This window comes from Lissotriton vulgaris, chromosome 8, assembly GCF_964263255.1.
Source record: "Lissotriton vulgaris chromosome 8, aLisVul1.2, whole genome shotgun sequence".
Classification (NCBI taxonomy): Eukaryota; Metazoa; Chordata; class Amphibia; order Caudata; family Salamandridae; genus Lissotriton; species Lissotriton vulgaris.
Window position 1 is genome coordinate 67,242,653 of NC_141696.1, and position 72,089 is coordinate 67,314,741.

The 72,089-nt window shown below is 45.2% G+C and overlaps 2 protein-coding genes across 2 annotated transcripts; both read right to left on the reverse strand.

The window, feature by feature from the left end:
• Window positions 1–24,675: 24,675 nt before the first annotated feature.
• On the reverse strand, window positions 24,676–26,370 carry LOC147693406 (uncharacterized). The gene has a single exon (XM_086933214.1). It carries the CDS (start codon window positions 26,368–26,370, stop codon window positions 24,676–24,678), a length of 1,695 nt encoding a protein of 564 aa, XP_086789340.1.
• A 33-nt stretch (window positions 26,371–26,403) lies between these two features.
• Window positions 26,404–32,543, reverse strand: LOC147693407 (uncharacterized). The gene is made up of 2 exons (XM_086935968.1): window positions 31,381–32,543; window positions 26,404–26,464 (listed from the first exon to the last, which is right to left on the reverse strand). The coding sequence occupies exons 1-2, from the start codon at window positions 32,541–32,543 to the stop codon at window positions 26,404–26,406; spliced, it is 1,224 nt and encodes a 407-aa protein (XP_086792094.1).
• Between the last annotated feature and the right edge of the window lie 39,546 nt (window positions 32,544–72,089).

A 72,089-nucleotide genomic window follows, 5' to 3' on the forward strand; every position in this document is an offset into this window, starting at 1 on the left:
AACAAGAGACACACTTGCCCCCAAATACCCTCAATAGCCAAGGTGACTTCATCCCCCAACTAGTACCATGCCAGGTGGCACATTTGAAGAGTGATGCAGAAAGGACGTCCTTGATGATTGCACAGGTAGCGCCTGTATGATTCTATGAGTACCATCACCAAGGACAGACTACAAATGCCAGGAGTTTTTTGACAAAGTGTATAACACATATATAGACATATTTAACAGTGTAGCTATTTAGTAAGATACTAATACAATGTTGACCTTTGTATAAATTTATTGAAATAACTACATAAAAAATGCATTTTATATCTTCACAGCTACACCGGAGGTGGCAGTGACATTAGTAGTCATGTATACAAATGAAAAAGTGTAAAACAGATACATAGACCTATCTTATACAAAGTTTGAGTCTAGCTGTTTAGTAACATATTGGTTTAACTTAATTTTAAAAACATATTTGTAAATAAACAACAGTCTCAAAATATAACTTTCAACTTATAAACACACAAATACAACATAACTTCCAAACAAACATCAAACTATCCTTGTTACCCAAACTTATGGGGAATCAAAACTAGTGCAATTCAAAATGTCAGACAAGACCCTCTATAGAGAGACGAACAAAAAGCATTCTTGTGGGCCAATATCCATGTTATACCATCTAAAGCAGAGTGAAGCTGGAGGATTATCTACTTCAGTGGCAGTATCAACAATTCCTGGTCGAAAACTCCCTTCTGGGGTGCAGACTAATGCAACAGATATGGCTCCAGAGTTGTCAAGAAAGGCCATGTACTGCATGGACTGTAGTGTTGTTATAAGTGCTGCTGAGCAGTGTGTTACAGGTATTCACACTGCCGTCAAAAATCATACATGGTATTTATTTCCCCCTTTTAATTTGTTTGCGCATTTCATAAGAGGAGTTTAAGTGAGCGAAAAGAAGGCAATGCAAAGCTGAAGGATCCTCACGGCACAACGACACAGAAGCGAAGACTCCATTCGAAAGTCCAAACTCGACTTCAAGATTTGGCTCAACATTTTTCCCGATGGGCTCATACTGCATAGTTTGCGGACTTATAGTTAGTGTGGGAGAGCAGTTCATAACAGACCTTTGCAGTTCTAGAAAGAATAATAAATGTTGATTTATTGGCGGGGGACATTCATAGGTTTTCTACATTATCAGGCATTTTATTATCTTGCAAAATGGGCATCTAATATCTATCTACCGTTTCATGTTATTATCTTCCAATTTATTGTAACACTACTCACATATAACTTGCCGTATACACAAGTCAAACCATCCCTCTACAAATAAACACATAGACAGTGGACACCAAATGATTGGTAAGAGCAAAGCTGCAGCACAAATAAAGGGGGCGAAATAGTTAGCACCCTTTACTCCTTTTTGACTAGAGCTGCAAGTGTGTTATCCAAGGAAATTGAGCTCATGGAGCGTTGTCTTTCCTTGGAGGAAATGCCCCCATGATACAGCCCATTTTATCCCCACTACCCTTATTAACTGAGGGTGCTGAACCCATTTTTACCCCCAATTGTCCTCTGACTGTTCTGCAGCAACCGGACTCCTCTGTGTCCAACGAGTCTGTAATTGGCCCAGTGGTTAAGGGGAAGAGACCTGCAGGGAAACATAAGTCTAAAACCCCAACAACTACAGCTATGTTGCCTACGGAAAGGGACTTTGTGGTGGGGTTATACAAGGACATGATTACGAAATTGGAACAGATGGTTCTTTCCCCTATTTAAGCTGCTAAATTGCAGATTGGGGAAGATTGAGAAGAAAATAGATCTCCTCATTAATGGGAGCCGTACCTGCATATGTGGAAACTCGTTGTGTATGATCCAATCTCCTGTACTAGGATGTGTCTCTGGTTCTTTGGGGGATACAGCTATGGGGGGCAAGGATCCATGGCAGTTGAACTAAGCTAAACCCTCAGATCGATGGATATTGCCCACTATTCCTCAGCACACTTCTCCCTTTCCCTTAATTCCATCACTGGCCTACGCAAACAACACTACTCAGGGGAAAAATGAAACATCTACTTGCGATATCCAGGCCAGCTCACAAACAACAGGAGGAAGAGAAATACTGGGGACAGAGATAGCTACAGCTAAGAGCTTCCTACTGCGGGAATAAAACAGTCACATACATTAGATCTCCCCGCAGCAGCCCTTCCGTATGTCCTGGTCAATATATCCCCATTCAGCAAGGGCCAAAGATAATCGACAGAACAGCTAATGGTTGAAGCCTTACACTGGTTTACTACTCATCTTAAAGGCTATGGTCTGAGGGGTAATAGTCTGGACAAGCATATCATCATGGCTAGGAGGGTTGGGTGGGTGGTTTTTAGGCCCCTGTGACAAGTAAACAATCAGTGATTGTGTTGATGTTAATTTTAATAACTGCCATGTTGTAAACAACTTGCTGAGAGTCTGCACAAATGCTGTTCTGTTCACCACACTGATCACTGTTTCCCCTTTAGCAAAATTCTATTGAACCGCACCACGTCTGCCCCTGCATAGTCTGAGAGCCCTGAATAACCCTCCATGTTCGCCCTCACAGTCAACTCGGGATCCCCCCTGACCCAATAGATTGAGGACAAGGTTTGAGGCATCAAATCAATTTGCCCCACTGATTGATTGTGAGGCCTGTGATTGACTAACTGAGGGTGGCGCAATAGATATTCCAACTAGCACCAGCAAGCCACCAAATATTTCAGGAGTGCTGACTCTAGTGGACCAGACTAAAGTACTTAGGGTGGAGTTATTGATAATTCAGCCAGTACTAAGGAGTCAAAAAGTATCGCAGGAGCACTGTCCCCAGTAAACTGCATGGGCCAACAAAAGGCAAAAGGGAGGGGTACAAGTAGCTATGTGGAATGTTTCAGGTCTTGCAACTAAGATGGCTAATGCTTAGTGGCTATAGATATGGCAGGATATAGGCATAATATGTCTCCAGGATACATGGGCAATAGACCCAATACGTATCAATGGTTACCAAACCTACCAAACTTATGCTGTCCCTTCCTTGGCAGGAAGAGCTAGAGGGGGTTTAGTAACCTTAATTACAAACACATTAGCTATTAAGGTCAGTAAATATGAAAATGCCTCCCTGTATTTTCACCTCCTAACTTTTGTGGGAGGACGCAAACTGCTTTGGATACTAATAAACTACTACAACAATAATTGTGGTGAGTGAATGGCAGCGATTGTACATTTAATGGAAAAAGGACTGGTATATTTTATAAGGCCATTTTAATATTCTATGGCCAGGGGACTTCAATTCCCAACCAAGCCCCTACTCACTGGGAACGTACTGTGGCTTGGAAGACATAGTCTGAGACCCATTGGTCCACCTCAAGCATCATGAATATGGGAATGCCTTAAAAGGGTTCCTATCATCCAAGAACTTGGAATTCTACAGTAAAATAGTCCCAGCTGCAGAAGGATTAGAAAAAAACTTTTGTGGAGAATCCAATTCCATATTACATATTATAGAAGCATCTCCTAACTGCCGCAGAAATATTCTCCATACCGACACTATACCTTCAAATTTTAGCAACCTTACAATTTTATTTTTTGAGCTGCTTGAAGTCAGAATTCACCGCCAACAATTAGAGAAAGTATCAAACCAGGCAAAATGGATATCTGCTTAAATGGGCCTACACAGACAATGACAGAATCATTCAACAAGTTGTAATCAATATGCAGAATGTTATCATATATTTTCTAGATCCAGACACTGTGCCTGATATTTTAATCTAAAATGTTATAGAAATATTGCAGAAGAATAAATGGTTCAAATCGTTCTTGACTGAGAGATCATTCCGAGTGTTGGCCCCCCATTTCTTTCCCAGGCCTATCCCATTGGTCAGGGTGTGCTCCAGGTTCCAGGGTTCTGCGTTGAGCCCTGTATTGTTTAATCTATATGTGCAACCTCTTGCCTTGGTGGCCAGGAACATGGGCTTCACCATGGTTTCGTATGCATTTGATACGCAATTGGTGGTGGCTATCTCTGATGATTCCACGCAGGATGCTGCTAGGTCTAGGAGCGGCCTGGCTGCCGTCGCCGAGTGGATGACCACTATTTGCCTCCAGTTGAATTCAAACAAAACTGATTTATTGCTGGTGGGGAAGGATAGGATTCTTTGGAGTGAGCAATGGTGGCCATCTGCTCTTGGTAGTGCTCCCACGCCTACGTTGGAGGTTAAGAACCTGGGGGTATGGATAGACTCCTCCATCAGTTTCCAAGAACACACCAAAAAAGTTGCTGGCACCTGTTTTGGGCTCCTTCGGGGACTTAGGCCGTTATTGATGTTCTTTGATCCTCCTACGCGCCAGCTGATTGTTCATTCCGCTATTTTATTCCTACTACACTCTGCTAGCCTGCTCCTTCTTGGGGCTAATCAGGCTGTGGTCATGCGTTGGCAGCATATCCAAAACGCTGCCGCTTGAGCCCTACTGGGGCTCCTGTATAAGTGCCCCTCTACGGATGCCATCCAGAGATTACATTGGCTACCCGTGGCGAAACTGATCCAATTTAAGGCTCTTTGTCTGTCTTTTAAGATCTTGCATGCTTGTATCGCCTGGCCTTCTAGCTAATTTGCTAGGCCCATATGTCCTGACTAGCCAGCTGTGCTCCTTGGGACAGCACCTGGTTAGAATCCCACAAGTGAAGTGTCTTCGGATCGGGGTCGATCTTTCCATTGCTTAGCAGCTAAGCTATGGAATTCCTTGCCTCCCCAGATTCGCAGCCTGGACTGGACCACTCGCTGGATTTCAGGAAAGCTATCAAAACTTTTCTCTTCCCCTCTGCTTAGCCTTCTATCACCCTGCTGTTTGTTTTGTGTGCCTACCAGTTTGGTTCCTTGCCTCTTGGTTCTTTCTGACGCTGGCAGCGATAGGACGCCTCTTTGCTGAGGCAGCTCTGCGCTATATAAACTCAGATAACATAACATAACATAACAAGACTGCATGTATAGTTTCTGGATAATTGAAGAACTCAATGGATACTGAATCACTGATTTGATGACTGCCTGCATTATGGCTGGGTGATTCCATGAGTGCCTGAATACTGCCTGACTGACAAAGAAAGTACCTTCATTGCTGTTAGATATATAACAGTTGTCACTATATCTCCCAATCATTGGTTATCTACTTCTGTCAGTAACAAACTACATGTTTTACTGTATACATTCTTTTCTTCTGAGCTATGCGGAGAAACTGTGAGGAAAAATCTACAACTAGCTTAATTTTTCTGAAATTAAAATACTACACAACAGTTTATTACATAGTCCTGAGTTGGAAATTAAAACTTGCCATTACTTACATTGTGTCATCTCTCCTCAACTTTAAAAAACAAGTTCTTTCACTCTAACAAAAAGACTAAATTTGAAAAGGGTCAAAGGGAATATATTTAACGACCTGTCATCTAATTTCCCTACATAAGACATTCTACAAAATATAGAAATGACCGGTCTGGTGTGTGCTGCTGTACTAGTGACTGAAAAAACAGGGCTCACGCAAATAGTAAGAGAGTTGCAGCTGGCTGAGATATTCCCATCAGACCACCTATCTGGCGGAGTCTCATCATATGGGATGTTTGTTAGTCCATCCAACCAACCGCCCAAGCCATCAATTGATGGTGCAGATATGGATGTGGCGTAGAAACTCTAGCCAGACTGTTACTCAAAGGGTAGTGCTCAGGGTGTGAAGCGCAGTGCTGTGGTGAAAACTTAAGATTGACGACTCAGACAAAAAAGTATTTTAATAAGGATCATCTGAGTGCCAAGATTAAAAACACGCCTGGTAGTCTGAATTTATAACTACACTATGGCGCTGTGCAAGACAGTCAACATGTTTCAGCCAAATTGGAAATTATTATTCGGCTTTCGTCAGGACCTAGATGGTTAGCTACTGCAACATAATAAGGGGAAAGTGCATAAATGTGAATGAAATTAAGTGCTAAAATTATATAGAAATACTTATATCTACCAGGAACTCGGAGCCCCAATGTTCACAAGGAAGATGTGTATTCTATCTTAATCCGTGCATTGCGTGGGAGATGACCTCACCTCACCCGGCAACCGCTCGGGAATATGAGGCCCCTCTCTGTCCGTCGGTACCTCTCTCTGACTTCCTCTCGACGGCGAGACCGGAGAGGATGTGATTAATGAAGTTCACTCATCCACAAAAGACTAAGCTGATGATTGTAACCAAAATTCTGAGGAAGAATTTCTTGGTTCTGATGCTTTGGTAAATGAGGGAACTCCAAACACAGTTCGCAAGGCTACAGAGGTACATAATTCTCCCTTGGCTGATAATCTTGATGTAGTTGTCCAACCGCAATGGGATGGTGCTGGAGCAGCCCCGGAAATCCAATCTGAACTCCCTGAATTTTTGGAAGGAGATGAGGAAATCACACTTAAATCCATTTACAACTTGCAAACCTCCATGTATAGGCTTATTATGGCTCCTAGAGAGGAAACTAAGGCAGAAGGGCTTCGTACGCAAGGGGCAGTACGAAAATTACAGAATGTTGTCCGCCGATTAGCTAAATCCAGGAACTAAACCATCTCAAGAGTAAATGAGACTGAAGCACGTATTTCTGCTGTGGAAGATGAACTTTCTACTCAGAATAAGTCAATTAAGGACTTTGAGAACACTAGGCAAGATATTGATTGGTAGCTGACCCACCTGGAGAATTGAGCACGGCGCAGTAATTTGCGCATTTTGGGGATCGCAGAACGATCGGAGGGAAAAGATAACCGCTTTTGCTCGGTAACAGTGCAGCAACGCTGGAGGCTTAAACAGTTAATGGCTCCAATCCAGTCCAAAGGGGGACAAGTATTCTTGTTAAACCCTGCAAAACTTAAGGTGGCACACAAGGGGAAAAGCACCTTTTTTGTGTCCGAGGTTAAAGCACAGCAATTTCTAGATGAAATGTAGCAGAGGACAGGACAATGATTACATACCCTAGTCAGGTTCTTTCTTTTTGGGTCTCTGGGGGTCTCTATATTTTTCTTTTTTTTAAAGAATGTTGGGGGTAAGATATAATAAGGGCCTGGGTGGATCGGGTAGAACCGCTTAGCTCTTTTTCACTTTCCATCAATGAGGGCTATTGCCCTTAAGCTTCTGGTGGTGGGGTCTGGGAGGAGGGTGGGGTGGGGTGGGTGGGGGATTAAGTGGGGGGGGGGGGGCTGGAGGGAAATGGGTGTTGGGCTGGGTGCAGGGAAATGCAGCTGTAGGATGTTTAGTTTTGGTGCTTATGTATTTTGTATGGCCGAGGTTAAATGTAGGCATGTTTCGATATTGTAAATGTAAAGTCAACTGCGGTATCATATTAATACAAGATAATGGTTAAATTCTCGATTTGTTCTATCAATGTGTGTGGCTTAAATGATAAAAGAAAAAGGGGTATAACAGCGAATGTTTTTAAAGCTATGCGAGCTGATTTAATATGTATACAGGAGACTCATGTCTCTTGGTCAAATAGGGATGGCTTAAGGACCTAGGAATGGAGGTTGTGGGGTGTTCTCGCCAAACTTCTATGATAAGGGGGGTGGCCATCTTAAAGAAATTTGGGTTGGGGGAAGTTAAGAGAGTTAAAGAAGACTCGTTGGGACGATGGGTTATTGCTGAGCTTAAACTTGGGGGATCGATTATTACTATCTGCTCAGTTTATGCCTCTACTGTTGATGATCCCACAGTCTTTCATCAATTAAGTGTGGAGCTGGCTTTATGGCCACCCAGGTTAATATTTTGTGGGGATTTTAATCTCCACCTGGATGAAAATTTTAATATCTGTGGAAACACTGCATATGTGGGGAGAAAAAAGAATGTATTTAAAGCAGTCAAGGGGATTGCTCTAGAACACCGTTTGATAGATGTGGGCTATGAGAAAAGGGGAGGAACTCATCGATGTACTTTTTTCTCTGCCCCCCATCAAAAACACTTTAGGTTGGACTATTTTTTTGTTGCAAGGAATTTTTTTAATGAACTGACACAAATGGAATATAGAGTGCTACCGAAAATCGTATCGGATCATAACGCTATAATTCTCAGTTTTGAATCCACTATATCTCCTATCTACCGACCCTGGTCTTTTGACCGTAAGCTCTTGTTTGATACATCCTATGTTGATCATATGAATGTTTGGATTCCCGAGTTTTTCACTAACAACAAAGGTTCTACCCCGTCAGAGGTAGTTTGGGACGCATTCAAATGTGGGGTTCGGGGAGAAACTTTGAGCTATTCAATAAAAAAACAGAGAGAGACTCGAAATAAAGAAGAATGTGAGATGAATAAATTAAGACTATTAGAGATTTCACTTATGCAGGCCTGCAATAAAGGCTCTGCTACAGATAACATTATTAAGAAGCTATTGGTTCACAAGCTCAAGATTCATCAGGGATTTGCTTCAAAGTTTGCCCAGCAACTTGCAGCTTTTCAAGCGGAGGTTTAGGAGGTCGGAGAAAATTCAGGAAAGTATCTGGCTAAGAGGGCAAGAGAGAAAGCTGTATTTGCTAGTATCAATAAAATCAACGACATTGCAGGGGCGACTGTTAACAATCCTGCAGATGTACTCAAAGTGTTTTGTGATTTTTATTTAAAACTTTATACTGAGGATATTGTAGGGGACTGCACAGACCAAATAACTCACTTTACTGATCAGGCCTTGAATGGCATTTTATCTATGCAGGAGAGGGAGGAGTTGGATAAGCCCATTACTTGGGAAGAGATTGAGGTGTCATTATTGTCCTTAGCCTCTGGAAAAGCTGAAGGCCCCGACTTTATTCCCCTTGAGTTCTTCAATAAGCATGGGCGAATTTTGCGAATTCGCGATCCGCGAATTTGCGGATTTGCGAATTCGTGATCCGCAAAATTTGCGAATTTGTGCAAATTTGCGGATTTTTGTTTTTTGCATGTTTGCGGGGTTTTTTGCGTGTTCGCGGGGTTTTATGCGTGTTCGCGGGGCTTTTTGCGTCTTCGCAAGCCGCTTGCATAGCGAAGTTACCCATGCAGTCGTTTATGGGAGAGGGAGAGAGAGATAGATAGATAGATAGATAGATAGATAGATAGATAGATATATAGATAGATAGATAGATAGATAGATAGATAGATAGATAGATAGATAGATAGATAGATAGATAGATAGATAGAAAGAGAGAGAAAGAGAGGGAAAGAGAGAGGGAGAGAGAGAACTAGAGAAAGAAAGAGAGGCCGGATCTCTGAAGGGCCAGATTCCTGAGTTGCCCCCACAGAACATACAGCTTTTTATTTTTAGCAAAATGCATATGAAAATTGTGCTGTAAAGGTCTCTTTTAGTTTAACCCCTCCTGACAACTCAAAATGGGTGTATTTGCCATCCTCTCCCTTCTTCCTGTTTTTTATATCTGTAAGTGCTTCCTGATGAGGTTTAATTCCTTGGACAGGTGCCTCGTTGCCTACTTGTAACTATTCTCTGACCCTGCTTCAAGGGTCAGAGCAGGGTCAGAGAATAGTTGCAAGTAGGCAACGAGGCGCCAGGAAGCAATTAGCAGCAGGTGTCCAAGTTGAAGTTAATTTGTTTGTAACCCTTTTGTAAAAGGTTACAAAGAAGTTAGGTTCAACTTTTGCACCTGCTGCTGTAACCCTTGCTTGGCTGAAAATTCGTCCCCGCTGATTCGCGGATTTTACTGCGATTTCGCGAGATTCGCGGACCGCGAAATCGCGGAAAATCCGCAAATTCGCCCGCGAAACGGATTTTACGCCCACCCTTCAAACATTTTCGAAGTATACTAAGAGTGGAAATGCTGGATTTATTTCAAAGAGCCCAACAAGGTATTGCCCCTCATTCCTGGCACGATTCTATAATAACTGTTTTTCTTAAAAGGGCAAACCTCCCCTACTACCGTCATCCTTTCGCCCCATTTCCCTTATAAATGCTGATAGCAAAATTTTCTCCAGGATTCTTGCCTCTCGCTTATCTAATATCATATCTAGATATAGTTTCTAAATACCAACATGGTTTCATCCCTTCCCGAGACACTGCGGACCATATCCGACGGGTGATCACGTTCCTGATTGGTCTCAGTCAACCCGTTCTAGTATTGGACTCATATTTCTAGATGCTGAAAAAGCTTTCGACCGGGTTGCCTGGGGCTATCTATGGGACGTGTTAGCTAGGAAGGGAATAGGTCCAGGGTTCTTAACAGCACTAAAAACTATGTATATCGCCCCAAGAGCATGTATTTGAATTAATGGCCAGCTTTCTCCTTTTTTTTGATCGCTAGGGGCACCCGTCAGGGATGCCCGTGCTCACCTTTACTTTTTGCACTTTATATCGATCCCCTAATCAACCGCTTTGTCATGGAACAAAAGATTAGCCCTATTAGCTTAGCGAATATTAACTATCGCATATTGGCTTACGCTGATGATATTGTCATAACAACCACCGACATACAGACAGCTCTTCCGACAATCAACGAACTTGCTAAACAATTTGGGTCATTTTCTGGGTACAAACTTAACATAGAGAAGATGCAGATTTTATGTTCTGGCGAAAATCCACCCTCAAATATTCCTACAATTTCAGAGGTTACATGTTTAGGAATCAAGATATCATTATCCATAGAGAAAATACCTGAAGTCAATATAAATCCTGTGATATCCCATATTAATAGTTTATTACAACGTTTAGACCACTTACACTTATCTCTGCATGGTAGACTTAACATTTTAAAAATGTTGATCTTACCGAAAGTGATCTATATGTATCGTACTATACCGCTGGAATTTCCTCCCTCTTGTTTTAGGAGTTCGGAAAGGACCACCTGTAGGTTCCTAAGGGGCTACAAACGTCATCGGAAAGCTCTAAAAAAGATGATATTGAGTAAGGAGTGTGGGGGATGGAACGTTCCTTATTTTTTCTTCTTTTATTTAGCAGCAACGCTCCAATTTATCGGACCCCTTATAATTGGCAATAGAGCACCTATTCCTGCCTATCAAATCCCATCCATTTTTGAACTTACCATGGGCGAGAAAGTGAAGGGTAGCTTTCTTAAGGTTGTTGAGCCAAGCTATCATAAAAAGACAAAGTTTAAGACGCTGAAGTCAGCCTTTAGAGCTTGGTAAAAAGTACGGAAGCATTTGTCTATATCTAAATTAAACGTTTATACCCCTTTAGTGTCGCCTGGGCTCTTTCCAAATATTTTTGTGATTTAACGACTTATAGATGGGAGCAGAAAGGATTACGATATTTGGGTGATTTATTTAGCAATGGCCAAATTGCATCTTTTCATGAATTACAGAATAAATTTCTGTTGGCAAGAAAATACTTTTTAAAATTTCTTCAGATTCGAAGCTTTCTACAGAGTCACACGTTTATTATTTCAGCTAGAATGACAAAAATGTCTTTATTGGAATTCCTTCATAAAAAAACCCCTATAGGGTCTCTTTATTTAAGTTTGATTCAAGAATGTGGGGATGAGATGGAACAATGCCAGTCGAAATGGGTTAGTAAATTAGGACTCCCTGATATAGATGTCTTGTCATCTGTTAAATGTCCTTCTGAATGTTTAATTACAGGGTTGATGAAATCTCAACATTTTATGTGTATACACGATCTCTATTATACACCCAGTAAGGTTGTTAAGTGGAGCACTACTACTGGAACGAATTGTAGCCGTTGTGGCTTGTATGCAGCCAACGATTTGCATATGTTCTTTCAATGTCCCAAACTCAGGAGTTTTTTTCATCAAATTGAAAGCTTTCTGGCTGCTGTTCTAAATTGTGATATTGTAGTAAACACCAAGATGGTGTTACTAGGAATGGATTTCTCTACCTCTAGATCAAAGCCAGTGACTTATTTTTTGTTTATTTTTATGGCAGTGGCCAGAGCCTGTATTACTAGAGAGTAGATTAATTCAGACCCCCCTTCTTTTTTTACTTGGCGTGAAAAATTATTGTTCATGCACAATATTGAATCTGCCATTTATAAGCTAAAAGGTATCAAAAGAAGAGCTCTGGGGGAGAAAATTTGGGCTCCAATTGCTGATTGGATCTAATTAATTCCCGTGACTATTAATTTCTTACTTTGTATGTATTCAAGATGAATCTTTTGTTTGTTATCTGTACTGTTGTATTCCCCTGCAATAAAACAATAAAACTTAAAAAAAAAAAGAGCTAGATGTTGATAACATTTTTGCAAATATATTCACAGGTGGGATTCTGGTCCAAAACATTTCTCCTTGGCCTCATAAGCCTTGCTCACAGATGGGTGACATTTGCATGCATGCATGCATATATAAACAAGAGGAAGAATCATCATCTAGAACAGACACACTGATAGTTTTTTTTCTTATTGGCAAACTTCTGCTGGTAATATAAAATCGAAAACCTTGTAATTTGTTACAAAATGTGCTTAAAGATGGCTAACTTTTTTATAGGACAATTACAATTGCACACTTGTGGCACACTTTTCTTGTTTCAAAAGTATAAAAAAATCTACAACAGATTTGAGGATGATGTCGTCAATCAAGTAATTTGAGATGTGATGATTGATATAATCTGTGATGTAATTTAACACATCATGAGTGATGTAATGTGTGAGTTCATAAGCAATGCACAACGGACCACAAGATAAGGTTCATTTACATCATAAATGTAGGTTCACACTAAGTGCAAGAAGACAGGAATGCAGCAAGATTTCATCAAAACACTTCCTAACTCCCACTCTTTTGCCTCACTTTTGGTGTTGAAAATGCCAATACTTTGGTGAGCGACAGTGTTGAAGAGTAGATGGACTACTGAAGGGGCAGCTTCTCCGTAATGGCAGAGGAGCATTGCCCCACAGCCCAGCTCCAGCATATGATAAATAAAATTATAATAACACAATGTTATTACCATATTATTTATGCTGTGTTAGCCGCGCAATGAGATTTGTGCGAGGCCAGGCATGCAAGGGAGGAGTAGTAGTGTGAACTTATATGTGCGCATGTTGGTTTGGCTAGCTGTCCTATGCCGGATAAACATACATGCGCACTTATGTTTCGACAACCCAACTCTGTTGCAGAGGCAGATTGGAGAAATGCCACAGGATCCAATACAATGTCTGACCAGAAAATGAGGTCGCTCAGGATAATCCTGGCACTGCTCTCATAGCATGTAAGAGGTGTCTGGATTAGGTAGGGAGCATGTGCCTTGCAGGCCCTTCCCCTTCCAGCCCGACGAGAGGAGCCGCAAGGTGGCCGGCAATGTCAGAGGGACCAGAGCGGCAGGTAATGCTTTTTATGTATCTTTTTTTCACCCATGAGCGCCCCACCACTGTAGATAGGAGGCCACCACCACTGGACTGGGATTCACATTGATCCACTGCTGTTTGGTTACTACATATATGTCAGTGATTTGGCACTTATAGTGAATCCTAAATTTACCAATCAAGAGCTTAGAACTCTCTGTAGTTCCATCTTTTAATGCAAGAGCCTCTCCATTCTATTTCACATATTTACTAAACCAGCAATTCTCCTAATCTGCCCACTAGAATATGTGACAAAGGAATGTTACTATTTGAGGTACATTACTAAAGAGTTGGATTGGTGAAATAACATTTGCCCAACCTAAAATAAGTAAAAGTGGCTCTGTAAGGAGACAATTCAGTATATGTCAAAACAAAATTCCACACGTTTGGAATGTTGCATTAAACATACAGAGGCTGAGTCTTTGCTTGCAATGTAATTCTCTTCATGGTGTTGACATACAACTGATTGAGTTAGAGATTAGATAGCTACATATGCTGAACAGAGGCAAGTGTTAAAAGAGAGAGAGGGGCATTTGTAAGGGTAACAAAGGATGAAAAGGGCTTGTGCCAATGAGAACAGAACTGACTAGCAACATGGGTCAAAACGAAGGGCCTTAATTACAAGAAAGAGACTATACGTGGTGCCGCAAGCTATTTTGCTGTGCTGCACTGAGTCACTTTCAAAGCGCAGAGATGCATCATATCTACAATGATATGATGGATCCCTATGATCCCCACTGCGCTGGCGCACTATTGGCTGCCATGCACTGGCTCAGGCAATTTGCATCATGGTGTAAGGGTGCTTGTGTTGCGGGCTGATTGTTTTTGTGTAATGCAGCACACATAGAAAGAGGAAAAACAAGGAGAAATTAAAACATTTCCCCTTGTTACACCTTGTTATGCCTTCCCTGGGGAGGCGTAGCATTCTAACGGAAGCCAAGGTTTACAGTTTCTTATAAAACTAGGAATTTGTCAGGTCTGATGGGTGTTGCATGCGAACACCCGCAGCAACACCTAAGGCATGCCCCTTTCACATAAAGTGCTTTGTGAAAAGGGACGTATTTACAAGGACATGGAAAGTAATGCTGGTTGGCTTTACATGTCCTTGTAAATATGGGTCAGCACCCCGCGCTGCAGGTGCATCACAAAAAGTGGTGTATTCGCGGTGCAAGGGGCTTGCAAATAAGCCCCAAGATCTCTAATGCCACAAGTGAATAACATAGATTAATGCTAAAGTGGGATCATTGATTTGCCCATAAATAACTCACAGTACATTTGCGATATGATTACAAGTACTGGTGCTAAAGCTCAATAATTATATTAAAAAATAGAGGATTGCTTTTTGGTACAACAGGAATCACTTTGTGGTACCTGTATTTGTTGTAATTTTTTTAAAGCCATATTTTAGGAGTTGCCAGGAGGTGAAGTTTGGAGATTGTCAATGCATCTGTGATTGGCAGGTCTTTTAAAGATAAACGAAGAGAAATACAAGAAAATGATCACAAAAGTTGGCCAGGTGAAATTGAAATATTAACATTCTATAACTCACATTAACAGTAACATATGTACATGAATGCACGTAGCTAAAAGAAGAACCTTTCTACGTTTAGGTTCTTAGGACACAGGTGATTAACCTCTCTCTGGCCTGTTCATATGAATAATATGTTACACATAATATTATAACACATAACTTACCAAGATTGCATAAGAAAATAAAGAGCTGAGCGTATATGATTGGACATAATGGGTCTTCCATCCCTGATGTAGCATAAAAAAGACAAAGAGACTTTGTAATTAGTGTAAAAACTAGTGATGGTCACTAGAAGCTCTTGCTTATGGGCCCAAGACAAAACCACGGATCTCCATCAGAAGGTATCAGCAGTCTGAGAGGGTTGCATGTCAACACAACGCGGGATTTTACCCCGCATGCCATTTCAACGTGGGCTTTACAACGCAAGTCGTTACCACGACTTGTGCTGTAGGGTGCTGGACTTAGGAATAGTAAGATTTACTATTCCAACACCAGCCTACGTACAGTAGGGAAGGTGTTGGAATAGTAAATCTGCTATTCCTTAGCCTAGAGCGCCCTCCAGCGCAAGTCGTGGTAACGACTTGCGTTGTAAAGCCCGCGTTGTAATGGTAGTGCGGTGTAAAAACCGCGTGGTAATGGATGTTCCCTGTCTAAGAGATAGAGCAGAAAAAGGAATAGTCTTGCTCCTGTGGATGTAGCCGTCTCCAGGAGTCAATAAATCCCCACTGTAGTTGCCATTTCCTAAATGCCATAGCTGTGCGAACAGTTTGTGAATCCTGCAGCAGAAGGTGTGACCAGCCCAACTGAGTGTCGGACACACAATTAAAATCCGCCCCTATTAGAGTTGCAGTAGTCAAGAACGGCGCTAATAGCTGTGACAAATTTGCGAAGAACACACATTGGTCTACGTTTCGGGCATACCCATTCACTATGGTCACATCTCAGCCCTCAAGCCCCCTTGCATCGCTACATATCTAGCCTCAGGATCGACCAGCTTGTCTACCAATTAGAAGGGGACGCTGGCTGGAATCCAAGTGAGGTCCCCCTAGCACATGTCGGAAATGTAGAATAGTGTGCCTGGCCTCTCCAACGCCACCGTGGTGCAAGCCCCTCCTCATCTGTTAAATGTGTCTGCTGTAGAAGTGCTATGTGGACACCTCTTCTGCTCAAGTAAGAAAACATGTATAACGTTTTTTGTCATAGATTGCATCCCCTGGATGTTCCATGTTAAGCATGTATATGCTAGTTGACCTGCCATCGTTGTCATTTGGGGAAAGTACTTTATTCAAATCCCTTTGCAGTCTCCTGCTCCACCACTACAGCATGCACAGTTTAACCCGAGTGTTCTGTAATATATGACTCATCAAACTCCAATATGCAACACACAACCTAATGACCCACCTCCCCCACCTTAGGTCAAGCAGAGTGATACCACCAATCCAAATAGCAAAATAAGTTAGTGATAGTCATGGATGTTCTCCCATGGTGCTCAGTAGTGAGGGGTGTGGTTCAAGAGACCTCCCAGGTAATAAATACCCTCCCAACCTATTTCCATAGTAGTGATAGGTCAGCCCATTATAAAGCTCCCCATGCCTTCTACAGGCTACCCTCAGGAGGAACAATAATGGCATTCAAATATACAAGTACTCCTGCACCGTACCAGTACATCAGGTGTCTAAAATGATGCCATCTGCTATCCCTGGGTTCCCATGGGCTTCTCCAGGCTTGACCACTCCAAGGCAGTGGAGAAGTGTGGCTCACTGGTTAGAGGAGGCAGACCTGAAAGCAGAGGTCAGCCCGGGACCAGGGTTCAATTCCCGGCTCGGCGGGGTCTTGAGTCCTAAAATGCCCACAGACTCGACAATTCTCGCTCCGGTGCCTACTCGATTCACGGGTTCACACTCTGCGACTCTGAGCAATAGCTTGCTTAATCTCCACAACGGCCCCTCGCGGTGGGATGCCTGGCTTTCACCTTGTGGATACCCTGCCGGGGTTATCTCACAGGGGAATACCAGGACGGGTTCCCTAAGCAAGCGCTTAGATACCAGGTCGGTGATTTGAGCTATATAAATACATGTACATTTACATTAGACTCGTGGTCAAAAACAGACTTGTGGTTTGGAGGGCTATGCTCCGTGACCCCAAGCTCACCTGCCTTGACGCATCTTGGCCACAACTTCCATCACACCTCGTCAACTGAGTTGTGTTTTAGCTTGTGAATGTGGCAGCAAAGCAGAGCTGTAAGCACTAGTGGTAGAGACCAGCGACCTTTGCTCTTGTCAGTTCTTGGTCCTCGCAGGCCTTCTAGCCAATCCCAGACTTCTTGCGTGGAGTGAAAATATTGAGCTCCCTCTGAGATCACTACTCGCAGCTTCACATTGAATAACATTGCATATTTGAAGTCCTGCTGTCATAATTTCTTCTTGGCTTCATGGTATGATGTTCTTTGTCTTTAGATTGCTCTGGAAAAATCCACATCAGAGATTTATTGACCTAGGGCTCCTCCCTCCATCGTCCTTCAAAGACCTGGGAGGTCAGCGTTGATAGGTCTGGGAGGGGGCTATCAACATCCCCATGCACGCAAAGAAACTTGCTGCCTCCAGTACTAGCCCTCTTCACAGTCACCAGCCAAAGACTGCATGCCTGTACGCCCCTCTGTCGCAGCTGCCTCCGTCGGCCCAAGCAGTGCCGCCCAGGATTCACCGCCTCTCCACATAGGAGGGCCCCCAGGGTCGGGTCCTCTCACTGCATTCCTCAATAAAAGGCAGCACCACCGGGATGCCTCCTTCCAGGCACACAAGGAATTCAGCAGCTCCCTGCGCCAGCCATCTTCGCCCTCTCCACGCAATGGCCGTGGCTCAGTATACTTCTCCATCGCTGTGCTCACAATCGACCCACATTAAGCGGACTCCACCTAGCAGGGTCTCACGAGGGCGATTCTCCTCATGTAAGTCCTCGGTCGGAGAGAATTTAGCAGAGTCTCATTGCCAGACTGCATCCGTCTTCAGGGTTGCGATTCTGAAATCTGCACTCCATTGCGGGCCCTCAGGTCTCCGAGGCAGTAACTCCCTGTCCACCCATCTCCGTTATGGGGCAGGTGGGTCTTCACAGCTGCCTCTCCGCCATCTTGGCTCCTGTGTGCGCTCTCACACATGTTTCCCTCCTGCAGCATTGTCACCATAGCCTTGGGGCACTTCGCCTCAGCTCCTTCGTGATAGGGCACTGAAGAGGGTAGGATTAGGGTCTTCAAGTTGGTCTCAGGGTATCACGAGTGCGCTGGATGTAGGTTGGCTGAGAGGAGCTCTGAGCAATGCTGCTCACTCTATCAGCATCAGGCCACCCCCCCCCCCACCCCCATCCCAGGCCATCATGCTCTCTTATGAGGAAATAGGGATTGAGAGGAGCAAGTGAAAACACACTTTAGATCTTGATTTATACTCTAAGGTGATGAAACCTCACACTTGGCACTCAAACAGGAATGGGTAGCAGCTGTAGAAAGGATCACGCAGGCAATGGAGCTTACATGTATAGTAAAGTAGGCACACAGGGAGTAAATGTACACTGAAGTGTTTCTTGAATGTAATTATAATGCAAGCCTTTAAAGGCTGGTAACACTCACAAGAATTTGACAACCTTTGTTAATATGAAGAAAGTTGATATCAAAAGGAATAACTATGCAATCATGTATAACAATATAATTGCATCTCTCATGACGAATGTGTCCTTTATGTACTCCACGTCAATCCTGACTCAGAAATGCATAGTCAGGCAGGCCCTGAGACTCCGGCCCGAAGTCACTGATTAACAGGTTACAAGTGGGGTGGTACGTAGCCGTCAGACGAATTTTTTGATCTATCCCACAGATAGGAGCAGCGACATCACAATGGTCCATATGCCACATGAAGTTTAGAACGCATAGCCTATCAGGAAGCAGCACACACAGTACACGCAGTGATCACGTGCACCCGATGCCAGACATCTGGACACGTTACCTACTGGTCGCATGGTGCCATGCAATGTCGATGCCAACCTGGATTCCTCATTGAAACATTAATTAAAGGCTCCAAATACAATTGTTCACATTCTTTACCAAAAAAAGGATCTTTTATCCATGGCTGTTCGATTGTAAGTTTAGACAGTCCTTAGATCCTATGCCTGCCACTGTTTTTGCAGCCCCACTGTTAAATTAAATGACATGATCCTATTCCTGTTTTGCCAAACGCCTCTAGTGACTAGCTTTTCAGGGTATTTCATGTTCAAGCAACAAGTCGATGATAGGTATTACATCTAATTCTATGTAACCACCAACTTGAAATACAAGAGGTGGACGTTTGACCCTTCTGCTTATCCACTGCCGGATTAAAGCATTTCATGTATTGCATACATTTCTATAAACCCTAAATAAAGTTGCAGTTTCCTTGATCTGGGCAATTTCTGATTTTTTTGTATAAAGTCACACTTCATCCGCAGGCTGTTAGAAAGATTCTTTTAATCTGTGTTTATGGGCCTAGCTCTCATATTTATCTTTGGCCCTAATTAGCATCAGTCTTGATTATTTGAGTATTCTTCAATAAGTGATTCAGGAGAGCTTTTGCAGTCAGACTAAAGTGATAGATTTTGGAGTATGACTTTGAATCAGTGGTCGAAGTGGGGGGATTAAAGCGCACAATGTGCCCAAACATTTTCAATTTAAGGAAAACAGTTCCCCTACTTTCTGTGAAAAGATAACTGTCCTACGACGGTTAATTCTGAGAGTTGAAATGCTTCAGCTGAAGTGTAAGGCAGGGAGTGCTATTTGCTGTAGACTGGAGGCAGGCAGACAGCTAAACAAGCCTTCTTGCCAGGGTACCTGTTTACCTGAAAGACATGTAAATGTGAACAATGGTTCAATCTGCAAATGTAAAGGGAGCTCGGCTGCAAGTATTGGTTTTAATTAATGGAATCACCTGACACTTTATGATGACACAGATTTAATATTTTTTGAGTGGTTTTGGAAAGGAGTTACCAACTGGACTGTGAAGTGTGTGATTTTTAATGGTCCACAAGAGAGGCCCCTGTACCACAAGGGCTGCAGGGATCTGTTTTACACCACTTGTAATCTTCACTGCTCCAGCCACAATTCAATTCTGCGGCTTTCTGGTTACAGACACAGACCTCTAATAGAGGTTTCATTAAGTACGGTAATGCATTTCCAATTGATTAACTTAACTTGCATTTACTTTACATTTAGGCTGTGTGATACTTTATATGTACATACCTGAAGGTTAAAGACTTTAAAAAGTCACTGAATATTATGTAGTTTTAGCCACCCTTGTGAGGCAGCCCCACACTTACTAACACCTCCCCCATTGTGCACAGCATCCCACTTTTGCTAATGCACTTCGACCTCTGATTGGAATCCACTTTTGATGACTGCCAGTAAGGCATTAGAAAGGAGACACTGGAATGGCACTATGTAGAGCATTGTTGTAAGCACATCCTATGGGCTATAAAGCTTCCATCATGTTACTGGTATCAGTAGCTTACAGTCATCTTAGAGCTTGTCCCATTCACTGGTTCAAATGTATGTATGAATTGTATATTTGTAAAGCGCACTGTGAACAAAATGATATCCCAGTCGAAGCTAGACCACTTAGAGAAGGCATGAAACAGGATAAGTCTAAGAACTTTAGCCTGATTGTTAGTGAGGGAAGAATCAGGTTTTCAAAGATTTTCAAAACTTCAGCAGGTCAGTTTGAGATCGTAGTGAGGCTGGCAGTTAGTTCCATAACTGACCCGCTTTTACCGCAAAGGCACGTCCTCTTTGTCAGAGTTTGTTGAATCTGTGTTCTTGGACATAGTTACATGTAGCTGATCAGAGGGGTATGCCAGGGGCATATTTTCATTGTCTGGCTTGTAAAGGTTTTGGTCCTTTGTTATGTAGTGCCTTATAAATGATGAAGAGTGATTTAAATATAATCCTCTGTTTAATAGGCAGCCAGTGGGAATCTTTAAGGACATCTGAGGCAGAAGATTGTCTGGGTCTGTTCAGTGTAAGTTTTGCTGTAACTATCTGGATGCGTTCCGTTTTCTTTAGTAAATGAATGTGAATCCGTATTTGTAAAGCGTGCTAAGGTGGGATTTTTTTTTTTTGGAAACCTTTATTGTGCAACAAAGCTTACAGGTACGGGCCCACAACCATGCAGGCCGGCCGCGAAACAAACAGTAGCACATAAGGCGAAATCAAAACAGCTCAACAGTCCCTGAAACGAGGAGCAGCAATTATCCAGAGCATCACATATCGGAGAAAAATGGGACCACTGAGTACAGGATAAGTGAGGTTAATTTTAAAAGTTATAGGTAAGAAGGATCAGACGCAGTCACTTCATCGAAAACACATGGCGGGCAATGATCCCAGCGAGTCAGCAACAAACCGGGCAATAATTAGGGGATCATCAGAAGAACTCGAGGATAAGAGCAAATAGTACAATACAGACTGGTCAATACCCGCCCCATAAACGTGGAACACCCTGACTGAAGGTAGTGGAGAGGCCGCCAGCCGAAACAATAAGCAGCGCTACACCTAACCACCAAGCTGACCCAAAGGAAAAAGGAAAAGGCAAGAAGAATCAAGAGAGAAAGGAGAAAAATAAGGCCCATAGAACCAAGACGAAACAAAAGACCCACCCCCAAACCCCCCACCCAGCACGCATGCAGAGGCTACGGCCTACCACCCCCCTAGCAGTGTGCCTGTCGCCCAAAACCGAGTCCCGAAATATAGACTCAGAGAAGAGAAAAGGGAAAGGAAAAAGAAGAAAGGGGAAGGGAGAAAAAGGGAACTAAGAACTAATGGGAGAGGAGACATGCAATCAAAATGATCTGCTCCCATCCCCCACCTGTGTACAATTTGAACCTACGAGAAGAAAAAGTCGCTACAGAGTCAAATACAGAAACATAATGAGGAAGCAATCATACTTGTACAATCGAAAGTACGCCATTGATCCATGCACGAAGGAGTAGTCCGCCAGTGTAAATTAACTCAACCCTGTCCCTGTCTGTCCAGGCCCATAGACACGGAGTGCACATAGCACCATAAGCGGACGAGCCAGAAGAGAAAAGCAAGAACTCCAGGCCACACCACACGGCACCAGTCATGATGGCCTCGGATCGGACCAGCACGAAAAAGCAACAGTAACAGCAGGCACCATGAGCAACGTCCCGTTGACCAAGTAGGGGCACTCGATCCGCCAGGACAGACATCAGATCCCGACTCAACAGGGCAAGTCAAACAAGCACCGGGAGTAACGGCAAGGCGGGCCCGTATGAACCCCGGCCGGAGTCCCTCCGTCATTTCCACTCCTCGGAAGCGCTCTCGACAGAGCAGAGCAACGGGCACCCAGACCTCCAGACAAGCGACGGCCGTAATCTCATCAACCTCCGGGAAGGTCCGTGCAGCAAAGTAGAGCGGTTGGTCCGCATACGTGGGGGGCGGCTCAGCGAGCCCGTCAAGAAAGTTATCGTCCGGCCTGGCGGTATTCAACACCATGGACTCACGCCAGGAATCAAGGCAGCGAGGACGTCGCCAATTGTAGGATCACCCCTACAGTATTCAGCAAACGTGCCGTGCGGCCGGCCAGTGTCCCCGTCGACAACGGGTCTAAGATACAGGGCGCCGGCCGCCATCTTGTCAGCACGGCGGGGCCACTATACACTCCAGACCCGATCCAGTTGCCAGCGGGGTTCAGCGAGAGCCAGCCGGGGACAGTCAACGGCACCAGTGATGCAGGGAGGCGGGCCACCAAGACATTGGAGGTAGCCGGCGCTTCTGGCCCGTGAGCGCCGGCCACCGAGTCCGGGCGGAGGGTTTCAAAATGGCCGGTCGGGAGACAAAGGGGAGACGCGTCTCCCATGCAGTCAACCCCCGTCCGTGGGATGCGGCACCCCGCCACCAGGTCCCACCAGGCCCCGGGACCACCCAGCCGGGCCCGATCAGTCGCCACCGGTCCAACCGCACAGCGGCCTCCACGGTCGACCCCTCTCCTCCACCAGGGCCGGCGCAGGAACTTCGTTCCAGTCGGGGAGCCGCAGGCAAGTCCGGGCCCGCCCTCCTCGCGGGCTCCGAAGCAAACAAGGGCCCAACTCAGGAACCACAGCACCCAGGAGCATCCAGAGCATATGGTAAGAATCAGCAGTCTGTCATGTTTCCATATTTCCACGAATAAATCTTCTCGGGGCAGGATACGGCACAGGATTAATAAAACAGGCGAGAAGGTCGACGGAGCCGAGCTACAACGCGGCCATCACGGTCGCGAGCTTGGCTCCTCCTAAGGTGGGATTTTTGATCTCTTATCTGATCGCTATAGATCTAGATCCCAACTCAGGTCGACTGAACCTTTGTTACCTGTCATAGAGTAAATAGCAATCCACTACTAGGTTAATCAGTTTAAGGCTTGCACAACTCTGAAGAACCACTTACTCCGAATAAGTTTTAACGTTTTATTATAAAGCCAAAGCTAACTGGAGATACAAACATCTCAATATAAGGTTCAAAAGATACACAGGCACTAATACAAACATAAATTGTCCAAATGCTCTTAGGCGACAAAAGAATATCACCAAAACTAATTAAAAAATCATCAAGTTGGCAAGAATGGACACAAGTTGTAACTCGTGCGGCATTTACAAAAGGAAAGAAAACCAGATTAGACTGTCCCTACACTAGACTAAGTGACATCCCTACTTAACAAGATCTTAACCTAAAAATGTGTCAGCTGTGGTGACTTCCAAAGAAGATCACTCACTTTCCCTTAGCCTTTGTTGTAAATCTGTGCACCGCAGTTAAGCTATCTGCCTACCCATCGGCTCTCTTAGGTTCCTCAGGCCATCTGCTCTACCTCCACCCAGGGGTGCTGTCCCTAATACAAAATCACAATTACAGTTGAAACGCCCCTCAGAGACGCCCCTCACGTACACCCCTCACGTGGTGTCGGTTCTGGCTTTTTCCGTGCTGATACTCCTCTGGGCTCCTTGTTAGCGTTGACCTTGCTTCTCAGGCTCTTCTCCGGCAGGACGGTACCCCCCAGGAAATTCCTGAAGCCTCCTCCAGGCCTGTGCCTGTCTCCAAGAACAGAGCTCTATTCATCACTCTCTTGATTGGAACCCCCTCGCACCTGCAAACAGACACCCATGAAGTGGGCCCCAAATTCCGGCCTCCAACTTATCTCCTAAGTCGTAAAACTTCAAGCTTAGTTCACAATTTATGCTTAACACGACCTGATTCTAATGAGCACATGCAGATCTAAAGAAACGGCCTTATCTCTTCAGGCCTGCTAGAATTACATGAAACGAGCCTGTGCACTCTATGAACCTTTATTTCTTAACCTAAAAGTATTCTAACTTATTACACACTCTGGTTATAAGGAGCACTTCTATAAAACATACATTTTCATTCTATGATCAATAATACTTTGAATTATAACAACATTAATCCATATCATGTGAAATTGTAAAGGCACATTTCTTTCTTCTGCAAACTGCCATGAGGCCTACACATTTCTACGTTTAGCAACCTTACATTCCCCTCTGCAATGGCCACATAACATGGAGTTTGATAGCATTCTAACATTTCTAGACATTACTACATTAGCCTTTCACATGGATATGCGCACTCTGTATTAATAAAACACTATTATATATATGCATTCTATAAATTCGACACTCTTACATGTTTCGTTAACTAACCTGGTGCAACCTGCTTATGATTATGGTGCACCTCTACATTTTACTTGATTTGCGCTCTCTCAGTTCCCCCCTTTGATGACATTTAGGGGTCATCACCATCCCAACACTATTCCTGAGAGTATGAATTGAATCAAACAGAACTTTTTGCAATGCTCCCTCGCTTCATCATCTCTAGAGCCCTCAGACTCCTGTACTGGTTATCCTGCATCGCAGCTAACCTCTGCTCCTGCTCTCTCATGGATCTTTGCAATCTATTGGATCTGTACCATTGATACAGCCGTACCAATCCCCACAATGTGACTACACAGATCACTATGATGATGATAGGTTTCAATATGTACCAAATGAAACTCTTCCCTAGGTTGGCAAACCAACCTCCAACTTTACCCATTCCATGACCCACTTTTTCCCACACATTCACCCTTGTCAGATCTTCGATCTCCTGATGAATTTCAGTGATGTTCTGTATATTTTTCTCAAGAGGTTTTGAATTGTCTGGAATGTAAGTGCAACATTCCTGGACCTTCAAAGCCTTACAGACTCCGCCCTCTTTGGCTAACAGGACATCTAAAGCAAGACGGTTTTGAAGAACCATTGCCCTTATCGATTGCATCTCTCCCTCCACCAGCATAAGTGATCTAGCAGTGCTGGCAGACAACCTATCTACAACTGTCGCCAATCTTCTAATCTTGATATCGTTCAGTATTATCCCTAAAAGAGGGAACACAGCACCAAATACATCTCCAACTACCTCAACATCGCTTATATCCCTTCTTCCTCTGGCTTGAGTTCTTCCCTCTATGATTTCTAGATCCTTAGCATGGTATATTTTGGGGAAGACAATTGCTAAATAACATGATCCATACCAATTATCAGGTAGTTTCACGTATGCATTTCTTCCACAGACAAAATATACATTCGGGATCACCTGCATCCCCTTCAAGAAATCCTTTGTGTAGTATTCTATTTGGAAAGCATGTTCACAACTTACTTCCCCCACAAACACATTCTCATAGTAGGTTTTACCCCTGTATATACATAGCTTCCATTTTTGTGTTCGATCTAAAGCTATTGGACCATTACTACCCTTCCTTTTGTGTGACTTTTCCTCCTCTGTCCAATCTGTTTTCCATTGGCCTGAAGCCTTTAGGATCTTCTGCCTCCTGTATCGATCATCCACCTGCCCTATAAACTTTTTCTCAATTTCTGACACTTTGCAAGTCAAATTATTTTTCCGGGCATATGAAGTATCTAGCGTATTCCAAGGAATGAAGAATTTCTTTAATCTATCTTCACTCTTATAGTAGTCCCATTTATTCATGTGCTTGTAGTTCGGTACTTCTGGTAAAACAGCGTCAAAATTTGAAAAGTAATACTCAAAGCTATCTCGTCCATAAAATATGCTGAGCAACAAACTACATGTTATTCCATAAGTCAATGGAAGATGATGGTACTTAATACCTTCGTCTACAGAGGCTGGCAACTGCATACAGACGTAGCAGTCCTTTGCCTCCATAGCATCAATGTACTCATACAGTAATTTAGCATATGCATTTGACTTGAAATTTCCTTGTGATTCATCTACGTGCAACCTACGAATTTCTGCTGCTAGCAAAGCTTTATCTTTCGCTGCATTTTCCCCCTTTTTACCAGCAGTAGTAGGTTTCGGTGTCACTTCAACTTTTGCTTCTTTTGTTGCCTTTTCTTCATTTTCATGTCCCACTATATATGATACAGTAACTACTAAAACTATAAGAACAACTACTCCCACTATAAGTGTGCCTACTATGCATTTTGCTCTGCGGTTCGGGTTGCCGGCCTCCATGATCTCAAGATAGTGTAGTTCTATTTTTCTGTCTCAACACAAAGTCTCTTTTCTTATTCGATCTTTTCGAACCACACATGGAAGCTGATAAACCCTTTTGCAAGTTCAGTCTTTTGAATTACAGCAACAGACAACCCTAGCCCTTCTCCTTCCACTAAATGGAAAAGTCCCTAAATTTCTTCTTCTTCCACTTGGCGCTAGGTTATCTTCTCAATCTTGTTTATTTACAAAGTCTTTAATTGTCTACGATCAAGCGTGTTCCAGCTGCTCTAATCACGTATTCTAAAATTTCTAAGCGAAGAATGATCTCCTCGAGTGCTGGAATCGTTGGACCAAAAGTCGGAAATTGTACTCTGTTTAAAACCAGTTCTCTTATCCTGCTCAGATATGGAGGATTGGGAACAGTGAGTGTCAGCAACCCTTCGATCTCAAGTCCAGGTACCAACAGCACCACTTCCAACGTTATGATGGGGTCAGTACTGGTCACTGTCACTTCCCTCACCCTCCCGGACTTCCGTGCACCAGACATCTGCTGCTAGGTAGGTCCACTCAGGAGTGGCGTATCTTCTGCAGGGCACTCACACCCTCCTTGATCTTCTTGGACCCTCCTGTTCTTGATTCTGCGCACCTTCGTCCAGATCTGAATCTTCCGATATAGGAGCAAGAGTTCTCTCTGGAGTTTGCTTCAAGCTCAGCCTCTTCTTCCTTTCAGGCCAACTAGCTTCTCCACGTCTTGTTCTCCTATTTCTTGTCCTCACACTCGGTTCTTGATCGCTTGTGACTTGATCAGTGTCTGAGCCGTATTCACAGCAACTTTCTCCTTCTGTGGCAACTTCAGTTTCACTGTCGCCTTGTCTTCCTTCCGAAAATTCTTCTGAAGCACTCCCAGCTTCCTCCGACACCCCCACAGCTTGACTGATCCCCTCTAGTGGTTCACCGTCCACTGTTGGATTTTCATATGTGAGAGGAGCTGTTTCTTCTAGGGGTGCTGGAACTCTTCGAGTATGGGAGGCATGTATCCAATTTGGCAGCCCTCCACACTTGACAGCAGTATTCGTTGTCAGGATCACTTGATAGGGCCCCCTCCAGCGCACGTCTAGGCAGTTCTTCCGGACATGCTTCTTCACCAGCACCCAATCACCAGGGCACAGGTCGTGACATACGTCTCTGGAAGATGGAATTTCAGCAGCATGCACCTGAAGAGACACAGAATGAATGACATCAGAAAGTCCCTTGCAATAATCCAGGATCAGATCATCTGTGATATTTAACAAAGCTGTAGTTGGAACAGATGGAAGCCTCATTGCCCTCCCCATTAGAACCTCATGTGGGGAGAGACCTGTTCTCCTGTCTGGTGTGCTACGTATACTCATGAGTACCAATGGCAGGGCATCAGGCCAGCTTAAGGAGGTTGACAAACACACTTCGGCCATTCGGGATTTTATCGTGCCGTTTATCTGTTCCACAATCCCTGAAGCCTCTGGTCGATAGCTACAGTGCAACTTCTGATCAATATTTAATGCAGAACATAGCATCTTCACAACTTCACTGTTGAAATGTGTCCCTCTATCTGATTCCAAAGAGGTCGGCACCCCGAACCGTGGTATCAGCTCTCTAAGCAACAACTTTGCTACTGTGAGTGTGTCGCACCTACGTGTAGGGTATGCCTCGACCCATCTGGAAAATATGCATACAACCACCAGAACATACCTGAGGCGGTTGCATTTTGGCATCTCAATAAAGTCTAATTGCATTCTATTGAAAGGCCCCCCAGACCTCCCAATGTGACTCAATGTTACTGGTGTCCTTTTTCCCACGTTCAATTGTTGACACGTGACGCACCTCTGACACACTGCTTCTGCGGCTACTCTAAACTTGGGGTTATACCACGTTTGCCTAAATACCCGCAGCATGGCATCTCTTCCTAGGTGTACTGGACCATGAATTTGCCTTGCCATTGGACTTACTAATTCATTTGGTAATACTGCCCTTCCGTCTGCTGAAACCCACAAATCCATTTCACCTTTTACACAACCTGCGGTTTCCCATGCCTTTTTCCCAAAATCTGCACAGTAGCGAGCAACCTCATCAGCATACCTGTTTCCTTGGGACACAAAATCGGTACCTTTGGTGTGGGCTACGCATTTAACAATGGCAATAGCTGCCGGGCCTTGTAATGCTTCTAACAATAGTCGCACAAACTCTCCATTTCAAATAGGCGAACCTGAGGAGGTCATGTAACCTCTCTGAGACCACAATTGCCCAAAGTCATGAACTACACCGAAACCATATTGGCTATCAGTGTAAATGGTGACTCGAATTTTGCTACCTGCTAAACAGGCACGTGTCAATGCAATAATTTCAGCTACCTGAGCGGAGTGTACTCCTTCCAGGCAAGCGGCTTCCACAATCCCAGTAATGGTGCAAACAGCATAAGCTGCTCTCAACTGACCAGTATTGTCTCTTACACATGAGCCATCAACAAAGAAAATTTCATCAGGGTCAGTCAACGGCTCATCCACAATATCTGGTCTTGGCTTGGTGCATAGTTCAGTCACATCAAGGCAATCGTGATCTTCACATTCTTCATCTTCTATATCATTAGGAAGTGGCATCAAAGTAGCAGGATTCAAAACAGAGCACCTCTTAAGGGTCACGTTCTCTGCAGCAAGGATAACTTGCTCATAGCGCGTGAGCCTATTATTGGTCAAGTGCTGTGTCTTGGTCCTGGTCATTAACAGTTCTACAGAATGAGGTACATACACCACTAACTGATGTCCCATCACTATCGCTTCGCACCTTTCAATGCTGACACCCGTTGCAGCAACGGATTTGAGACATCCGGGCAACGCTGCGGCTACTGGGTCTAAAGTAGCCGAAAAATATGCAACTGGTCTACGGGCATTTCCATGAATTTGTGCTAGGACTGACAAAGCACAACCTTCTCTTTCGCAACAGTAAAGTAAAAATGGTTTTTCGTAATCTGGCATTCCCAAAGCCGGAGCACGACACAGGTCCTCTCTCAGCTGTAGGAACGACATCAAACAATCTTTGTCCCATGGTACCGGATCACTCACCTCCTTGTGCGTCAGTTTTTGTAAAGGTTTTGCTTTCAGGGAAAAGTTAGCTATCCACTGTCGGCAATAATCAACCATTCCTAAGAACATCCTAACCTCTCTTTGTGTCATGGGCGAATTCATCTTCATGATCGCCTCTATCCTGTCTGGTGACACCTTCCGCTTTCCTTTTTCAATTCGGTGACCCAAGTACTGTACTTCTGTCAGACAGTACTGCAATTTGCTCGGAGACACCTTATGTCCATTTTCAGCCAAATGGTTCAGCAAGGCGATGGTGTCTATTTTACAAGCCTCTTCTGTTCCTGACGCAACAAGTAGGTCGTCTATGTACTGAACTAGAACCGAGTCCTGTGGCAGTACTAGACTTTCAAGGTTTTTCTTCAGTAGCTGGTTGAAAATCGATGGGCTTTCTGTATACCCCTGTGGGATACGACACCATGTTAACACGCGATTTTCCATCTTAAATGCGAAAAGATACTGGCTCTCCTCATCTAATGGGATTGAAAAGAAAGCCTGGCAAAGATCTATCACTGTGAACCACTCAGCTTGGAATGGTATCTGAAACAATATCACTGATGGATTCGGTACCACTGGACAACATGAAACAACTATGTTATTAATCTTTCTGAGATCCTGCACTATTCTAAATTTTCCGCTAGGTTTCTGCAAACCCATAATCGGGGAGTTGCATGGACTACCCACAATTTCCTTCAGTATTCCCTGCTTAATCATGGAGTCGATCACGGGTTTTATTCCTGCAATCGTCTTCGGGGTCAATTTGTATTGTGGCGTTCTTGGATAATCAACATTTGGTTTTATCATGATTTTCACTGGTTCTACTCCTTTAATCAGTCCTATCTCTTCTCCAGTGAAATCCCATACTTCAGGTGACACAGTGTTCCTTAAGTCCCAAGGAAGCTCTTCCACCGTCAGGGTAGGATACAGTTCTACGCATACTCTTGAATTTGCAACTTTAAAGGTGGCATCATCATCGTTAGTCTGTACCTCTACTCCCTGAGGCATGCAGTATATGGTGCAATTTAGTTTGCACAATAAGTCTCTTCCTAACAGACACACGGGGCTAGAATCACATACTACAAACTGATGCTCATTGCTGTAGTTTCCTATTCTCACTAGCACTGGTTCCGTCAAAGGGTTAGTCATTCTCCTATTTGCGACTCCTACCACTTGAATTGTTTCCCCCGACATTGGCAGACCTGGAACCACGGCTGATCTCAAAGTTGATCGAGTAGCTCCGGTATCTACTAAAAATGTCGTAGGGCACCCGGCCACTTCAGCCTCAACAAACGGTCCTCTTTGTTCCACCTCTAGAACTGCCCCGAGGGTGCAGTCCTCCTCTCTACTCACACGCCGTCCAGTCAGTGGATCAATGTAGTAACACTCTTCTCCTCCTACTAACGGAGGCATTTGTCTATGGACCTTTCCCCCTGTCGCAATCCTTGGTGGTTGAGGGAACTGAGCCCGAGGGGCCAAAGTCCCCCCTTTGACCACCTTACTCTTTGGTACCGTCACCACTTGAGCTGGAACGGTCTGAATTTCCTCCTCCTCTACCTCCAATTCTCCATTTTCAGGGTTATAGGGACACTCGCGTTTCCAATCTCCCACCTGGTGACACTGGTGACACTTTGTCGTCTTTTTCAATGTAGCAAAGTCTATTCTAGGTCTCGGATTATCCTCGTTGTCCCTATTCTGACTGTTCGATCTCCTTCCCATCGTCCCTGTTCCCTGTTGCTGCTGTCCACCCTTTCCAGCCGACTGCATCTGAACCATCATCAACTTCTCCTTAAGTTTCTTTGCTTTAGAATCTATTTCATCACTGCAATATCTTGCGTATCTCAAAATTTCATCCAATGGTTTGTTTTGCCAACAAATTAAATGTTGCTGAATCATCAAGCAAATATCAGGCCTCAACCCCAAAACGAACTTCGATACAAACTGTCCTATGTCTTTGGGATCCATTACATCTAATCCACTGTATTGTTTGAACGTTTTCAGCAATCGCTCATAAAATTCATGGACTGTCTCCTTGGGTTCCTGTCTGGTTCGGTCTATTTTTACCCAATCTATATCTTGCGGTGGCACCTTGTCTTTCAGCCATGTCATCACCCTTTCGTATTTTGCCATTACTGTTTCTGACGGTCCATTAGCACGAGCATCTCTTTCTGGTTCTGCTGTGGGCCATTCGACACTAACCTTGCATGCTATCCACAAGTCTCCTGGGACCACAATGTCAAATAAGGTGTTCAAATCAACCCACAGTACCTTGGAGATTTTTACAAACCTCTCTACCTGTTTGTACCACTCCACTGGATTCTCCCTTAGCTTTGGAAATGAATATGTAAACGCAGCCAAATCTCCCCTACTCCAGGGCACATGTACATAATTCCCATTCGCTATTTCTCGCAAAGGGAAGGCCTCTATTCGCAGGGGCCTTCCCTCTGGGGACATCCCAATCGCACTTCGCCTAACAGTCCCTTTCTTGGACCATCTTTCTTCCCATTTATCCAGATCTCTCCATGCTCTTATTCCTGTGATCAGTTCCCTTATGTGTGTTTTCAATCCAGTTGTCCTCCTCTCATCTAGGTCCTGATCTGAATATTGCAACCTATGGTTACCCTGCAATGCCTTTGTTCTCGACAAGTCTACCATATACTTGTCTGCCAGTTCAGACAGTTTCTCATGAGTTGCTCTTGCCTTTCGAGTAATATCCTTAGCTATAAACAGCAGCTCATCTTGTTCGTACATGTCAATTCTCTCTAAAGGCAACGCACCATCTATTATCTCATCCAGGTAAGATTTTAAACTGGTCACGTCGAGCCTTCTTGCCTTTATCACAGCTTTCAGTGTGTTATCTCTAGGGAGTCCATTTACGTCTCTCCCATCGCAGCTCTGAGTCCTGCGTCTGGGCTCAGGCGTGTTATGGGGAGTCCTCCCATGTTCCCACCTCTCCAGGTCCCATGCAGTTCCATCCTCTGTTGGTGTGTGGTGAAACACTGCTCTATTCCCCATAGTCCCACACTGCCCATTCTGCTGGGTTCCTCTAGGCGCATGGTAAGACACTCCATTATTTCCCATGCTTTCGCAATTTCCCTGCTGTCTATTATCACTCAACACATGGTAAGGCCCTTCGCAGCTCCCCATGTTCCCGCGATCCCGCTCCTGTGCGTTATCGCCAGGTGCATGGTGAGTGCACTTAAAGCTATCCCTGTACTCTTGCGTCCTTCTGTCTCCCTCACTGTGAATGAGACGAGACATCCCTCCACACCCTGTACTTCTACCTTCTTGTTCCTGCTTACTTCCACCGTGGGTATGACGGGTACCTCCTCTACTCTCTTGACTCTTCCCGTCCCACTCCTGACCGCTTTCGCTAGCCCCGCAGTGAGACAATGTCCCATTGCCGCGACTTCCCCATTCTGCTTCCGCTCTTGACCTGTCACTCTGTGTTTCTATGGCAGCATCCCTTTCCCTCAAATCAGCCCTTAACTCCTTAAAGGATTTTGGCCGTGGTCCTCTCAGATCCATCGGTCCTCTCTGACCCCCCTGTTCTGTTATGGGATCCACTGCTGAACCCAATGGGGTGCTCCGTTCTCTCGGTCCTGGCAATTGCCTCCAGGCAATTGTCATGTTGCTCCTCCTTTCCATTTCAGCCCTTTCTCTGTCTAGCCATATCTGTTCCTCCTCTCGCACCTTCTCTGGGTTATAAATCGATACTATGGGACCTATGGTAACGGGTACTTGAAGAGCATCTGGCAATCTATGAGACTCAACACACTCCGTTTCTGGCACCTTCTGCACCACAAACCTTCCAACCACTCTCTGTACTGGACTAGGTTGAGGTGTTTTTTCACCTTTGGTAGGTTCCCAATCTGTCATAGGGAGGGATCTGTTCTCCCCTATGCCCATCCTATCTTCCCTTGGGAGCTCCATACCTTCAATCTCTCTGTTGTGCGGAGGCGGTCTATCTATCAACAACCGATTTATTAGGCTATCCTCTGACTCACTCTCATCGTCTTCCTCTGGGGTTCTCTTTTCTCCTGTAACCTCTATCGCTGGATACAACTTATCCACTTCAATAGTCTGTACCCTCCATTTCTTGGCTTCTGCATCCCATTTGGCGTCTTGTACTGCTCTTACCGATCGTCTCACTCTTTCTTGACGCCTGTTCTGATTTCTGTCGTGCGCCGCTCTAATCCACGCATTAAGGGCTTCAAACTGTGTTGGTCTAGGCAAAGGTCTCAATGAAGACATAACTGCTTTTAGCTGGTGCAACACTTCTAATCTAAACGTTCCGTATTTTGGAAAGGTCAGTTCTTCGTTCCCTTCTGTAATCTTACTCCAAGTAGCAAGCCACAGTATAGTATGCAACCCAACATTCATAGCCATATAATGAGCTGGTGTACCCTCTGGCGGGGCCTCTTCCCCGTAATCAGATTCTCTTCTGTTTCTCTTAAAGATCCCTCTCAAGCATTTAAAACACTTCATGATCAAAATCTACTATTTTCCCCTATTTCCTTGCGTTCGTTTGCTTCCTGATGACAATCCACCAATCCCAGCGCGGCTTTCGCTAACCGGCCTATCACAGCGCGGCTTCACACCAACCGGCCTATCACAGCGCGGTTCGCGTCAACCGGCCTATCCCAGCGCGGCTTCACACCAACCGACCTATCACAGCGCGGCTCTCTCTGACGTCACTCGTCTCCCCTTCGCAGCAGTTCCCCTCCTTTCTCAGCTCGTCTCTCGGTCATGCATGCGTCCCATTCATACTCTGAAAAATGATTACTTCGACCAAGCGATCACTTTCCTTGACTGTACGTCCACAGTCTAACTGTAATTGTCACCTTAACTGACGAAATTTCTTTCCGTGTACGTCCAGACAATCGCCTTAACTGATAGGTTACTTACACACAGTAACTTCCGACCCGCGTCCGTTACTCATACACTCACTCTTGAGTTCCCCCTATCACGGTCCTGCGGGCAATCAATGGTACCTCATGACCCCCTTTACAATGGTCGAATATTACTCTGGATGTCCGATACACCCGAACCACTTAAGCGCTTCTCTGAACTTAAGATTTTTACCAGGTTGCGCACGCTCACAACCCTCTCTCAATCACACTACAGGCATTCAACTCCGCATGACATTACAATACAGATACAACACAAAACACCGCAATCTGACAACGCATGACCCTTGTTATACTCACTCTCGACCGACTCTGCTGCTTTTCTCTCACACCGCCAGCACCTTCTTCGGCAAGCGATTCTTCTGCTGCACATCTCTCGATCTCTAGGGGCCTCGGGGTAATCTTAAACTAGTCTAGATCACCTTCCTCAAGAAGGTAACCATCCTACTTCTGCTACCAACTGCTAAGGTGGGATTTTTGATCTCTTATCTGATCGCTATAGATCTAGATCCCAACTCAGGTCGAATGAACCTTTGTTACCTGTCATAGAGTAAAAAGCAATCCACTACTAGGTTAATCAGTTTAAGGCTTGCACAACTCTGAAGAACCACTTACTCCGAATAAGTTTTAAAGTTTTATTATAAAGCCAAAGATAACTGGAGATACAAACATCTGAATATAAGGTTCAAAAGATACACAGGCACTAATACAAACATAAATTGTCCAAATGCTCTTAGGCGACAAAAGAATATCACCAAAACTAATTCAAAAATGATCAAGTTGGCAAGAATGGACACAAGTTGTAACTCGTGCGGCATTTACAAAAGGAAAGAAAACCAGATTAGACTGTCCCTACACTAGACTAAGTGACATCCCTACTTAACAAGATCTTAACCTAAAAAGGTGTCAGCTGTGGTGACTTCCAAAGAAGATCACTCACTTTCCCTTAGCCTTTGTTGTAAATCTGTGCACCGCAGTTAAGCTATCTGCCTACCCATCCGCTCTCTTAGGTTCCTCAGGCCATCTGCTCTACCTCCACAGAGGGGTGCTGTCCCTAATACAAAATCACAATTACAGTTGAAACGCCCCTCAGAGACGCCCCTCACGTACACCCCTCACGTGGTGTCGGTTCTGGCTTTTTCCATGCTGATACTCCTCTGGGCTCCTTGTTAGCGTTGACCTTGCTTCTCAGGCTCTTCTCCGGCAGGACGGTACCCCCCAGGAAATTCCTGAAGCCTCCTCCAGGCCTGTGCCTGTCTCCAAGAACAGAGCTCTATTCATCACTCTCTTGATTGGAACCCCCTCGCACCTGCAAACAGACACCCATGAAGTGGGCCCCAAATTCCGGCCTCCAACTTATTTCCTAAGTCGTAAAACTTCAAGCTTAGTTCACAATTTATGCTTAACACGACCTGATTCTAACGAGCACATGCAGATCTAAAGAAACGGCCTTATCTCTTCAGGCCTGCTAGAATTACATGAAACGAGCCTGTGCACTCTATGAACCTTTATTTCTTAACCTAAAAGTATTCTAACTTATTACACACTCTGGTTATAAGGAGCACTGCTATAAAACATACATTTTCATTCTATGATCAATAATACTTTGAATTATAACAACATTAATCCATATCATGTGAAATTGTAAAGGCACATTTCTTTCTTCTGCAAACTGCCATGAGGCCTACACATGTCTACGTTTAGCAACCTTACATTCCCCTCTGCAATGGCCACATAACATGGAGTTTGATAGCATTCTAACATTTCTAGACATTACTACATTAGCCTTTCACACTGATATGCGCACTCTGTATTAATCAAACACTATTATATATATATGCATTCTATAAATTCGACACTCTTACATGTTTCTTTAACTAACCTGGTGCAACCTGCTTATGATTATGGTGCACCTCTACATTTTACTTGATTTGCGCTCTCTCAAGCGCAAACTACTCACCCTCACGGGGCTCAAGGCGCTGGGGGACATTGTGGAAATTAAGTGAGTTATTGCCCACAGCCAAATTGTGGAAAAACAGTAGGGCTGACGGCCTGTTTCAAGATTGCCCGGCGTTAACCGCCTCTATACCATTCTGGTTACCAAACAAAGAGACAGGCGCTGGAGACTGGAAGGCAGGAAACAGAAGTTTTTATTCCGACGGAGCAGAACACATCAGATCAGACAACAAGGTATCGTCTCGAGGTGCTCTCCCAGCCTCTCTGAGACCTGGCCTCTTATACCCTGGTTTATGGCATGTGACCACTCTTTATTACAATCAAGACATTGTGAAGTAAGGAAAAAGACATCCCCGTAATCCTCGTGTCAATCCCACCCCACATGCATCCACAATAGAGGTCCTCAACCTGCTGATAAGAGGAGGGGGCTATCACGCAGCTGAGTGTTCCGCCTATTCTTAGGATGTGTGCGCCTGATCGTATCCTAGGGGGTGGGGAGGCCATGATCAATAGTGGGTCCTTTGAAGAGGAGTGACTCCACACAAATGGAGTGCAATAAACTGCATCTTCCGGCTAGGTGAAGGTCTGGGACCTCGTGCGGCCAGTCGGATCCAGAGAAAAAGGGTCATCAAAGGAGAAGTATTCATAAGGGAATCGTCTAAGTGGACAAACAAGCATGGAGGGAGAGCTTATCAACAGAGGGGTATTCATGAAAGGAGAGGAGGTGTTGGTCAGGCGCGGGCGCGACTCCCAAGGACAGGGTCATGCGGACTTGTGTATGTGAGGGAGGGGGCAGCTAGGGTGCGCGGAGGATGCTCGCAGGGTCAGGGGAGCGCGCTGGTGATCGATCGTGAACAGGGAGACCATGGTACCCAAAATGGCTGCCGTGCAGGTTATGCGTGGGTGACAAGCTGGCGCAGATGATGTTCAGTTCGTAAACTCAAAATTCCACAGTCCTCCCTTTTAACATGTCTCGCCAACTTGTCAGTTCGGATTTATCCCCATAAGGCCACGTATTTCTACCTCATAGAGGGGGCTCATGCGCTCATTTCTGAAGTCCAAAGTCTTTGGGCACACACAGTTAGAGACAAGTGCGCACAAGGATGGCAGGCATTGAATACCTAAACAACACCCACATAGTATCACAACAGGTATCAATACAAAGGAAAGCAACTTCCAACCCCAGCCCTTCAAAGTGTCCCAAAACCAGCTCCCAAGCAACCATCCTTCTTGTTCTTGGTGAACCTCCGAGGAGAGTCTGTGGAGGTGTTCAATTGCTTTGTAGACTGAGGGTGAATTATCTGGCACATAGGTGCAACAGCTAGATCCGATGATGCGGCATGCTCCTCCTCGATCGGCTAGAACCACATCTAGAACGAGGCGGTTTTGAAGGGCCACAAGGCGGACCGCCTGAAGCTCCGCCGTGTTGTTAGCGAGGATGCCAGCCGTGATGTTGATCGTTGTTTCTACTGCCTGGGTCAGGTGTCGGATAGCGCGGCTGTTTGCCTTTGGGCCCCACAGAGGAACAAGTCCCTTTGCTGCATCCAGGAACTGTGCTCCAGTGGAGTCGGCTTGTCCAATGTCATTCGCGCGCCTCTGCCGGTGATGGTTAGCAGGGGCGACATACGTGGGAGGGAGAACGAAGGCGATGTAGCAAGTACCCTTCCAACCTTTCAGGAGCCAGGTGTAAGCTTTGGTGCCACAAACAAAGTACATATTTGGAGAAGCAACAAAGGAAGGGGGATCAACTGAGTCCAATGTTCTGGTGATGCGGCAGGAACTGTAACCCACCAGCCGTGTTCCCTGGCCTTCGAGACACACAAGACCTGTGACATTGATAACAGACAGAGCCACAGTCAGGGTGGTGGCAGTTTGTCTTTGCAGGTGAGAGAAGGTGGGTCTAGCCGGATTGTGGAGCACTTGCACTTCAACACGTTCTTTGGCTGGGATGTTCTTAAGGAAGGTGGCACCCGAGGGCACGGGACACAGGGGAGCAGAGGTCCTTCCGGTGCTGTTCAGCCAAAACTCAGAGTAGAAGTGCGACACTGTCTGGCTGGAAGTGGCGTTATCCTTGTGGCTCTCTTGCATGAGGATCAACCAGGCGAGGCAGGAGCCGTGAACTGAGAAAGGAGAAGGGATGAAAGGGATTGAGTGTCCAGTGGCGTGCGGGAGCAACCCGCAGATCCAGCAGTTCGTGGCATTTGCAGCAAGGTTGTGTTGGTGCAACAGTTGCACGAAGGAATTGTTCCAGAACTCCCTGCGCCTTTCTCGGAGCTGAGGTGACAGGGAGATTAGGTGATGCTCTCTTGTAGGGGTTGGCTGAGCAGTGGGCAGCAATACCTGACGGGCGGGTGTGCTTTCCTCCAGGATCCAGAAGGAGGTCATGAGGAGGAGGCAAAAGAGGAAGACAACGAAGAAGGCGATTGTCTTTGATTTGTGCAGATTGTCAGTCTTTGGGTTCCTGTAGCGGGTATTTCCGGTTGCTTCCATCATCTTCTTATCTGGCGCTTCCATCATCTTCTTGTCTGGCGCTTCCATCATCTTCAAGGTGCTCTGTAGTGGGCAGAACCACAGACTTCGTTTAGCTTCTCTCCCGGTAACCCTTGGTTGTGTTTAGGTCACCGTTCTGAGATTTAACTTAGTCCGTGGCCTACTTAGCCGAAGCTCCCTCCTTTCGACGCAGGAAATACCCTTCTCTGGATGGCACAGTGGGATCAGAGAATTTTGCAAGTTCAAGTGCCTCAGTACCAGGATAACAGTCCAGTGCTGGCCGGTCTTTGTTCAGGAGCTCTTCTTGGGTGTTGACGTTATCTGTCGTGGCCAGGGTCGAGGAGACCTTCCTGCAGTGGTGTGCGTGCAGCCAGTGCCGCTTCCCCTCCACTCGAAGCGCCGTCCGGGTGGTGATCAGCACTTGCCAGGGGCCCGTCCACCGGGGTTCCAGACTCTTGGCCCGCTGAAAGTTTCGGACTAGTACATAGTTCCCCGGTTGGATGTCGTGGCCTGGGCCCCTGGAAGCATCGGGGATGGCCTGCTGCACCTGTTGATGAATTACAGACAACGTTTTAGTTAACTTGCACAAATAATCAGACAGTAGGACGTCCGGGACGTCATGAATGGAGGTTGGTTTGGGGGCAGTCCAGAGGTTCATCGGTCGCCCGAATACAACCTCGTAGGGGGTCAAATGGTGTTTGGTGGGAGTGGAGCGCATCGACAGCAAAGCCAGTGGGAGGGCATCTGGCCACTTAAGTCCGGTGGTGGCCACTATTTTTGACAATTTCAACTTCAATGTGGCATTATGTCGCTCCACCAGACCGGCGGATTGGGGGTGGAAGACCGCATGAAACCTTTGCTTCACCCCCAACCCTTTTAAGATTAGTTGGATAACCTCAGCTATGAAGTGGGGGCCATTGTCGCTCCATAAAATTCGACAAAGGCCATAGCGAGGGAAAAATTCTTTCAGTAGTACTTTGGCAGTAGTCATGGCGGTGTTGTCACGGGTTGGATAGGCCTCGACCCATTTGCTGAAGGCACATACAATGACTAGTACATACTTCAAGCCTTGACATCTCTCCAGCTGGATGTAATCCATCTGGAGGACCTCAAAGGGGTGATCGGGGATCCCAAACCCTCCCCGGGGTACCACAGTTCCTTTCCTGGGGTTGTGTAGCAGACAGATAAGGCACTGCTGGACTAGGCGTCTGGCTGAGTCGGGGATTTTGTCGTTGTGCCAGACTTTGGAAATGAGTTCAATCATGGGTGCAGATCCTATGTGTGCGGGGGAATAAGCCATAGTCAGTATGGGGATCAGGTATGAGTCAGGCAGCAACCATTTGTTTGCATCTTTTGTCCGCCAGCAGCCCTCATCGTCCTTCAAACCCACCCTTGCCCACTCGGTCAGTTTGTGAGGGGTGCTGGCCGACTGGATGTCTCTAATCATTTCCCTTGCGTCAGTCCATTTCTCTGCTTGTGACCTGGTCACATACATGCGTGTCACCGTCCTATTCTCAGCTGTGGTTCGTGCAGTGATGTCGGCCAGTGCGTTCCCTTGTCCGACTAAGTCTGTCACCTTCTTGTGTGCCTGGCATTTGATCACTGCTAGTCGTTTGGGGAGGAGAACTGCTTCAATCAGGGCAGAACCAGATCTCCGTGAAAGATGGGGGTGCCGTGGGACATCAGGAATCCCCTTTCCCTCCACAGGAGCCCAAAATGGTGAACCACCCCGAAGGCATACTGGCTGTCTGTATATACGTTCGCGGTGGTTCCTGTGGCTATGATGCATGCTCGTGTGAGGGCTATCAGCTCTGCTGCCTGGGCAGATCGTTGTGTGATGCGGGCTGTCTCAACTACTGTTCGGGCTGTCGTTACTGCGTAGGCAGCTGAAGTGGTGCCATCTGGGAGTTTGAAGCATGAGCCGTCTACCCATAGCTCTCCATCAGGGTCTGTAAAAGCAGTGTCTCGGAGGTCAACTCTACTCCTAGTTTGTTCGTCCGTGAGGGTCACACAGTCATGTATGGGAGGCACGTCGGGGTCATTTTCAGGCAGGGGTAACAGTGTGGCAGGATTCAAAGTCGTGCATCTCTTTAGTGTGATGTGGGGTGCAAGTAGCGTCAATTCGTACCCTGTCAGTCGTGCGCTAGTCAGGTGTTGAGTCTTGGTTTGGTTCAAAAGGGTGTCGACCGCATGGGGTACTAATACGGTGAGGGAGTTTGAAAGTACGATTCCCTCGCTCTGACGGATAGAGACAGCAGCGGCAGCTACTGCTCGAAGGCAGGCAGGCAAAGCTCTGGCTACAGGATCAAGAGTGGCAGAGAAGTAGGCACAAGGGCGCTGCTTAGGACCAATAGATTGAGTTAGGACAGACAATGCACACCCCTCCCTTTCGTGGGTGAAGAGGGAGAAGGGTTTGGAGTAATCCGGGGTTCCCAGAACGGGTGCTGAACAGAGGGCATCCCGTAACTCCTTAAAGGATGCTTGACACTCAGGGGTCCAAGGGAGCGGGAAGGGGGCATCTTTGGTCAACAAGGCAAGTAGGGGTTTTACAATGAGGCCGAAATTTGGTAACCATTGTCTGCAAAAAGAGGTAAGGCCAACCAAAGAGCGGACTTGCTTTTGTGTTTTTGGGATGGGGGTGTCTAGGATGGTTTGGATTCGATCGGGCGTAAGTTTCCTCCCTTCTTTGGACAGGAGATGGCCTAGGTATGTCACTTGTGGCTGGCAGAACTGTAATTTCTTTTTGGAGACTTTGTGGCCATTTTCTGCGAGAAAGTGTAGGAGTTGGACAGTGGCTGTGATTGCAAGTGGGGTGGTGTCGGCCGCCAAAAGGATATCATCGACATATTGGATCAACACCACTCCATCTGGTAGCTGGACAGCGTCCAGCTGTCTTTTGAGGGCCTGGCTGTAAATACTGGGACTTTCAGTGTACCCCTGGGGAGCTCTACAAAATCGGTACGAGCGGTATTTTAGGGTGAAGCCGAAGAGATAACGGCTGTCTGGATGGATGGGGATAGAGAAAAACGCATTTTTGAGATCAATAACAGTGAAGGTGGTGGCAGTGGACGGGATGAGGGTCAGAATGGTGGTGATGTCTGAGACTACGGGGTATTGGGGTACAACCACTTTGTTAATCTCTCGCAGGTCGATGATGAAGCGGTACGCTTTCTCATCTCCCTCGCCTTGCTTCTTAACAATGGGTAGGATAGGGCTGTTGCAGACATTGCTAACCACTTTTTCGACCACTCCTGCATCTTCCAGAGACTGAATGATCGCTACCAGTGCCTTCTCGCCCTCGGGCGATATCCGATACTGTGGGAGTTTCGGGAGCATGGCGTCCTGTCTTACAGTTATGTGTATGGGGTCAATCATCATTCGTCCCACATCGGAGTCATTTTTGGCCCATAGGTACGGAGGCAGGGTGTCGAGCAAGGACAGGTCAGCGTCAGTTATGGAGCACATGTGTCGTGCGGGGCAGGATTTGGGCATGCCTGGGTTGTCGTACAGGATGACTCGGACTCCATCTGGGGAACACCTGATAGTAGCTCGAAAATGCTTCAGTAAATCAATGCCCATAATGGCGTCAGGGGAGTTGGAGGATAGCAAAAATGTTGTGTCAGTGGTGTTGCTTTCTAGGTCAAAGGTGACAGGCACGGACAGGCGGTTAGTGGAGGGCGTCCCATCGAAACCTATCGATGTAATGTGTGAGCCAGACAAGGGTGCCCTTGGAATCAGTCGTTTCGATAACACACTACGTGTCGCCCCAGTGTCTACCAAAAATGGAGACTCTGTACCCAGGCCCTTAGCAGTGACATAAGGACCTTGCTGGTCAACACAGAGCTCGACTGGATCCCTCCCTTGCCCCTGGCAGTCCTATGCAAAATCGGGGGCATTCTCACCGTCGGATAGTTGATACTGGTTCTGTCGGGGACGGTCAAATGTGTTTGATCTCCCTGGTCGGTCATTGTTGGTGTCGTTCGTGTACCCTCGTCCTTGTCCCCTATTTCTCGGCCCACCCGCTACGTCCTTGGGGTCCCTATTTCTGTTCATCTCTAACAGAACCGGACACTGGGATTTCCAATGGCCGAATCCTTTGCAGAAGGCACATTGGTCCTCGCTAATGTCTCTACGTCCAATGTGGGGTGTTGGGGAGTGGTCTTTGGGAGGTGGATTTCTAGGGGTGGTCGATTGGTAGTTCCCCCTGTGGGGTTCCCGTCCGACCGCTATACCTTGTATCTGAGCTATCATCACCCTTTCTTTCAAATCTTTCTTCTTTTTCTCGGATGCCCTATCACTCTCATTCTTCTGGTGCTCGTAATACTGAGCCATCTGAAGGATAGCTGCGGGTTTGGAGGCCCCCCAACTACTCTCACTCGTCTGCAGCTTTTGGGAGACCTCTTGTGACAGGCTCTTTACATAATTTTGTACAAACAGGTGTTGTCCGGTTGCGGTGGTCATGTCTTGGCCACTGTAGTCGGAGAACACTGTCTCGAATCGGGAGAAGTATTCTGATACATCTTCCTGGGGTTTCTGATGACAGGCTGTGACTACCGACCAATCTACCTTTTTCTCTGGGATCAGTGTCTTTAACTTCTGAACTAATTTGTCTGGGAGTTCTAATATGTCTTTTACTGGTTTCCTTCCGGGCTCTCGCTGTCTATCTAGATCACTGAGTTGCTTCCAGGTATGTCCGAACAGATCCGTGTGGTCAGCCTTCCGGATTTGCTTCCACACGTCAGCTGGCAGGCATAACCCGAAAAACAAGTCAATGTCCGCTAAAGTCATTATCGTCGAACCCAAGGCTGTGAATGCTGTCGGGTTCTTTCTTAAATCAGGCAGAGTTTGTCTAAAAGTTAAGATATCTTGTCGGTCCCATGGTTGGTAAACCCAATTGTACACAACCCTCCCCTTTACATCTGCGTGGTTAATATCATCGTTTGTTCCCTGACCACGTGGCGGAATCCAGTAAGGGGCCGCCTCCTGATGGGCATCATAGTGTTAGCTACTTCTACTGAGGTTGTTTCAGGGACTGTAACCTTGGCTTCTGGTTTCTGTTCCGTGAGGTGGCGGAAGACCTCAAGCATTTGCATGAAGAGCTCCGTCGCATCACATTCAGTCCCATCTCCAACATCAATCTTCCTATACAGCGTTGTCAGTTTAGCTGGGCCCTTGCTCTGGTACCTATCCTCATATGCGTTCAGGGTGTGATAGCTGAATCGTAAAATGAAATACCGTCTGTGGCTGTCGGCATGTGAGTTATACATGTTCATTGTATATTCTTCATTCTCCTTTCGTTCTACTAGGGTCTTCACTACCTTATCAATCCCATCCCGTTCATCTCTACTCAGTCTGTTTGATCTGACCGGTGGTTGCTCGCTAGCCTTGGGGTCACCTGGTGTTGTTGCTAATGTGCCTGGTGCGGAGGCCGCGAGGGCTGGTGCACTAGCACTAAGGTCACTCTCGTTCGCACTCAGGGCTTGCAGGTGTTGTTGGCAGGGGGCATATGGAGGGGGCATGTAGATGATTGGAGGACCTAGCAGTAACTCATCGGTCGCCCGTTGTTTGGAGGGCAATTCAGGGTAGAGTGCAGAGGGGGTCCTAACGGGACATTGACCTGTCGACCCAGATTCATGGTTTTGTGTAGCTTCCTTTCTTTCTCTTATTTCTTCTTCTAGTTGCTTAGCGGCTAGGTGGGCTGCCTTTCGTAATTCTTTCCCTATTTTCGCTTCTTCTCTTTTTCTTCGTTGTTCTGTTTCTTTGCGCCACATGCCGATACTATCGAGCATAGTGGGCGTAGTCTTATTTTTCTGGAGCGCTATTTCTAATGTTTTTATTTTATGATCATCAAAGGAACCTATCAGTGGCCACTGACTTTTGAGGTCCTTCTTTGTATATTTATGCCATAACTTAGTGTAGGCTATAGCGACTAGTCCATGCTTAGTGAACATGTCCTTATTAGGGGTGCCTTCCAGTGGAGCTGGATGGTTCATCTCTAATAAGCGGTCCGGGCTGAACAGGCTACCAATCAGTGGGGAGAAGATAGGCATGACGGGTTACAACGGGGACAAAGGTCTGCACTACCTATCTTATCACGGCGGGCAAAGACTAGACAGAATATTCTATTCTTCGTTGTTTGCAGGCGGTGAATACCTCAAAAGAACCAATATCGAACAATCAATGTTCGGTCAATCAAACAATCAGTGGGGAGAATAAGTGGGTACGACGTGTTAAAGGTTTGCGTTACCTACTCTTTTTCTACCTGCAAAGAGAGACCTGGTTCTTCCCTGTTTGCAGACAGAGAATCTCCAGACAACAATCCACGAACAATAGTTCGGGAAAACAGTGGGGGAGGAAGATAGGCACGACGGATTACAACGGGGACAAAAGTCTGCGTTACCTATCCTTCACTGCTTGCAAAGAGAGAGCCTGTTGTTTCTCCGTTTGCAGACCGTGAATCTCCAGAAGAATCAACAAAGCGTAATACTAGTATTATCCAAATCAAACAATCATTCCGTAATTTTGTCGCGTTAACACGACCTTACCCGGACCGCATGGACAGTTTCCTGTCTTCCGAATCCAGCGCCCGATCGTCCTCTATTCTTCGTGATGTTCGCGGCACTCCTGATGGTTCCCAGTCAGGACCGTAGATCACTCGAGAGAGGTCTGTTCAGAATAGGTGTGGGCGGAAAATCCGTTTCGCTCGCGGATTTTGCGGATTTTCGGTAAATTCGCAATCCGCGAGATTCGCGAATCTCCCGCAAAATCCGCAAATCCGCGAGCAGCGGATTTTGCTCGCACTGTTCGCGTGAGTTCGCGGCTTCCCAGTACAACTTTGCGCCCCGCGAATAAGTGCAAAATTGCAGAAATACGATCTTATCAAAACTGAAACTACTTACCAGGTTCAAAAGTTCAGGCTCATCATTAGTAGCCATTTCCTGTAGTGCTTGCTGAGGGGCCCCTCCAGAGTTCAGTTGCCAGTTGCAACTATTATGTGACCCTGCTCTGAACCTCAGAATAGTTACACATATGCCACAAAGGTCCTGAATTACAGCTAAGGGAGACAAGCAGGAGCCAGGCTGGCAGTTCAAATCCATTAATCAGCCCCTAATTCATTATTGTCAGTTGGGGCAGGGCAGGTGTTGTAACTAATTTTGCAACAATGAAAGCACTTAGCAAGTGCAAAAGTTCACTAATCAGGAAGCACTAAGGAAGCAGGTGCCAGCTAAAAAAATATTCTGTGACACATTAATCAGCCCCAAATTAATTCAGGTCACTTGAGGCAGGGAAGGTGTGCTTGCGTTGCCACAATAATGTACACTGACTGGACAACCAGAGGGTGCTGTGATGAAACAGAGGGTGGCATGGGTGGGCCAGAGGGTGGCATGAGTAGTCAGAGAGTGGCAGTGGTGACAGAGAGTGGCAGTGATGAAGAAGAGTGTCCCAAACAGGCTGGACACGTAGAAACAACAAGTTCGCGAAACTTGCGACCCGACAGGTAAGTTCGCAATTTGCGACATTGTACAAAACCCTCGCGAACTGGCAGAAACCCGCGCAAACACACAAAAAAAAAAATCCGCAAATTCGCGAGAATTCGCGGATTTTGCGGATTGCGAGATTCGCAAATCCGCAAAATTCGCGAACGCGAGATTCGCAAAATTCGCCCATGCTTAGTTCAGAACTAGTGAAGTTCGGATGATCGGCTGTCAGACGAGGGTCTATCGGACAGGAGCTCTCCCGATCATTGCAGTCGTTCACTCTGTCGTCGGGACCTCTCCCACTGGATCCACGTGTCGCTGATGGGCCCCACGCTTTGGAACGCCAATTGTGGAAAAACGGTAGGGCTGACGGCCTGTTTCAAGATTGCCCGGCGTTAACCGCCTCTATACCATTCTGGTTACCAAACAAAGAGACAGGCGCTGGAGACTGGAAGGCAGGAAACAGAAGTTTTTATTCCGACGGAGCAGAACACATCAGATCAGACAACAAGGTATCGTCTCGAGGTGCTCTCCCAGCCTCTCTGAGACCTGGCCTCTTATACCCTGGTTTATGGCATGTGACCACTCTTTATTACAATCAAGACATTGTGAAGTAAGGAAAAAGACATCCCCGTAATCCTCGTGTCAATCCCACCCCCACATGCATCCACAATAGAGGTCCTCAACCTGCTGATAAGAGGAGGGGGCTATCACGCAGCTGAGTGTTCCGCCTATTCTTAGGATGTGTGCGCCTGATCGTATCCCAGGGGGTGGGGAGGCCATGATCAATAGTGGGTCCTTTGAAGAGGAGTGACTCCACACAAATGGAGTGCAATAAACTGCATCTTCCGGCTAGGTGAAGGTCTGGGACCTCGTGCGGCCAGTCGGATCCAGAGAAAAAGGGTCATCAAAGGAGAAGTATTCATAAGGGGAATCGTCTAAGTGGACAAACAAGCACGGAGGGAGAGCTTATCAACAGAGGGGTATTCATGAAAGGAGAGGAGGTGTTGGTCAGGCGCGGGCGCGACTCCCAAGGACAGGGTCATGCGGACTTGTGTATGTGAGGGAGGGGGCAGCTAGGGTGCGCGGAGGACGCTCGCAGGGTCAGGGGAGCGCGCTGGTGATCGATCTTGAACAGGGAGACCATGGTACCCAAAATGGCTGCCGTGCAGGTTATGCGTGGGTGACAAGCTGGCGCAGATGATGTTCAGTTCGTAAACTCAAAATTCCACAAAATGGTGCTGAGCAGAGCTGCCGCCAGAGCTGGGATTGAACCAAGAACCCTGTGCTCTGAAGTCAGCTGCCCTGGCCGCTGCACCACACCTCTCCACAGAAAATTGGGAGCTCCCAATAAAAGGGCATTACAATAGTCCAACCAACTGACACCTCTAGAAATCAAGAATCTAGCTGGGATGTCAAGCAGTGAGTAAAGTTTCCTGAGACCGCGAATCATTGCAAAGCAGGTCCCAGGAATTCCATTCACTTGCTTTTCTATGGAGAGGCCCTCGTCTAGGATTACCCCCAGATTCTGTAACGCAGTTGAGTTACCAAACAGAGTTTCCGTGGGTAGAGGCCAGAGTTTGGGAGCTAAGAATATAGAGGTATTGTTAGAGGGACAGCAAAAGAGCTCTGTTTTACTTCTGTTCATCTTGAGTAAGTTAGTTTTCATCCAGTTAAATGTATCCAAAATACAGGCCTTAAAGTTGCAATGAGAGTCAGCCTGATCTTCATTTAATGATAAAATCAGTTGGGTGTCATCTGCATAATTGATAATCTTAATCTTGTGGGACTTAATGAGGGAGATTAAAGGTTTGATATAAATATTAAGTAAAATTGGGCTAAGAGAGGAGTCCTGGGGGAAGCCACTTGGAGTCGTGCTGAAATTAGAGAGAAATGGGGGCATGGATATAGCCTGACAATGGTCATTCAGATAGGATTTTAGCCAGTTAAACATAGGGCCTCCGACACACCCTGAGAGCTAATCTGGACAGGAGAGAGCAGTGCATGAACATGTCAAATGCAGCTGACAAGTTGAGGAGGACTAGTACTGCTGGTTGTCCGTTGTCTGTTATCCTACGTATTTCTTCAGTGGCACAAACCAGTGCAGTCTCTGTTCCATTACCAGGAGGAAAGCCAAAATTGCTCTTCTTCCAGGCATGGGTGATCCTCCAGGTATTGCAACAAAATTGTACTGACATGTCGCTCTAATATTTTTAGTGGAAAGAGTAGAAGGGAGATTGGTCTTAAATTAGCTAGGACTGATGGGTCAGCCAAGGCTGTCTTCAACAGTGGCTTAACTATTGCCCTCTTCCAACAGTCCGGCACCATCTCAGTTTCAAGGGAATGATTACAAAGTTGGAAAGGGGGGCCTGACAGTTCATCTTCAAGTTTCATCCATTGCTTTGATGGAAAGGGATCGAGAGGCGATCCTGAGTTAATAGATCTATACAATAGCCTGAATGCTTCAACAGAGATAGGGTCCAGCCTGGTCAAAGTCACTGAAGGGAGGTCCAATAGGTGTGGCATGGCAGGTTGAGGAGGACTATTCATGCTCGGGCAGACGTATTTAATTCACTGGGCTTGCCATGCCTTCTAAAATTGTTTAAATCTGGTTTTCAGAGAATTCAGACAGTCACATAGTTTCTGTGACTGTGTATTTTCTTGCTTGAAGCGGGAGGAATTAGTGAATTCATTGAGTATTTCAAAAGTCTATTTTGCTTTATTGTAGTCTGTGGTGATAAGCTCACAATTATAGTTATCTTTGGCCTTTCTTATCTTATTTATATAGTCATTTATTACAGTTTTTAGACAAATCTTGTCTATGTTTAGGTAATGTGCCGCCATTTCCTTTCTAATTGCCTTGAATTTAATGTGGCTTCCTTTAAAGTAGCATTGTACCAGGGGGCTGATACACTTTAATGAGGTTGCTGAATAGTCAGGTGTATCATTTCGTCTAGTGTTTTTTAATGTCTTTTTCAAACCTTTGATAATTCTCTTGTATAGAGTCTGAGGGAGAGAAGTATGCCTTGTTAAAGGCTCCATCTGTCCATTGGTTTGTGAATGATATTTTCATGATAGGCAGGTGTTTAATGACATTCATACATCCCTCCAGCATGTGGATACAATCTGAGGTCCACGGTCAAAAAATATCTTAAATAATATGCCACGTAACAAAATGACATATTGTAAGAATATCTTGTGCCACATACACATCTTTGCTTAAATAGGATAATTTGCACTCACTCTAGAAACAGCCTATCTTTATTCTCCATATACAACTTAATAATTATAATTTTACAGGTAAACGTATTGGCCCTGCCACAGTGTATTTTACTTGTCATGGGCATTGTTTTCAGCAACAGCCTTTCATAGAGCTGTCACTTATCTTTTTAATTAATTGCATATTTGAAATGCTAACAATGCACAATAATTAAAATACATTTTTAGTTCGAATAGCGTAATTGCCCAGTCTGTTTAATCACTAGACAACTATGGCAGGGGCTTTCTTGGAAAGGTTTCTGTTTTGCCTTAGTACACATTGAACAAATGTCTTTTGGGAAAATACTAATTGCCACTTGCTAATTAAAGCAATTGCTATGATGATTAGAAGGCTTCAGAAGGTGTTAAATACTCTGACTCATGGTTGTCCAGCTAAGTAAGGTGCATCATCTCACAACTAAAGGTCCGCTAAGGCATCTGTATTAAACTCCATCCTTCAAGCCGCAGAGGTAAATATTTCTATGGTCAGTATGCAAAATAAAGCTCTTTCCCATTTTAATGATTAATATAGAATGAAAATATTAGAGTAGTGTACAATTTTACACTTTCACTATTGCCAACTTTGTGAAGATTTTTTTACATTTCATTAACATTGTAAAGGTTGCCTAAACAATTCAGTCAGAGAATTTTGTTTTAAAACCTGCTTCTTCTAAAGATATTTTCTGTGCTCAGAAAAAGTTTCAAAGATGTCAACCTCTGCTAGTTTGTGAATTTCTGACGTTTGTAACCACTGAATAAATGTGCACAAATCTAGGTTACATTTGCAGTGAACCACTTGAAGATGTTTAATGAATGTGAGACATTACAATGATTGAAGAAAGAAAGGAAAATTCTTAATAACATGAAGTTCTGTGATTATATATATATATATTTTATATTTTTTTATTAACTTTCCATAATCCACACCATGGAGTCGGTCTTTAGTTTTCCTTATCAATCTGCTTTTTGTGCCCATTTGTTAGAACTACACTAACATAGTACTTCACTTAATATGTTTGCTGTCTGGTTTGCCTAGCTTAAGGTATTTCTATGTGTACTCTGCCACTTTTAGGGTCTTTAGATTTTTGGAATTCCAAAGAGTAAGTCAGTAAGTAATTTATTCCTATTGGCATGATTAATTAAGACGTGTGCAATAATGTACATTATAAATTTGTGTAAACAAAAATAAAAAATAGTAACGTAAACTGTGACTGTTTAAGTTACATTTCTGCTTATCACCTGACACTGTATGAAAACCAAGCAGTTTCAAACAACAGTGTTACGAACTTGCTTGCTTGGTTGAGGTTGAGTTTGGAGAGATTGTGCAAGTTGTGTTGTAAGGTGCTTAATGATAGTTAAAAGGTAAGCGTTTCATCTTAACTGTGAGAATTAAGCAAATTAGTTGTGTCTTGTGCTTCATTGTATGATACGGTAAAGCATCTGTAACACAAATTTACCAGATAAACAAGTCTCTTAGTCACAAACAGTTATGGATGGGGAGCTTTATGCAATTCATGCAGTTAGGTGCAAATTACCACCAGGTAAGATTTGTAAATTACGTTTTGCCTATACAGATTAACCAATTAAAGCGTAAAGTAATTATAGGAGTTTTAGAGTTTTTTTATTGTTTTCAGTAAAGTCATTTTTATTTCATTCCTGAGTCTTAGAGCCAGCCATTGTCCGGGATCAATTGGCGTTAGAGTCTATTTTTGAATGCCCTCCGCTGTGTGCTCTACCAGAGACTCGCAATGTCCTACAACACTATTTCATTTTTTTAATTTTTTCTTTTGCCTTTTTTCTACTATGTTCAGGACCTTAACCAGACAGCAGCTCAGTTGTAGGTCCTCTCCAGAGAATCTCGCCTTTACTGCCTGCCTGAATGTCCCTATTCTTTTACAGTTGAAGAGAGGCCTCAGCAGTGCTGTGTGGTCACTTAATAGTTCCCTGCATATGCACAGCAATGTATGATGTCTTCCTTTTCCTCCCAACACAGTTGACAACATGACGGTAGTGAGGGGCGTTGCCACAGTCGTAAATGAAAAACAGAATGTAATATGTTCCATACACTGTCCCCCTCTTCATTTAGCTTGAGTTATTCCATATGGTTTTCTTTGCTCCAGTGTTTTTCTACCTATCAATTTTATTTGTATTCAATGTCCCTAATTTTGGATCTTGCCACACTAGGTTTTGACATTATAATTTCTCAACCCACTCATGCCGTACGGTACCTACCGGATCCCGTTTTCACACACACTTCAGGATCACAAATGGTAGCTCCATTTACGCTTATAGCGACAGACCGTTCCGCGGTCTCTTTCCGCTTACCTCTCGATGTGAGTCTGTCTTGGACTCCAGATCCATTTACCTTATCTCTTCTGTTCCTGATCCAAAAAGTATTATTGCAAACTATGTGAGGTCCTGACCAATGAAGCCTGCAGAATACCCCATAAGTGAATAAAGGACTCTCCAATTGTAACTGTTAGATCTCTTACTTGCTCGATTTGATTGTCCTGTTTAAGATATGTTCTGCGGGTCAAAGGTGGCCTTCTGCTCCATTGTATTCAGAAGAGATGGGTATGATAACAATTCATTGCTAGGTTTAGAGCACTAATGGAGGGATTTGCTTTCACCCAGATGACATATATGCCTCTGAATAAAACAGTGTAACGCGCATAGTTGTGCAGTGGCCTGTTCTTATCTTACTAATACAATGTCCAGCTTGTAATTCTGGGAAGGAATCCTCAACATTGTTAAGTGTTCCTCTCATCTGTTGGCCTGTTCTCAGTCCACTACTCTCTCAGAAGAAATATGCAATCATCTCTCCTCGCTCTACTCTGGCAGCAGGCTTGGGCTCTTCTATTGAAAGAACTTTTGGTACATGCCAACGTTATATCTCATCAGCGCCCCATTTCATGTCTCCTGTTACCTGCCCAACATTTTGAAAAAAACAATATATCAACAGCTTTACAGTTGTCTGAAAGCAAACTCTCTTCTAGATGTAGCCTAGTCAGGATTTCGGGCTAATCATGGAAGCTGTTCTAGTTGCAGCTACAAATGATTAGCAAACACCATTAGACCAGGGAGGGTCAGGGCGCCTGGTCCTCCTACGTCTTTCTGCAGCATTTTCACAAGTTTCTAGAGTAATGTGGGTTTTATTATAATACATTTAAAGTTTTCATTGTATTTCTTACATTCTTTTTTCTACTTCTGTAATATTATGGTTTGTTGTTCAATTGCTACAGGTTACTTAGGACAACACAATACCATTCTTTTTATTGTATAAGGAAGGGGGGTTGCGTGGAGCCTGGTTCTGATAGGGGGAAGGTGGAGTCTTGGAGTGATGGGGTGGAGTCTTAGAGTGATGGGGTGGAGTCTTGGAGTGATGGGGTGGAGTCTTAGAGTGATGGGGTGGAGTCTTGGGGAAACATAACCGGGGTTCTGAGGGACAACAGTTGTTGACTGATTTGGAGGACTGTGGTCATGTACCATTCAACTGCTGAACCATTTACCTGCCTCCATCTTTTCAGTCTGTACGGCAGCCTAGCTCCCAAGTAAAGTGAGTTACCATAATCTGATCTCAACACAGCAAGTTCTTGGGGAACAGATTTTCAGAACATGAAGGTAGGTGGTCACTCCTGTAGGCACTTGATATGTCAAGGGCAATTCTTGGTCAAGTTCTTGGTCAAGAAAAAGTCCCACCTTTCTGACAAAGGACACCAGTGAGGTAACTGCTGTGCGTTCCAAGGGCCATTAATATTTCAATAAGAGGTAAACTTGTCCTGTCTTAGTGGTGGTAAGCTTCAAACCGCTGGATTGATTTCCCAAACCAACTATTCCGATGCAGACTGAATCTTTTTTTCAAGATAGTAATATTAATCTGGGTATCATCCACCCATGGTATTCCCTCAAAGCCAAAAGAACGTACTTGCTCAGACAGAGGGAGCAAATAAACATTAAACAACGTGGATCTCAAACAAGTCCCATGAGGCACCCCACACTGTATAGGAAATGCAGCAGAAGTGAAAGCTGCATGGGATACAGCTTGTGTTCTGGCAGACAGAGAAGAGGCAAGCCAGCTTAGGGCTTGTTGACAGACATCGATCTTGAATAAATGCTCTAGTACAAGAAAAAGGAGACGGCGAGCAAAGAGTTTTAGACCAAAGCTGAGGTTTTGAGGGCCCTAATGAGCGTGCAATGGGTTTGGTGAATGTCTTCATGTTATGTATGTTACGTTATGCTATGTTTAGAAAATGGTCTTAGAATATGACGTGCTGGCGCTGGGGTACAAGGAACAGAGAAAGACAAAGAAAAGACATCATTTTATCAGACTAGGGCTGTTGGAAAAGCCAGGTTTTCACTTTTTATGGACTGCCGAGAAAAGGGACACTAGCTGGATACAAAGGGGCGTGCGTGTTGTTTCATCTTTTTGGAGCCCTACATGAAAAGGCACGGCCACCATGTTGGCTGCAAAAGATCTTTGGACCAGAGATTAAAGCTGCATTTGAAGATTACGCTGTGGGAAATACGATTGAAATGTTCTAAAGAAATATATAGGACCTAGACCACTAAGGGTCTATGAACCAGGTACGAAAGTCTTATACAGGGCCCTCTCATAGACCAGAAACCAGTGCAAGTCCATTAAACACTGGTGCACATGGGCCTTTCTATGCAGATGAAGCATCAGTCTGGCTGCTGAGTTTTCAATCATTTGTAGCTGAGTCTGTGTTGGGTTGTGCACAGTTCTGATGGGGGGGTGGGTGTGGATTCCTGAAACTCTGGGGGGGGGGCTCCTCTCTGGTATCCGCTGCGGGGGGTGCGGGTGTAGTTCTCCGCTCAAGGGACGCTTCTAGGTGCCGCAAACCATTTTTTGTTCGGGGGTTAAGCGTCGGTTATGGCGCAGCACTTGTTGCCCCAATGACGAGACACTGCTAACGCAGCCAGGATACGCAGCACAATAAAAAACAACAGACATGCTTTAAACAGGGGGAATTCTGATTAATACAACCCCCTGAGGTGTGGTGGCAGCCGGTATGAATGCCCTCGGCTCCCACATGCCAATCCACACCACATGGTTTGCAGTCCAGTAAGGCGAATAACAAACCTCACGCCCTGACAAAATTGCCACGACTTAGCAAAGGCAATGAAACATGTTGGCCTACTTTGACTAGGTTTGCAACATGCAGTGCTTTAAGTTTGAGTAAGCTCACGACTACGAATAAAGAGGGTAAAGTCATTTGAGAGTTTTATTTCAATTTTAATTTAAGGAGCATACTGTCCTTTACACATCACAGGGTTTTCGTTTTTTGGAGTTAGCTAAAATTCTCTTTTCTACTCGTTCCATTCTCTTACCGGGCACAATTAAGTTGTTTCAAGTGAGTAGGCCACCAATGATGACAAACGTGGGCATGCTGGTGAGAACCTACCAGTAGCCTCCCTGGTGTTGTGTACGTGAGGTGCCTACTCACTCTTTCACTTATTTTCATAAGTGTCCTTCACTCACATATTGGGGTAGAGGGTTGTGTGGGCGGATTGACTTATTGCAGTTCTTCTTTTTTAGAAAATTGAATGGTTGAGGGTTCTAGGACTGGCCTAGACTGGACATATTGCCAGAGATTAGTTGAAGGCAGATAGCTTCACTTCATAAGCCTTTCCTCAGAAGAAATTTGCTGTTCACCCTCTTACAAGGCCAGGCCGGATCTAATAGGTGCCAGGGCAGTCCGGAAACCTCTCCCTCAGCCCCTGTCGCTACCACTTCCTGTGTGTACCCTGTCTCCCTTCTACTTGGGCCCCCACTGCTCCTGTGCCCAGCCTGCCTAAACCATTCAACAACAGCAGCGCCATGGTTTTAAAACACTATCGCACGGAAATGCTCATCACTCGCTGTTGAGTCCATGTTCCCCCTGCTCATTCCCGCCGCCGCCGTGCTTGCTACAGGTGGCTGGGTCCTCTTCTGGGAAGTCTTCTTGGGAGCTGCTGCTTTTGCCAGTTTTGCTGGGGCTCGCCATGTTCTCTTGGCAGCCGGCGCATTAGTGTGGCTCCGCTGGTAATTGCTTGTCCCCTCTCCGGCATCGTCCAACAAGTGGGGCTGCAGCCAGTCGCTGCTGTGGACCTCCAATGCCACCTGAATCCTTCTCAGCAAGTCACCGAGCTCCTCCTGCTGCTGTGCATTCCCTCCTTTTGCCATTGTTTGCGTTGCCGCCAAAATGCCGCAAGGGGGGGTGCTGCCGCCCGATATTTGCACCAAGTGGAGCTGATGTCCACCACGTTCTGCAAGCTGGGGTGGGGTGCTGCCACCGTCTTTTCTGCACCAAAGCACTTTATCTTCTCCCCTAAAAAGGCCCTGTTGCCTTGAAAAACTGGGGTGGGGTGCTGCCACCGTTTTTATGCACCAAAAAAAAAACAACGCCCTTATCGTTTGCCTGAATATGTCTTGCTGCGCCTTGTTCGGCTGCACGGGCCGTTAAGCCCCACTCAGCCCTCTTATTGGCGCGTGCCCGCTCAACTGCTCTGCCGAGCGTGAGGCCCGAGGCAACTTTGATTCTGCGCTTATTGCTGCCACGATGGCTGGGCCCGTGTACACGCCTGTGAATTACAATTGCCCGGCGGCTGCCCCTTTAAGCGTGCTTGCTCGTTCTTCGTCACCGGGGTGCGTGCTGAGCAATGCGACTGGGAGTGAGGCCGATTGCTGTCTGAATCTCCAGCCCGCTCTTCCAGCGCTCCGCTGTCTGGCTGGCTCGGGCTCACCGACAGTGATTCCCAGGCGGTGCAGGGCGGCTACAGGCCTTGTCTACCAACAATGTTTGCCGCAGGCTAAATAGGTGCCACTGGATGCCGGAATGGGCCCCCGGTCATCCTTCCTCCACCCTGGACTATGCTGGAGGCCGGGGTAGGCACCCAGTCGTCCTTCCTCCTATCTTCGCGCTGGAGGCTGGGTTAGGCACCCGGTCATCCTTTCTCCACCTGCCTGCGCTCTGCTGTCTTGGTGCTCGCCTGCAATGATTCTCAGGCAGCTTAGGGCAGGCTCTAGTTCCCACGCTCACCTCCAACCGACTGCAGCTTGGTCCGGAGGCGCTGGAGGCTGGGGTAGGCACCCGGTCGTCCTTTCTCCTTCTTGACTCGCCGGCCCTCGATGCAGGCTGGAACGGTGGCGCTGGAGGCCGGGGTAGTTGCCCGGTCGTCCTTCTTGCGCTCTGTATTCGCTGGCCCTCGAAGCAGGCTGGCCCAGTGATGCTGGAGGCTCGGGATCCCTTCTTCTCGTTGACGGAGGTCACGACTCTTCTCACACAATTGTGGGGTGACCTGTCGTCGGTTTCAGGGTGCAGTTCCACCATCGGCTCGAAGGAGGAGCCGCTCCTGCGATGCTCCTCTCAGCTGGGGCTCGCTTCTTCACTAGGTACAAGAGTTTCCTCGCTGATGCTTGTCACCCGCTCTAAAAGATAGGAGCTTACCTGGGGGAGCGGCCCTTATATCCCCTCCTCGTGCTTTCCCGCCTAGCTCATGGTATCCCCTCATTGGGGGTTTGTATGGCGTATGGGTCACCATTGGCAGGGGGGCTGGCTCCTCTCTGTGGTTGTTCTCCGTTCAGGGGGTGCTTCTAGGTGCCGCAAACCAGTTTTTGTTCGGGGGCTCAGCGTCGGTTCTGGCGCCGGCCCTTTATGCCCCCGTTGGGGGCGGCCTCTGCTAATATCTTGCTTTTCGCCTGTGGGCGGACTCTGAAATAACCTTGCATTCATTTGGACTGAAGTATTCTATTTCATTTCTGTTTGATCAAACATGAGCAAGACAATGACCAAGCGTAGAGGAGTGGCAGGTGCCCTAGACACTTTTATAGTCAGGGCAGAAACGCTTCTGACTCACGAAATAGAGATAACAGAGCGGCAACTTTTATTAGATCCAGCAATATTGCAAAGACGTTCATCACTGGGGCTATCAAACCCGGGGGGCTCTTTACAACCACCACTGCCAATTACATCGCAAGTGACAAATTGTAGTGTTTCTTCTAGTAAATAAGTGTGAAGATGACACTCATAATAGCTGAGTAAAAATGTATTTAGTTAAGATAAATACAAGAGACAAAATACATGCATTCAGCTCACTGAAGTTTCAGTGGAAGAATGAATCATAACAATTCTCAACAGAAAAATTGGAATACTTTCATTACATATACAACATTCTAAAATTACATAGTCACAATTCCTATATGCAATTGTTTAAAGACATACGCCATTACTACACATCCCCCTTCTTAATAAACTAAAACAAAAACAAAAATAAAAAGGAACAGAAAACAAAATACAAAATGATTAAAAACGAACAAAATCCTCAAAGTTCTTTGGAGTAACAATCTGCCTTCCATGTCTTGTGTGTTTATTTAACACCAGACCCTCTTTAAAATGTACTTCTTTCTGCACACTAGAACCTCCTACAGATTGTTGATCACCAGACTCCAGCAGTTGTAAATCATTTTCCCTGTGATCGTCAACACTCCCCTGACATCTTCATTCACTCGCATGCTGTGCAACTCCAAAGAACCAGGATTCTGTGTTTGTGTTAGGTTTGGGTTTTGTATTAGAAGCTCTCCATCCCCCTTCTCAAATTGAGATAACACATCTAACCACCAATATTTTTTTTCCCATGCATCTTTTTCCTTTACAAAAGTATTACAAGCCAATGCAATGCGACTCATATGGTGAACGGTACCATCATCCAACTGAACAGTGTTTCTCATAACCTTGGTAACAACTCTGGAATCAGAGAACTTAGATTGCAATTGCCCTGTTTTCCTAGCTGATTTAACTCTGACCTACTGTCCTACCTTGATATCCACCTCCTTTGTATCATGCTTAGCGTCAAAATACCTTTTATTCTTACCTTGGGACTTAATAATAGATTGCCTAACTTTATCAGAATCCCAATTAAATTTCCTACTTCTACCAATCCATTCTGGATTGATTTTCCAATGCGGAAATCTTCCCCGCATTAAGTAAAAAGGACTCTCACCTTCTTTGGATATATCACCAACACCACTAACAACAACGTTGAATGGGGCAAGAACACAGGCTTCTAAGCTATCTGAGGAGACTCAGGGGAGACAATTACCAATTAAACGAAGGCAGGGGTGACCCTCAAAAGGGGCTGGCCCCCAAAAGAAGCAGTGGAGTACAATAGGAACTAGCCCCATTGATTGTACAATAAACCATACAGTCCATGCAGCTGACCCAGCCGCTCCCTTGATACACTCCGTTGGCACACGGATGGCTTTAGACACGTTCTCATCTTCTTTTCCACCATTAAGGCGAGAGTATAATGGTGACTCTATTACTTCCTCTTCAATGGACTATTTGATAAGAATTTTAATCCTTTAAGAGAAATGTTGGAACAGGTAAATACTGTTATGGTCAAATTGAGTGGTAAAACTATAAATCGCAATGTAAATGTCGCTGAGGGGGAAAACTCCTTAGTAACAATTCCTTTATCGGTAAATATGAACTCATCTGATCATTTGTGGGGTACAACTTTTAAAACAAAAGAACCCCACATACTTAAACCTAGATTGAAACCAAGAATGGGAGCTGGGAACATACAGGGAAACATACAGGAAGTGGTTCCAGACTTAATTATAAGGCAAGGAGATGTATCTGAAAGTCTACTCCTTGGAACAACATTGAGCAATCCGAATAGTAATATCATAGATGGTCAAACGACAAGTAACATAAAACCCAATACTGATATCTTGAGTCCACTTAGCGGTTGGTGGACATGCTGATGCTCGTGTTTTTTTTATCAAATAGGTTTCAGGCCCTATCAGATTTGGATACTCAAGGCTGACAATCAGTCATAGTAGAAACTGAATTACATTTTTTTAATAATCCCCAAGTTATTATATCACACCCTGCTAATAACACATTATATGATAATATCACCCCATCCAACAATAAGATAAGCCCAGATGTAAGTACCCTGAGTGAGAGTCTAGAAGATTTACAAGGCATAGCAGAGTTTAAAGAGGCACGAAGTATGCCATTGGTGGTTGGACCTAGTGGAAAGGTGGTGACATCTGAACCTAACTTGCCCTATACAAAAATGCAATACTTCCCCCTGATTTGATAATTGAAGCCCAAGTAGTTCACGAGACAGGATTATAGTTGTATATAGTCGTGAATCTAGGAATGAGGGAAAAGGAGTTAATGGAAATACGGCTGACGTCATGGAATATTGTGGGCTAAAAATGTGCAGGATGCAGAATGTCAGGAGTATATAGACCAGTGCTCCTTTCAAGAGACATGGGCTCTAGAAACCCCCCATAAGGTTGGGTATAGAACCTATAGCATTAATGCTATTCCCTCGGTTAGATGTAGGCCCTCAAGTGGTCTTGTTATATGGCTCAAAGTCACTGTAGGTACTGACATATCCCAGTTGGATTTCCCTTCTCCAGATATAAATAGTGTGAAGATTCGAGCATGGGATAAAACTGAGATATATTTAAGAAATCTATATAACAGACCAAGCGCGAGTAATAAGGACTCTATGGTGATAGACCAGCTCGACCGCTTTCTAACAACAATTGATTCAAGGGCTAGGATAACAGTGGGAGGAGATTTCAGTCGCAAATTTGAGCCAGTGGTGGGTCTCGAAACAATCTTTGAAGATGAAGACATGGCAAATAATATTCCCCCCTTAGAAAGTAGTCCAGTAGTAGATTGCTTAGTGGCAGCTGCTCAATTTATGAGACTGGTGGCAGGACACAGGCTTAGAGCTTGTAATAGTAAACTACCATCAGACAGCCCAAATGCCCCAACATTTAATAGGGGCAATTGTAAGAGTAGCATCGACTACATTATAACATCTATCGGATTCTGGACGTATGTAAAAAACCTAGTATTAGACGCTAGAATTCATAGTGATCATTACCCCCTGCACCTGACACTGGCAGCGGATATATTTAAAGTAACTCCAGGGGACAATGAAGATATAAACAATACTTTCTTTAATGAGCCATTAGTAAGTAATAACCGTAGAGCGCTAAAATGGCCAGTTATAGTGGGCAATATGGAGGCTATGACGCAAATCTATGATATGTTCTCAGACGTCATTGCCGCATTTATTGATTTACCTGCTACAGAGTTCCCTATAACGACTATACATCAAGCATTGGTAGAAGCATTTAAACCTATTTTGAGTAAAATCCCTAAAGCGAGAGGAGGGAAAACTGAAAAAAGTAGCTTAGTAAATCCCTTGTATAACAAGGAGTGCCGTGATGCAAAAAAAAGAGCTTATACTGGCAGCAAAAAACAATAATATTATGGCCTGAGACCTAATATTTGGTTAGAATTATTTAGTGCAGCAAAAAGTAAAGATTAGTTGGATTCTGGAGGTTGATAGCAAAAGATAATAAAACAGGAAGATGCAGCAAAGACCTCTTCTTGGATGCAAACACATGGGTCAACAATTTCTCTCACAATTGAAATAACATATGACCAACAAGATTATGTATCCAACTCTAGTACAGTTTGCTTGCACTTTAGTTTGGAGGATAGACTGACAGCAATTGACGCAGTGAAACAAGATACCAGGAGATCTACTGAGACATGACAAAACTGTCTGGGTCCCTTATATTAACCTTCTTTGCAATTCAATAGCAGTAGGTGCACCGATGCCCGAATCATGGGCGGGGGCAGTAATCACTACTATTTTTAAAAAGGGTAATCGTTACGACCCCTCAAATTATAGACCGATCAGCCTAATTGATATTTTACAAAAAATGTTGCGAGGCAAATTTTAATGAAACTAAATACCTGGATTGAGGATAACTGTATTCTTTTGAAATTTCAGGCTGGATTTAGGACCAGAACAAGCACAATAAACTGGAAGTATACAATTTTAAAAAAAGGTCACCTACGTATTGCCTTTGTCATTTGACCCTATTACCCCGAAAGTTACTATGGAAATCATTACAAGACCAAGGGGTACCAGGTGAACTCCTCGGGCAAATAATACGGTTGCACGAGGATAATTATGCAAAGGTCAGATGGGGTCCAAGGGGCCAACTTACAGAGGCAATACCAGTAAAAAGAGGTGTGAGGCAAGGATGTGTGCTGGCTCCTACCTTATTTTCGCTATATGTTAACGATATCCCAGAATATCTAATGGGTTGTGCACACGATTCATCACGGCAAGGAGGGGGACCAGTACAGGCCCTTTTATTCGCAGATCATACTATATCAATATCTCAAACCCGAAAGGGCCTACAATGTTTATTAAATACCTTTTGTGCATACTGCAATACCAAGGGCCTAGGAATTAATCCTAACAAAACCAAATATATGGCAATAAACCCACACAGATCTTTTAAAAAGAATCTTTTGGACAAAAGCCAAAAGTTAGAATATGTGCACAATTTAAACTACTTAGGTATAACTTAAGATACTAAAATGACCTGGAAATCGCAACTGGAGAAAAGCAAGGCTGTTCTGCTCCAAAACTCCCTCCCGATAGTTAAAAAACATGGGAGTAGTATTTCTAGAGCAGTGTCCCCGGATCTAGAGGTTTTAAAATATAAGGTACAATCAGCAACCCTGTACGGGGCAGAATTATGGGGACCGCCAAGCAACAAGATCTTTGCGGCAGGGAAAAATATGAAATGAAATGAAATGAAATTAAAAATTCCACTTATATAGCGCATAACCACCTGGAGGCCTCGCAGCGCTTAGAAAGTTAGAAAGTTACTATGCGTACACCTTTAATCCCCATTGTTATGGACCTAAACATTAAATGTTTGGATCACCAAGCCATACTGAGACCTCTATTGATTTGGGTGCGCTTGTGGTCCACACCAGAACTTGTACATTACAAAGATGGCTTAAAAGAAATACTAAAGTTTGACCATAGTATGAATCTCCAGTGGATTAAGCTTGTCTTCCACTGGTTAAATTGGGGTTGCAACACTTTTGGAACGAACCATTAACCCTGACACTGGCTTCGAAGACATTTTTAAAGTCCACTTTTTGGACTTATATCCAAAATAGCGTGTCCCACAATTTTACAACTGGCACACTAACCACCCAATTTTTATTAACAAAGCCAATAGCGAGTTTCCAAACATTTTTAGATGAAGTGCAGCCACAGTTACCGAAGTCACTATATCTGAAATTCTGATTTGATATCTTTCAATATAACTGTAATATATTGAAATGGGTCAGTAACTCTGGGGAGGAGAATAGTGAGTGTTGTGCATTATGCCAAGCTGACACTTTGGAAGATGTTTTACATATACTATTCTTCTGCCCTGCTTACGGCAAACCCAGGAGGAAATGGATTAAACCCATCTGTAGAAACATGGGAATTAGGGTTTGTCGGGCGGCAGAACGGATATTGAAAACTGATGGTTCCTCAAAAAATAGTTTTCTGTGTTAGTAGATATTTGTTTAATGTTGGCATAATAAGACCAAAAGTAGGTCTGAAACTGTAAATGATTCTAAATGCTTGTGTATATGTGTATCCGAAAATATGCCTTTAGTTAGTAATGCACTTGCACTTCAAATAAACTGATGGGGTTAACAGGGGTTAAATTGCTAGTTGTTTTATTACTCTAAAATACCTGCACTTTCCGTTATGGAACACTAACCTGGAAGGTACATCAAAGGAATGAATGCATAGATAATTGTACCCTATTCTATCCCAATGAAAGCAGTACTCTGTCAAAACAGATCTCTTTTGGGAAAATTTATTGATAGGAAGCATAGACATTTACTTATGGTGCTTTGTCAGAATAGGGTCAAAGATTGATCTACCGTATCCCTAAAATGTTTTCAGATACTAATCACGTCCAGTTTTTAATGTATTTATTTATTTATATTTATACATTTTTAAATTAGTTTAGTACAATGGATGATCAAACTTATTTTTACCTTGATAATGAGCTACCTGTTTTTGAAAATAGTTAAAAGTGGACCCTCCTTGGTGTAAATGTGTACCCCTGGCCCCCCTTCCTGCACTGGTGCCATGTATGTGTGACTAGGTTACAACCATATCCTAGAGGGGAACCACTGTTACCATCAGCACTGGGGGGGGACCTCAGCCCCCAGACTGCCCTAGACTGGCCTGCTGCTGCTCCTCTTCGTGCACGGAGGCACCTGCGGCTCCTGCTCCCGCCTTGCCCATCAGAGACCGTAAGAGGTAGGCAGGGCCAACTTATTAACATTTTTTGTTCAGAGTCCCTGTCCTTGGATTGCATTTTATTGGATTGTATTGAATTGTATTGGGGCATTACTGCTTGCAGGCTAAGGGTTCCCATTGGCCTGGTTGAGTCAACCATCTGATCATTAGTTCATTCATTGTTGTTTGCCATAGGTGATCATATACCATCCCTTATAGCGACTCTAATATTATGAATAAAAGAAAATCCCCCACAGGACAGTGGTGGGACCCTATATGCCTTCCTGTTACGCGCTGAGTCAGCCCTTATCCACGAACAGAGCGAAGACTTTCTTTAGAACCAAAACCTCCCCAAGGGCAGCCTGACCTAAAGGAAGCCCCTAATGGCACTGACTGCCAAGTGTGCACTTCCCCCATCAGGATAGTGAGCAGCCAATGTACGGAAGCAAATGACAGTACACCGTTGAGGGCTGTAATCGCCAAATCAAAAATTAACACTAGGGGTCAGAATAGCAAGATTAATCAGGGGAATAGTTCCCCAATTCCATCTAGGAAAAGAAAGGGGCAGGGACCAAACAAGCTCACTTATCCAGCACAGAAGAGAGGGTGCAAAAGCAATCCTACGAGGGAGGAGACGGCGGAGGGAGTTGAGGGGTGTATCTCTGAAACTAGTCCCGCCAACACAGTGCCTCTTATAAGCCCTCCTAAAAGCCCCCCAACCCTTGCACCAGGTACTGGAAATAAGAAGTTTGGCAAAAATCGGTGGACTGGTTACAACCCAATTAGAACCCCTATTCAAAAAATTAAACCATATCGAAAGAAGTATCTAAAAACTCGAGCAGCTACAGCAGCCTCTGCTGCATAACAGTCAGCCCCAACTGATAACTCCTTGCCAATGCCATTGTGCTACTAGTAGCTCACATAAAACTGGGGACGACTCACGCTCGCCTACCCAAATTGGACCCCCAAATCTTGGTTCTGCGGCACTATCGCAAACTGGCCAACTGGCTTCCACATCCACTAAACTGAGGGAGGCAGGTACATGGACTGTGCACCATAGGCTACAGGTCCCATGTACTATTCAGGACCGTTTATTAAAAATCCAAAATGAACCCTTAACAGGTAGACTACGACATTGAATCACAAGAGAAACATTGTTTAAAGCTGCACAACACAAAGCATCTTATTCCCCGCGAGGTACATCTGACCTAAACACGCTACACCTTCCTCCCGGAAGCAACCTCTTACACAATGGTGCTCGCCAATGTTCCCTTGTTGCCCGATGGTGCTGCAGAACCCTGTCTTCCCTCAAAAACAAAGCACTGTTTTTGTTAAGGGTGAGGTCTGGAATATCCTCCCCACTTTTCACAGAATTTAAAATGGTTAGACGGGTTGGTTGGATAGGCAAATCCCAAAAGACACTAGCGGGTGATTGCGTGGTACTATCCTTTGGGTCATCCAACCTTGTTCAAATATTACTAGAAAGGGTGTGCAACTGGTCAGTTGAGCAAACAGGTATCCAGATCTTATCACTGGGGTTCTTTTACAAGCCACCTAGCCACAAGCAGTTGCTTTCTGGGATGGGCAGCTGTGGGAAGTTGACTCAATCTAGATATAACATCCCAGTGAAAAATTGTTGCTAATTTGGAGGGAAATGATTGACTGGAGTTATCTAATAATGTGATACCTGAAGGAAGGGTAGTAATAGGAGGACTAGGGCAATCTGAACCACTTAGGCTCCCCTTGGCTGAGAAAGACTTCGGATCTCTAGAGACCTCAATTATGCCGACTCCGAGGGTGCCCTCGCTGACTTCTCCCGAGCTCAGCCAAACGGTCACTATATCTGGCCTAACTAAGTTGATGATTGCGGACTAGGCACCTCATTCTGTTCACAGTACAAGGCCCCACATGCAGGCTTCAGTAGAGGCTGAGTGATGAAAAGGTGGTGAAAGGCTTGAGATCACAGGAGAATTTTCTCTCAACAATAATGTAGAACTACCCATGGTGATCCATAACACCCAACAGTGTGCAAATCCTTGCATAATAACTGCAGAAGTAATTCAACCTACTGCAAGAAGTGGCTGCCGGCCCTCGGATAAGGGGACGACAAACTTTAGTAACCTTATTGATTTGCCTTCTAAGGTCCAAATCCTATAGTGGAATTTTGCAGGTCTCCGCTCCAAGATACACAACCCGGAGTGGGGTGCCTTTATACAAGGTACATACATATGCATGTTCCAAGAAACTTGGGCCACAGAGACCAAACATAGATCTGGTTATGCAACTTACAACATTTCGGCTACATCGGGGGGAAGGTCAGACCATCCGGGGGAATTACCACTTGGGTTGCTACACACTTGGGCTGCACAGCGAAGCAGGTAGAGACGTCATCCAGAGATATTCTCTGTGTTATCCTGAGCTCTTCCTCCAGGACCAGGTTAGTGCTTATTAATGTTTATTCACGGTGAGTAGGGTATGGTCAAGAGTCTTTGACCCTTGACAAAATAATATCATTCATACCCAAAGTCATTGATAATGACAAAGTGAATTTAATTGACAGTATGAAACTTTGAAGGACCTGGGGGTTGGCTACCTAAATGAGAAGGATTTGTATTGGGCTATCCCAGTGGCCAAAGCACAGCCAGTTCGGGCTTGGACACCACTAGTCACACAGATGAACACCCTTGTTTTGAACTACTCGCTAAGGGCATGCAATGGGCCCTTCAATAACGATATATTTACAACAAGGGGTGGTGAGGGACAGAGTCTCTGAATTAAGCAGAAAGCTCTCACCCCGTCAAGAGATCAGGGCTAGATCCAACACCGTTTTTTAGCTCACTGCACCATCCCAGTTTCAGAACCTGGCTGTATGCAAATTAGTCTGTTCCTGTCCCAGTGCATGATGGGAACAGGGCAAACCAAACTACAAAAGCCAATTCTTACACTGGGAAGGAAACAAGCTCCCGGGGACCGGTTTCTGGCATTACAGCCGTCTTCGGCCCGGTTTGCTTGAATCCTGATGGTGCAATGAGCAAGGGTCTCACATCTGAGAATACCCTTCCACGCTTAGGGTGGACAAAAATATTTACAACAAGGGGTGGTGAGGGACAGAGTCTCTGAATTAAGCAGAAAGCTCTCACCCCGTCAAGAGATCAGGGCTAGATCCAACACCGTTTTTTAGCTCACTGCACCATCCCAGTTTCAGAACCTGGCTGTATGCAAATTAGTCTGTTCCTGTCCCAGTGCATGATGGGAACAGGGCAAACCAAACTACAAAAGCCAATTCTTACACTGGGAAGGAAACAAGCTCCCGGGGACCGGTTTCTGGCATTACAGCCGTCTTCGGCCCGGTTTGCTTGAATCCTGATGGTGCAATGAGCAAGGGTCTCACATCTGAGAATACCCTTCCACGCTTAGGGTGGACAAAAATATTTACAACAAGGGGTGGTGAGGGACAGAGTCTCTGAATTAAGCAGAAAGCTCTCACCCCGTCAAGAGATCAGGGCTAGATCCAACACCGTTTTTTAGCTCACTGCACCATCCCAGTTTCAGAACCTGGCTGTATGCAAATTAGTCTGTTCCTGTCCCAGTGCATGATGGGAACAGGGCAAACCAAACTACAAAAGCCAATTCTTACACTGGGAAGGAAACAAGCTCCCGGGGACCGGTTTCTGGCATTACAGCCGTCTTCGGCCCGGTTTGCTTGAATCCTGATGGTGCAATGAGCAAGGGTCTCACATCTGAGAATACCCTTCCACGCTTAGGGTGGACAAAAATATTTACAACAAGGGGTGGTGAGGGACAGAGTCTCTGAATTAAGCAGAAAGCTCTCACCCCGTCAAGAGATCAGGGCTAGATCCAACACCGTTTTTTAGCTCACTGCACCATCCCAGTTTCAGAACCTGGCTGTATGCAAATTAGTCTGTTCCTGTCCCAGTGCATGATGGGAACAGGGCAAACCAAACTACAAAAGCCAATTCTTACACTGGGAAGGAAACAAGCTCCCGGGGACCGGTTTCTGGCATTACAGCCGTCTTCGGCCCGGTTTGCTTGAATCCTGATGGTGCAATGAGCAAGGGTCTCACATCTGAGAATACCCTTCCACGCTTAGGGTGGACAAAAATATTTACAACAAGGGGTGGTGAGGGACAGAGTCTCTGAATTAAGCAGAAAGCTCTCACCCCGTCAAGAGATCAGGGCTAGATCCAACACCGTTTTTTAGCTCACTGCACCATCCCAGTTTCAGAACCTGGCTGTATGCAAATTAGTCTGTTCCTGTCCCAGTGCATGATGGGAACAGGGCAAACCAAACTACAAAAGCCAATTCTTACACTGGGAAGGAAACAAGCTCCCGGGGACCGGTTTCTGGCATTACAGCCGTCTTCGGCCCGGTTTGCTTGAATCCTGATGGTGCAATGAGCAAGGGTCTCACATCTGAGAATACCCTTCCACGCTTAGGGTGGACAAAAATATTTACAACAAGGGGTGGTGAGGGACAGAGTCTCTGAATTAAGCAGAAAGCTCTCACCCCGTCAAGAGATCAGGGCTAGATCCAACACCGTTTTTTAGCTCACTGCACCATCCCAGTTTCAGAACCTGGCTGTATGCAAATTAGTCTGTTCCTGTCCCAGTGCATGATGGGAACAGGGCAAACCAAACTACAAAAGCCAATTCTTACACTGGGAAGGAAACAAGCTCCCGGGGACCGGTTTCTGGCATTACAGCCGTCTTCGGCCCGGTTTGCTTGAATCCTGATGGTGCAATGAGCAAGGGTCTCACATCTGAGAATACCCTTCCACGCTTAGGGTGGACAAAAATATTTACAACAAGGGGTGGTGAGGGACAGAGTCTCTGAATTAAGCAGAAAGCTCTCACCCCGTCAAGAGATCAGGGCTAGATCCAACACCGTTTTTTAGCTCACTGCACCATCCCAGTTTCAGAACCTGGCTGTATGCAAATTAGTCTGTTCCTGTCCCAGTGCATGATGGGAACAGGGCAAACCAAACTACAAAAGCCAATTCTTACACTGGGAAGGAAACAAGCTCCCGGGGACCGGTTTCTGGCATTACAGCCGTCTTCGGCCCGGTTTGCTTGAATCCTGATGGTGCAATGAGCAAGGGTCTCACATCTGAGAATACCCTTCCACGCTTAGGGTGGACAAAAATATTTACAACAAGGGGTGGTGAGGGACAGAGTCTCTGAATTAAGCAGAAAGCTCTCACCCCGTCAAGAGATCAGGGCTAGATCCAACACAGTTTTTTAGCTCACTGCACCATCCCAGTTTCAGAACCTGGCTGTATGCAAATTAGTCTGTTCCTGTCCCAGTGCATGATGGGAACAGGGCAAACCAAACTACAAAAGCCAATTCTTACACTGGGAAGGAAACAAGCTCCCGGGTGAGGTAATCTAAATTTTATGGTCAAGTTGTGTTCCCTAGCGAGTACCCCACCGTCTCCATGTACGAGTTAAAGTGCATGTAACTTCCCTCCTGTGTCAGCTATGAAGACGCAAATACATTTTCGTCCAACGTTAACATGTCCTCTTTCAGACCCACCATGAATGGGTCGAATGGTCCGTTCCTAAGTATGCTATGCCAACGTCTTTTTGTAGTACACTCCTACGTTTTTCAGCTCTGGCTGAAGTAGGCCCTGAATCTCTGCCACCGAGCCTCTTTTCTGGCTTCTGACTCCGAGAAATCTCTGTCCAGGCAGCCCCTGTACTCGTGAACTCTGACTTACTTTCAGCGCGGCCCCTCGCGCTCGGCTCAGCCTGCTGCCTGCCAAGATTGACTATAACCTTCGAGTTATCTGTTTCCCTCCCCGAAAATACATTCCTGCCTGCTAGCTTCAGTAAACATCCTTCCTCAGCTGCAGGGCTAAAGGGCCGACCTGTCTCTGTGCAAGTAATTCATAGCTTCGTTGCCATGCTTCCATGGAAGGCCCCATGCCCCCACGCTTCTCATACAGACACCCAGGTGCTTATACACGCACTCACAGCAAGTATAGAATAGCTTCTGCTCTAGAGACCTTTCTGCCCAGATAGCTTAGTTCCTAAACATCAGATATCAGATATGATAGAAGCACAAGTTGATCTGACATGCCAGACTTTTGTCTCTTTCCGTCAGTGTAAATGTCAAGTCCCCTGCACCCCTCCAATTACACGTCATGCAGCTGCGCGCGCATCCAAGCTTCCGATTTCTGCTGACATTGCCACATTTTCTGTTAGTGCCACCCCTTTGTGACACCTATCAGTGACGTTTCCAGAACACACCTCTAGTTCACGCCTCTTGATTACGCACATGTACCACGTGTATATTGTTATCTTGTCTTCTCTCAGCTGTTACGCCTTCTATACTGTTTTCAATGGTGTACAATAAGTATATAAGCTATGTACTGTTAATAAAATGTTAGCGCGCTCATCTATCCCTTCTGACACCCTGTGTGGTGGTCAGAACATGATATCTTGGCCATGACCATTCCTTTTTAAGGAATAAAACCCTTAGAACTCTAACACCACGGACTCTGTCTTTTTTCACCCGATCTGAGTTATTATTGATTAAGTACTTACCTGCATAGAAATTAAGAGAGTAAATTATTTATTTACGTCATTTTGGCGCCCGAATAGGGACCCCTCCCCCACCTCACGCGCCGGTTGGCGCATTGCAAGCTCTGTCCCCTGCCATCAGTTAGATGGAACATACGCGTACCGGCAGGATTTCCTGCATCTCCCTCTGACCCCCGGAGGTGACGAAGACTGCGATCAGTGCCCAGACGAGGCGGTGAGGAGTGCGGAGGATCCCGACCAGAGCCTAGCCGAAAGAAGCAAGGTCCGAGGTGTCAAGAGGCCCACCAGTTTTCCGAAGTTTTCCGAAAATTCCCGAAGTTTTCCGAAGTTTTCCGAAGTATCGAGTCGAGTCCAGTCGAGTTTTCCGAGGCCTTCTGTTTTCCGTGCTTCCCGGTGAGTACCATTGCTGGGTCGTATCTAGACGGGTTTGGGTATACAAGTCCGGTCTGCACTGTTTTTAGGCAGTGTATCTGTACTGTTTAGCAGTATATCTAGTATTCCGAATTTCTGAATTTTTGCACTGTTACAACAGTGTATCTGTACTGTTGAGCAGTACATCTAGTATAGTGGGGTAGTCATCTATGTTTTAAATGTTTTTGTGATTAATGTCGTGGTATGAATGTGATTGTTTTTCTTGTGCATTATTGTGTTTTCTTGTATAAATAGTTACATTCAGAATTAAGTATCAAGGATCGAGCATTTCAGTATCAAGTAGGCACAATGCCGTTTTTCAACAAGTTAAAGCAGATAGGAACTAGGAAAGGGATGTTAGAAGAAGAAATTCCGATCCCCCCTAGGGACACTCCAGGTAATTTCATGTATAACAAACATGGCATTGACGCCATATTGTATCTAGAGTTATGGACCGATTATACAAAGCACCTAGAGGAAAGATACCGATGGCCAGTTAACGGAACATGGGATGCCGAGTGCATCATAAAGGTAGAAGAAGCATTACGGAAAAAGAAAGCCAGACAATCTCAGAAAGACGCCATAGAATTTTGGCGTAAGGAATCACATAAACGTGCTGAAAGAGCACTTCGTAGAGAAGACAGACTTAAAGAATCAGAAAAGGCCCAAGAAAACGAATTAGTTATTGAAGGAATTTGAGTAAAATCAGAACAAATAGATCGCATCCGAAATAGCCAAGTGAACAACATGTATCTTTTGGCCGAAGGTACACCTGACGCCATTTCAGAAATACCAAAAAATTTGCCGTCACCATTAGTTCCAACTAAAGTAATGCACAAGACTACTAAAGACATATTCCTAAATTCATACTTAGAGGATGTAGCACCAGCTTACACCAATCTGCCTGTTCGTGCCCTGCCTACTGACAGGGACGGGGGTGGCACTCCACCCCCAGGTCACGTTCCGCCGGTACCGCAACAGACCTCCCCCGTTCCGCCAGCCCCGCCACTTCCCGTACTCAAAACTGACCTACCGAAACCACGTTTGCCTGATCCACCTAAACGACAAATTCAAGTTCAGATACAGACTCCGCAGGGAGGTAATGCACAAGCTTCGGCTTCAGGAGGTGCGACTGCGGGTCCTCAGACCCCGCCACCGACTCACAGATTCAATCTCAGAGGTATGCAGAGTCCTCTCACGTACAGGTCTCCCCACTCCTCTAATTCATCCCGCCTTGACACATTAAAAGAAAACATGTCCGTTTGCAGATATGATCCAGTACCCGAAAAGGACGATTTAATGATATTGGCATCATTACGGTTAAGATCTGCTACTGATAACTTGTTATGTTATGCAGGAATGAAGGAGCGTCTAGATAGAATATATGAGTTTGTTCAGACAGGGAA

Excerpts from the sequence above, each read along its gene's own strand:
- LOC147693406 (XM_086933214.1), bottom strand. The coding sequence starts at position 26,370 with ATGGAGGCCGGCAACCCGAACCGCAGAGCAAAATGCATAGTAGGCACA.
- LOC147693407 (XM_086935968.1), bottom strand. The coding sequence starts at position 32,543 with ATGGGAAATAATGGAGTGTCTTACCATGCGCCTAGAGGAACCCAGCAG. Across the intron at positions 26,465-31,380 it reads GTATCGAAGTTCGTTTTGGG|GGTTTATCAGCTTCCATGTG; the intron begins GTTGAGGCCTGA and ends AACTTGCAAAAG.